Source organism: Vicia villosa, linkage group LG3 (assembly GCF_029867415.1).
Source record: "Vicia villosa cultivar HV-30 ecotype Madison, WI linkage group LG3, Vvil1.0, whole genome shotgun sequence".
NCBI lineage: Eukaryota > Viridiplantae > Streptophyta > Magnoliopsida > Fabales > Fabaceae > Vicia > Vicia villosa.
The window spans coordinates 67,073,360-67,145,448 of NC_081182.1; the positions used below are offsets into that span (position 1 = coordinate 67,073,360).

General features: G+C 36.1%; 2 protein-coding genes across 2 annotated transcripts; both read left to right on the forward strand.

The window, feature by feature from the left end:
- The first annotated feature begins 9,572 nt into the window (after positions 1 to 9,572).
- LOC131658250 (uncharacterized) lies at positions 9,573 to 11,519 on the forward strand. The gene is made up of 3 exons (XM_058927564.1): positions 9,573 to 10,352; positions 10,461 to 10,739; positions 10,782 to 11,519. The coding sequence occupies exons 1-3, from the start codon at positions 9,573 to 9,575 to the stop codon at positions 11,517 to 11,519; spliced, it is 1,797 nt and encodes a 598-aa protein (XP_058783547.1).
- Positions 11,520 to 29,478: 17,959 nt separating this feature from the next.
- On the forward strand, positions 29,479 to 32,421 carry LOC131661758 (serine/threonine/tyrosine-protein kinase HT1-like). Its single transcript, XM_058931370.1, has 3 exons — positions 29,479 to 30,253; positions 30,880 to 31,335; positions 32,045 to 32,421. The coding sequence occupies exons 1-3, from the start codon at positions 29,894 to 29,896 to the stop codon at positions 32,294 to 32,296; spliced, it is 1,068 nt and encodes a 355-aa protein (XP_058787353.1). The 5' UTR covers positions 29,479 to 29,893; the 3' UTR covers positions 32,297 to 32,421.
- Positions 32,422 to 72,089: the final 39,668 nt, after the last annotated feature.

The following is a 72,089-nucleotide window of genomic DNA, read 5'->3' on the forward strand; positions in this document are numbered from 1 at the left end:
TTTATTTAATTGGGTAAAGCATGAAAGTGATCAAATCGGTATAACTTCTCTACCAATAATAACCTACCCGGTGAGTGTGTGAGTATTTGCTAACCACTTTGAGCCGTTTTGCCAAGATTCAATCGGTATCATTTCCTTGTTTATAATTGCCGATTTTTGATCTGAATCTTGATGACTTTCTTTTAACCTTGAAGAGTACCATGAAACGTGGTTAGGATTGATTCCTTTTCGCCTTAGAATAGGGAGCATTCGTGATTATGTGATGGTAATATTCAAGTTGGGGAGAATACAAAATTTTATTGGTTGTATTGGTGTGAAGAAGAAAATAAGTGATTGCTCAAGAGAGAAAAAAAAAAGAGAAAAAGAAAAAGAAAGAGAAAAAGAAAAAAGAGCTTTGTATATAGCTAGTTTCCTTTAAATTAAAAGGATGAACTCTTGAGCAATAAATTTGTGTGATCGGTTGATAAGGATTTGTGGATATAATTGTATTTGAATGCTCTCTTAGTTATTGACCCTTTCGTTTCAATAGCCTTGAGAAATGACACTTCCTTGTTAACCAAGCCAAGCTACAACCCTAAAGTCTTTGTGATTCTTGCTCTTGCGCTTTTTTAAATAAATGTTGTGTAGATGAATGCATAATTGATTCTGGATGTTGGCGGCATTGTTGTGTGAGTGTTAGGATCCTCAATTTTGTCTCTTACTAGAGAAGTGTGTAGGTTGTGATTCAATCTTGAACTTATTTTGCTTTAGGAATTGTTGACATCATATGTGTATGTAGTATTAGTATTTTAATCATGGTGTTATTTTAGCAAGGGTAAGATGTTACTTGTGTGCTTATGGAATTTGAACCACCCAAATGTTTCTTGTCTTAGCTTGTGATCTCTTGGTAGTGTGTTTCTGTTTGAGGACAAACAAAGGTTTAAGTTGGGGAGAGTTGTTAGGTGCCAAATTGTGTTAATATTTGCTTTTATATTTGGTACCTTTCGACTACTTTTTATCGCAAATTCATGAAACCCCGTTTTCTTTGAGTAAATAATAGTAGATTAGTTATTTAGCGGTCGTTTTCTTTTAACCGTTGTTTTTAAGTGTTTTGTGTGCAGGTTTTCTTTTATTAGGTTGGAATTTTGAGGATTGGAGTAATGAGCCAATTGCAAAGGCAAAGTTTCAAGATCTGCTATAGGGCGCGTCGCGAGCTAGGAGCGCGCGTTGCGCGCTGTTAAGGAATGTTTGGAGTTCAAAGTCAGTAGCATCCGTGCGTCGCGAGGTGAAGAGCGCGCGATGCGCGCTTGGGCGGTTTGATCATTTAATGAAGAGCTCGCGCCGCGAGAAAGAGCGCGCGACGCGCGCTGCGTAGATTCTGGTTTTTTGTATATATATAGTTCAGTTCTGTCCTTGTGAGAAGTGAGACCAATTGGAGAGCCAAGAAACCCTAATTTCAGTATTTTGACTTATAATCGAAGAATCGAAGCGTTGATCGTCGAAAAATTACCGTTGATGCTTGCTATCCTTCCTTCCTTCTAGTGCAAGCTACCATGTCAATGGATAGCTAAACACTTTTGTGTCAAGGCTTTGATGTAATCTTCCTTACTTTTTGTATGTTTTCCTTGTAAATATTGTGTATGAACAAGTTGTTAATCAATATAGAGGATGTAGTTTGCTTTATCTTAACTTTCTATGGTTAAAATGTTTGTGAAATACAATGTTTGAATCTTGACCTAACTATATCATCTATCAAACATTAAGTCTAGACATGGAACTAATGGTTGATAATCACTTTGTATCGGTTTTTAAATGTTATTTGTGTTGTTCAATCGATTGAGAAATCATTGGTTGAACAATCAAGTAAGTCTTGCTATAACGTTGCGGAAACGAACGGTATAGACGTACGATACGTGAGATATTGATTGATAACTACTTCATACGCATGATCTTAGGAAGACATACAAATTATAGGTTGATGAAATCAAGTCTTGATACTTCTCTTTAAAACTTAGAACTTTCTTTAATTTAATCCTTGCTACTAAAATTGTTGAATGATCTTTTGCAAACCAAAAAACCAAAGTAATATTAACTCAAGGCAACATAAACTATAGAACGACGGTGATATCGCACCAATCCCTGAGGAAACGATAATCTAAAATTACCACAATAGTCTTCTAACAAAGCAGTAGCTTTCATTCTGGAGAAGGTTAAGGTAAGCAAAAAGGTAAGTCAGAATGTCCGAGTCAGAATCCCTCTGGGAAGTTCTGTTCTTCAGACTCTGAATAATATTATTGATTTTAAGCATGTACTTTCATTGTGACTAAGAAATATGTAGACACGTGTCTAACTAATTCTTACTGTATGTTAAACACTTGAATGAACCTTGAGAATCATTATTTTATTGGGTAAGATAAAATCATGCCTTACTCCCTCCCTTGGTCATCATTACTTGTGTTTACAAATGTTTGTATGTTTAAAATAGTTTCAAAACTCATTGTATCTCTCTTTTAACACACAAAGCAGCTCCTATTACTCATACTTGAATCTTTTCAATCATATACCCTAAAAATTCAATGAGTTTGCATCTAAACACAGTTGAAATAGTTGAAAACTTATCTAAAACCTTTCTATCTACACCAGTGGTTCACTCAGAAGATGTCAGTGGCAAGAGAATCATAAACAAATGTAATGAGAAAATGATAGGTTATTATTGCTCAAGAAACTATTGCAAAATCTATTACAAAGGGAAACTACAGTACCAGCATAGGACATGGAAATGCAAAGAATGAAGTTGCATGGGAAGATATGTTGGAGGTACCTGCATGCCTTTAGAGCAGATCACACTTAAATACATATACAAAGTGTGACCTACAACTGAACAACATGTGTGAGGCCTTCAATAAGGCAATATTGGAGCACAATGAAAAACCTATAATCACATTATTATAAGGGATCAAACATTACATAACAAAGAGGATAACTAGCTAAAAGGACTTATTGTAGAGCTACACTAGATCTATATGTCATAAAAACCTGTTGGTTATTGAGAAGAATAAAAAACAAGCAGAAGGGTGGACTCCTACATGGCATGGTGATGATGTTCTTGCCATTTTTGGTGTAACAATGGCATTGAGACTTAATGTATTGATTTGAAAAAGGAATCATGCTCATGTAGAAAATAAGACTTCTCTAGGATACATTGTTGTTATGTAATTACATGTATATGGAGCATCAAGAAAAAACATGTAGCAGGGTATTGTGGTTGTTATTAAAATATTTTGATATTATCAAAACAGGTGTAAGCCATGTTGCATGCCTTTTGAAGGCCATGTTGTATGCCTTTTGCAGCCCATGTTCCATGCCTTGTGTAGGCCTTATGTAGCATAGTGCATCGTGTAAGCATTGTAGTAGGGCATTGTGCAAGCCTTAATGTGCAAGCCTTATTCATTTAGTTTTAACAGTATCATAACAAACTGAATTCATTTACTAATGTTGAACAAACTGAATTGCTTAAACTAAATTCTACAACATTGTGGATAACTTGTTTCAACATAATAACCTAAAACCTAATCACCTAAATTCTAAACAACACATGATTTGAACGAAAAAACACCTAAAACCTACTCCCTTCATTCCTATTTATAAGTGAAATTTAACTTTTTAGATTCATTAAATAATTGATTTATCTAACCTATATGTAGTCTAAATACATCATTTGTTCAATGAACCTAAAAAGTCAAAATTTGCTTATAAATATGAATGGAGGGAGTATTTCATTAATGTTGAACCAACTAACGCAAACAACACAATGAAAGTGATCATCTCGTTGAACTTTGTTGAACTTTAATTGCTTCTTCAATGTCTTCATTTCTTCATCTTTTGCATTGTATGAATTAACTTTTTCCTTCTATTTATGTAGATTATTTGGTAATTAAGAGATGAACTCATTTGCCCTAAGATTCATCTCCTCATCCAACCAATTAAAATGGTCACAGTTCTTGTAACCTTGAACTTGGAAACATGAATGGAGATGAAGGAAGATGAATAAATGACAAATCGTGACCTGGGTAAAACATAACAACATCAAAAAATTGAAAAAATCAAAACATACCTTATACATCCATGTCGTCAACAATGAATCATAAAGACCACACTTGCATTCATACATCAGACAATTTGATATATTTATGGCTGAAAATTGACTATTGCGACATCTTACAATCATTGTGCAAAGAAAATGAGAGAAGAAAATGAAGGTGCGAATAGGATGAAGGCGCAAAGAAGATGAAGATGCGAAGAACATGAATGAGCAAAAGTGAATTTGAAAAAGTGAAGATAGATTGATTTTTAGAGAATGTTTTACCTTAAATAAATATATAAACCTAATTTTACTCTTATATTATTATTATTTTTAAACTAATAATTTATTTAAAAAATTCAAAAAAATACTAATTAACACCAAATCAAAGTGTCACGTCATAAATGAAGAAAATATATTTGTAAAACACGAGGGGACCGAAAAATATTTAAGAAAAATAAAATTGAAAGACAAAAAAATTAAAATACCTAAAATTAGAGAGAAAATGCATTTAAACCTAAAGAATTTGATCATCCCAATTTGTTGAATTTGAATTTGAAAGTGACTATAAAATAGAAATTAATAAAAAAAAAAGTTATTTTTTTAATTTTTTAAAGTCTTTGACGTGTGAGTTTATGTAGTAAAATTATGAAGTTGATTGGAAGAAGATTCACGTGGTGAACCAATGGTATATGAAAACCACGTTCATGTGATACACAAATCTATACTAAAAAACAAAAATTCCTTGTAATCTCTTTTCAGAACGTTGAATCTTTTTCAATATGCTTGCTTTTCCCTCAACTGTACCACAACTGTATAACGTACCATCCTACAACTTTAACCGTACATATCGAATCTCAATCTCATCCACTCATTCATTTCTATACTTTCTCGTCATCAACGTCGTCGTTTTCACTACTTGCTTCATTCTCATTTCTCAATAATTCTATTTTCCACATCTCAAACATTACTACTTACTAAGTACGGTTGATTTGATTCTCATTAAGAAATATTCTGGCCAATCATATTAATACACGTGGAATTTTGTACTCATGTCGTACCATAAGTCTATTACCAGTTGTCGTTACTTATGATTAATCTGAAGAAATTAAGCATAGGAAAAGATATGACACCTATGTTATTTGTTGTTATTGTAATTTAAAATTTTGATTAAATCAAAGTTTGATTATAGTTCGGCAATATATCATCATTACAGTTGTCAAGGTTTTGTTGAAAGTTGAAACCATGAGCTATAGTATTTTTCAATTTGTTTAGATGATCAATATTTTTTTAATTGCAGAAACTATAAAATTTTACACTTGCATAATATTTTTAGCCATAGCACCGTCTATTAATATTGAATTGAAATTGAAAGTAGTTATATGAGAGATTTTTTGTGAAATAAAAATAATTTTTAATATAAAAAAGAGTACTTTTGTTAAAATATAACTTATTTGATAGTTGTATTTTTTTTATCGCTACCAATTTAATTAGGTTCGGGAGTCAGTTCTGACATCAAGTGATTTTAGCCACCTCTTAATCAGAAGTTCAACATCAATCACCACTAAACCAACTAATAATTGATTGATAATTATATATTTAACTTAAAAAATACAGATGTGGATTCAAACACGAAATTGTATATATTTAATAGAGGTGAAATTTCAAAAATTTATTATCGTGAATATAAGGTTCACTTAACAAATTTGCAACTAAAATAAATTATCAATTTAATTTTGTGTGGTGGTGTGTAGAGTTGTTCCAATAGGAAAGTAGTTGATGGGGCCATGGGGGAGTGTTTTGCTATTCTAGATATATTATATTTTTTTGAAGGATATCAAATGTAGCTCATCAATAGTGTGTGATAGATGATCAAAGTTAAGAGTTTATGTTGTGAATGCCTTAAATTGTTTTTTTTAAAGAATAAAGAATGAAATTTATATTTCTTTTTTATTTTGTCGATGTCACATATGCGAGATTGGTGGGTAAGTGGGTTCATGCGTGAGACGCTTGGAGAGTCGGTGCAGTGCATTGGCGTGTGAGGTGCCTAGGGCAGACATGAAACTGATGATATCAATTTCTAAATCAAATATAAACCTTCATTTCATTCCTCTTATGGATAATTTTGAAAGGGGTCTTGAGAAAAAGCTATTGGGGAATTGCAATGCCAATGGTTGATTGTTTTGGGGAGAGATTTATTGGAGTGAGAAACACATTACAGACATATTTGTTAGGGAGATTTTCTAAGAGGAAGGATTTGAGCTTCCTTTATTTTGTGCTTTAGTTTATTGTGATTGCACTACACAAAAGATTGTTGTTGTTATTTGAAGTTATTTAGTTGTTGGTTGTCATTGTTATTTGCTCCACAATTTTGTTTTTGTTGAATTAAATAAAGTTTTTAATCGCCAAATATTTAAAAAATGGGACATTGAGAAGTATTTTAGACACAACAAATTCAGATTGTGTAAACAATTTAATTCAATTAAAGTGTGCGTGTGTGCGCGTGAGGGTGTGTTTGTGTGTGTGCACGGGTGTTTGTGTGTGTGGGGGCCGGGAGGTATGGTTGTATGTTTGTGTGTTTATGGCATTTTTAGTAAATCAAATCACAAGTTTTAGTTCATTTAAGAGATTAAACTCAAAAAAATCTTAAGGACAACTTGTGCAAAAGGATGAGAAGTATGGTTGTATGTTTGTGTGTGTGTTTATTGACATTTTTAGTAAATCAAATCACAAGTTTTAATTAATTAAGAGATTGAGGATAATTTTGCAAAAGGTTGAGAAAACTGTGTTTGTGCTTGAAGATGTTTGAATGTTTAACAATTTGATGGGAGTCTCAAGAAATAAAGTTCAAAAACATTTAGGGTCTGTTTGGTTCAAATAAGGGGGAGGGGAGGGGAGGGATTTTAATGAAGGGAAGGGGAGGGGAGGGAAGGGGAGGGAATTTTATTAATTATATATATGTTTGGTTCAAACAAGAGGAGGGGAGGGGAGGGGAGGGAATTTGGTTAAAAATACGTTTGGTTCACGAGGGGAGGGGAGGGGTTTTATTAATAATTTACGTTTTTATCCTTATGATTTTATATAATCGATAAGATATTCAAAGTTGAAAATTTCATAAATAATTTTTTGAAAATAATATTCGTAATATTTAATGATTAAAAATTTATAACTTACCACATAATATTAAAAAAATTGAATACACTTGATATGTATTATAACTTTCGGCGCAAAATTATCTATAGGTTGATAACAACTTTTGAATACATAAAAATAATTTATCGATATATACATACATATATATATATATATATATATATATATATATAAAATAAACAAAATAATTGAATAGTTTAAAATATTATAATATATATATATATATATATATATATATATATATATATATATATATATATATATATATAATAGAGTATATAACGAAATTAGAAAAAAATTAATATAAATAAACATAAAAATAAAAATTATAATAAAAAATTAAAAATTTTAGTTATTATAAATTTCATTACATAAAAATAATAATTTAAAAGTAAAAAATAATTATAATAAATTGATATAAGCAATAGAGAAAGAAAAAAAGCAGACGAAAGAAAATAATAATTTTTTGAAATAATAAAATAAAATTGAGGGTATTTTAGTAAATATATTAATTTATTAAATATCAACAGTCACATTCCCTCCCCTCCCCTCCGAATCCCTCCGATTCGGGGGAACGCAAAATGTGTGATTTGGAGGGATTTTGCTCCCCTCCCCTCCCCTCCTCTCCCTTCCTAAAAATTGAACCAAACACATTTTATTATAAACATTCCCTCCCCTCCCCTCCCCTCCGTTTACCTCGAACCAAACACACCCTTAGAAGACAAAGTAAATAAAGAAGACAATAAAAACAATAGAGTAAAATTACTTGAATTAAAAGTAGGACGCATATTTATACATTTTCTCACAAATTATTATCTCTATGTGACTTGGGTACTTGAATTCCATAGAGAACACTAACGAAAAAGCGATCTCCTTTTATATGAGTGAACTTGTCTTATATACTATTTGTAATTTTAACTGTCCATAACGGTTATCTCTGTAGAAATCAACATGTACTCCCTTACGTGGGCTTCAGTCCTCTGGTTAGCTTCCACATGTCTTCGACATTTGAGCTATTTTGGATTACTCTTGTTGTTTCAAACCGTATTTTAAATCTTCAAACTACTTCTGTCGAAACTTGGAACATAGCGTCGAAATGTCTCAGCCATCTAATCTTTAGGCTCAAGCATATACTAAGTCCCAAAACACCTAATAGGCGAGCCGAACTCACCACCTCATTCGAAATGATACGTATGTCAAAACTATAACATGTTCATCTTGTACTTAGTATTTTTCAAACCTTTATTACACTTTCATGTCGAAAATTGAAGTTCAAATTCTTAGGCTAACATATGCCCCTCAAAAAATGTCATTTTTGTTCATATTTCCAATGTGGAAGAAAAGTGGCATTTTTAGCAACTGACAACATTGTTCACAACAATCTGCATGCGTCATTTTCATCATGACCCCTTTCTCTTATCTATCACGTCAACAAACATGTGTGTGATGGTCATCATGACTCTAATTTCCAAGGTCCATGTGGGCCACAAAAAAAACACTATATTAAATAAAATCATTTAATTTATTAATGATTTTTAATAAAACGAAAATTAAAACCTTAATGGGAGTATTAACTTTCGAGGAGGCAATTGAAAAGTCTCATTTCAAAACTATATGTAAATTCCCTCTTACCTCTTTCTTCTTCTTTTATCACTTTCATTTTTTAAACCTCAAAAAACTCTTGTATCCCCTAACTTACCAATCTCCCATCTTCTTCTAACTCAGGCAAAAACAATGGCTTTTACCCCTGGTGCTGTTAAACCAACTTACATTCCTTCTGCTACTGATCTTCAATGACCTATCTTTGTTAACAACTATAGATATGTTCTTGAACCACCCATGGAGAAGGATAAATCCTCTATTTGGACTTCTCAAGTATTGATCCCTTATTCTTTGTAGGTACGGTTCACACATTTCTGGGTCCTTTACCCATATCACCTAGGAAACCCAACAAGATGAAAAAATTATTTCCTTTCCTATCTTCTTGCAATGCTTATAGGTTACCCCCACGTACAATGCTTACATGCTTATAGCCGCTGTCTACTTCTGGGAGCCTTCGAATAACACCTTTCACTTACCATGTGGGATGGTTACTCCCACTCTTTTTAATATCGTTGCTATCACCAGTCTTCGACCAATTGGTGATACTTTTGACCCTACCTTAAGCCATAAAATTAAACCTAATTTTTCTTTTGATGACGCTAGCTTTAATACTTACATCAAGTGCCACCATGAGGATACTAAGGAAATCTTTGACTGTGAGCATATTGCTCAAGAAACTCTGGTTCTCTCTTCCAAGTGCTAACAAACCCTTGTGTTAAATCAACAATAAGGAAATCTTTGACTGTGAGCATATTCCATGCATGCTCAGTCCAATAAGCACAATGCGTCTCCTATGGGGGAGGATCCTCTTGAGATGATCAATTTATCTGATCTCGTGCTGGATGCTGTTCCCTTAACTACGGTGGAACCCATTCGGGAGGAAGGAAGCTCTACTAACCCTAAGAAGGATAAACTCTCTGGTAAGTCTTCAACTTCTCTCAATAAGATGATACCTAGAAAGGCCTCCAAGGCAAGTGAGTCAAAGCAAATAAAGGCCTCTAGGGCTGGTGATAGCTTGAATAATTCTGATCATGCCAAGATGATTGGGACGGATAAACAAATCTGGAGGATGCTAGCCACCATTCTTACTGAAATTGAGTCAGATGATGAACAAAATGTTCAAACATCTTCTAGAATAAGGACTAGTTCCAAGGGAAAATGTGCTCACAGTCTTGTTAGTGATGATTTTATCCTTGAAAAAAGAAGCAAGAAGAAGGCAGATGTGTGTGTGCCTAATGCTGTAATTAACCTAGATGACTCTTCTTCTAAAGATGATATTTTGGCAAATCATCTTAAACTTGGAATTGCCAAAAGACTTAAGAAAAGAAAGGGAAAGGGTGTTGTTGTTGGACACCCTCAGGCAGATACTCCTATGAACAAGGTTAGGGATGTCAAGGGAAAGGCTATAATTGGACCTACTAAGTCTTGGAGTAAGGTCGTAGTTCCCTCAAAGAAGAGGAAAGTGATCCTTCCCATGATACTGAAACAAAGTCCGATGAAGATGTTCAAGACATCTTGCTACATGGAAGGTCTACTGGCAAGAAGACTTGCGTGGCTCTTCTTGAAAGAACATACTGGGAAATGGAAGTGTGTTAATTAAAGAAGAACTTATTTGGAAAGATAACTTGGCAAAGACTTCTCTAAGTGCAAGGATGTGGAGAAGTTTATAGAAGATGCTAGGTTGAGCAAGACTATCACTGGTTTTGGTCCATGCTATGAGGGGTTTGTCAAAGAGTTTGTAGTGAGTGTACTAGTGGGGTATGATGATGCTAACAGCAAGAACTTCAGGAAAGTTGGAGTCAGAGAAAGAGTGGTAATTTTTTCTCCTGCTGTGATTAATGAGTTCCTGGGAAGATCTGTTGAATCTCGAGATGGATTAGAGGTTACAAATGATCAGGCCTGTAGGGAGATCATCGGTGGACAGGTAAAACATTAGTTGAATAAAGGAAAGCTCTTTGTTGGACAGCTTACTGTGAAATATGCTATACTTCACAGGATTGCTGTTGCTAATTGGGTTCCCAGTAATCATACCTCCACCATTACTGCGGGGCTGGGAAGGTTCATTCATGCTGTGTGTAAAAGACCAACTTATAATTTTGGAGCTCACATCTTTGATCAGATTCTGAAGCAAGCCTTCTCTACTACTGTCAAGATGCCTATCTTCTTTCCCTATTTCATTTGTGGCATCATTCTGAATCAGCACCCTGATATTATTGTGAGTAGTGATCATGTGAAGAAGAGGGATTCTCCTCTGACTCTACACTATAAGTTGTTTGGTGGAGCACATGTTCAAGACATTGCTTTGACGTATTCTCCAACATCTGGTGCTACCAGTCCCAAGCAAGGAGTCATTGTCACTCTGAAGGCAACCTACAGAGAGCTGGATGAATCCCTCAGAACCAACACTTCTAGGAAGATTCAGTTAGAGAGACTGATTAAGACTCTGGTGGAAGAAGAAAATAAGACTAAACAGGCCACTGCTGCTGCTGCTAGGAAGGTGGTTGGTAATTCTGGAAATAGTGAAGATGCTGCCCAGAATGCCTTTGGAGGAGAACAAACTAAACTTGAAAAAGTTAATGATGGTGATAGTGACCACAGTTCATCTAATGATGGGGAAGAGGAAGAACTCAATAGTGCATTTGATATGGATACTGACGCTGAAGTTGAAGCTGATACTGAAGAAAGTGACGGGATTGCTCCTTGAGATCTTTTCTCAATTTTTTTCATTGTTTTGTTTATTTTTGTTGTTTTCTTTGTAAGGGTTAAATGCCCAGAACTTGTTTAGCATTGTCACCTTGTGCTACTATTTGTGGTTTCTTTTGTTAGTTATTTACAAACCTTGTTTTGTCATATTATGGTTAAAAAGGGGAGTAATAGTGTGTGTCAACCACTAACCACTGACCGAGGGGGAGATTTTTTTCTCTTGGTTTGTTATTGATGAAGTGTTGCTGTAGAGGGGGAGTTCCTTTATAGGTTCTAGAAGAGCTGGATTAGCATGATAGAGATGTCAGACACATTGGTTTTACATCTTACTGTCTGGTTGGGAAAGTACATCTCTCAACTAGAATGAATGCAGATTCCATTAACAACTAACATGTGAGTTACATATGTTTGTTTTCCGTTGCATATCTGATTGTGGAACTGCTAATGTGAATTCTCTACAGGATTGAGAATTGATAAGTTATTTTAGCCAAAATAAGTCAAAGGGGGAGATTGTTAATTCTCTGCTTTTCTGATTGGAATTATGTTTGTAAAACTAACTTATGAGAACATGTTGAATAATATGTTCCATGCAACTAATGAAGACATGTCAAGAAAGATGTTCTATGCAGAATTCTTTCGATGTTGCGTTTGTTATGCTACAACTGGATCAGTTGGAGTTAGTTGATGTACAGGTGCAGAATATTTTGGAATATTATGCAATCCTATAAGGCCCTTGAATTAAGGGATAACATATTGTCTCTGATTTCGAGTTATTTGATTAGTTACTAAATATGGAGAATATATAGGAATATAATATTTGATATCTTATCTTCAAGGAGAAGATTGTGCGAGATTTTCTGGTGTGCCCTGCAGTGATTTGAAGCCCAAATCCAGTCCAGAAGATCACTATATATAGCAAGCATCAGACCTAATATTTTGCATGAAATTACAGTGTAGTATGTTAGGGTTTCTGCAGTCTTATCTATTGTAAGCCAATCCTATATCATATTGATAGAAGAGTTTGGTGTTTTCATCGAGTTGTAAGTTCTATGTTCATTCATAACCTTTTAAGCATTAGATGACTGTGTTTTAGAAGTGTGTCTTCTTATATTTGTAATTGTTATCACGGTTGTGATTGAGGGGGATTGAGGTGGGTCTCATACCCAGGTGAGTCTTAGGTACAAGTTAGCACGGGTAGTGATTAAGTGAGAAGTTGTAAACGGGGGAGTTTAGCTTTGAATTGAAACTGTTTAGTGGACTTATCCATGGCTTGGTAGCCCCCAGAGTAGGTATTGTTGATACTGAACTGGGTGAACAATTACTTGTGTTCTTTATTGTTTCTACACTACACTTTTATACCTTGTCATTGAGTGTGTTTGGAAAATAGTGTCTCAACATCCTTTAGGATATCTGTGATCTGAACGCTAGAATTTCACTTTCTCTTATACTCGTGTGAATTAATGTGTCGAAATTTTACAGCTTTACCTCTAGCCCAAAAAAAAGTTGAAGAAGAAGAAGAAAGTCAAAACAGTCGAAGATGGTAAGAAGTCTGCTCATCCACAAGAAACAAAACAAGTACACCTTTTAAACCGCTGTTCTCTTCTAAGACCACAGGTCAGTCAACGTGTCAAAAGAAACATGAATTTAACAATATTTTTTTGAATTGATTGACATTTTTGTTTGCGGAAAAACTAAAAGATAAGTTGGGGAGAGTTGATAAGTGTCAGATTTACGTTAAAATTACCGACACTTATTGACTTATTTAACCATCAAATGTTACAAAACCCCTCGATTTATCTATGAAAAGTGAGAAAAAACCTGTTTGTACTTTTCTTGTATGCATTAATCATAAACACGTGAACTGAACTAGAAAACCACTAATCACAATGTAGAAAACAAGACAATTAAAAATCCTGATGAAGCAGAGATCACTAGGCCCAAGCTACACGTGTGTTAGGGGAAGACAATGCCGTATGGCATGACCAAATACAAGTATTTCACGGTGAGGCAAGGGTTAGCGCGCAAGTCGAAGAGGTGGTGAACTGGGTGAGCAAATGGAGACCAAGGATACGTGGAAGACATGCAAACATTGCTTGCTGAAGAAGAAAATATGGATGGTCCAAATTGGTAGAGCAAGGTTGGCGTGCTAGGCGCAAGGAAGTTGTGTCTAGCGAGAGCCTTAAATTTTTCCTATAAATAAAAAGTTCCAGTTTAGTGCAAAGGGAGTCTCAATGGAGATATGTAGTACAAAATTTGAATAGATTCAATATGGGCCATACATGATAATAAGATAAGAGATCTAAAGGAGAAAGTGCTACCCGGGTGATATGGTAGATCACACTTCCAAGGTCGACATCCCGAAATTACTCGTTGTTACGCTAACCATGAGTAAGTGTGACTAAAATCTCTTTGTTGGGGTTAGATGTAGTCATTTTATTCACTTATGAAATAGTTCATGGCATTCTATGTAATTCTACACATGTTGTAATGCTGATGACTCTTTAATTTTAATGCTTGTTTTAACTTTGCAACCTAAAACCTCTTTTCATGGTGTGATTTGACATCGAAAGGTGCTTGTAATTAATAGATCAAAGATAATCATCTATTGGATAGTAATGCTTAAACATAGAGTTAGGTTTGATATCCACACGTATTATAGTAGGATTGGTGTAGAGTTTCTCTACATTGCGACTGTTAGGACTTAATGCTCTGTGTTGGTTAATAGTTTGAGATATCAGTTATTAGTTAATACAATGATCTCACAACATGCAGATTAAAAGGATATATGAATACGGGTAACAAGTAGTAATATTATTAGTAGAATAGAAGAACATATTATTGACCTACGGACGTACATGATACATATGTAATGATGAATTTTACCCCCTCAAGTTTTCTCACTGTTAACAACGAAAATTTCATTTTACTTTCTTTCTTTTAATTTATGTTATTTGTTTTCAGACTTAGCATCCAATACACAACCATTTTATCTACTTAAAATCTTAAAAGTTGTTAAACGACTTTTAAAACTATTTGTCTCTGTGGATGCGGTAGTTGTGAAACTTACTTTTGTTGCTAACGCAACAATAGACAATAAGTAAAGCCATATATGATGGCAGGAAGACCTCATTCCTTGATTCCCCATGGGGGACGAACAATCATCCTGAGCAATCCACCCTTCATCTAAGGTCAAAGCCTATAATTAGGGTTATTAAAGGGCACCCCTTAGCTAGGAATGTTCCTTTTTATGAATTTTTTCACATCAATAAATAATGATAACAAGCAACATACATGATAAAGCCAAATCAACTGCTAAAAACATTCTAAATGAAAATACCCCACTCTCAAAGTAATAAGGAAAAAGGGAATGATAATTGGAAATTATGTGGGTTTAAAATCATAAAAGATGGACCATGCCATAATTACTTATGAAGCAAAGAAAAGAAGCAAAGCATCAAATTTAACCATACATTGGGGTGAGACTCACATAACTATGTTCATATTACAAAATAGATCATCTCATACATGGATATCCTAGGCACACCAAAAAGAAAGATAACACACATATTCATTCAATCGTACCATCTTAAACCACACTTTTAGAAACATCTAGACTCATGGTCTTTAAAGTTATACTAGGGTTTAATGCTTGATCTAACTAGTGAAGTTTCGAAGCTAAAGAAATTGATCATAGTAATCTTTGTTTCATATTCATAACATAATTGACCAAGTTGAATTGTTTCAGAACTCATTACAAAAAAATTTCCTTTAGTCTAAATGAAAAACCTCTTTATGAAGTCTCTTTAGTTCAACATTCTTCGAACCCATTAAAGCAAATTTGTTTTCAGCTTCCTCGAATCTTACTGGGATGAAATGTTTCATCAAAAACACATATTCCAAATTAGAGCATAAAACTTGTTCTTTAAGGTTAATAGTTTATCTTCCATTATCTTCATATGTTCAATACTAATGGACGCCATGGCTTCAACTATACTTTTCTCTTCGTCAAGTAACAAAATCTAGTCTCTAAGATTCCTTTATGACATCCGGTGATTATCCACAAATGCTTATAAACTCTTATGTGAACATAATAACACCATGTATCGTTGTCTTAATCTCTTATGTGTCTAGTCTAATATACCATAAACTCGTATCCCATTCTTAGTACTTTCACGGGCCTCCAACCAAGCGTGTTATAACTCTTCGGAGAATTTCTCCTCCCTTGATCACAAGAAAAAAGGTGAACAACCATATGAGGGCGTATCGCAAAAGGGAAAATGTCAAGAGTCAGGAGGTGAACAACCTAAAATAGCCCTGACCAATGTGGAAGTTTCCACATGATGAATTATCATGGGCAAATAACGCTAAAGTCATGCAATTCGCCAAGATCAAAGGAGGTAATTTGCATCTAGTGGGAATAAATCATAAAGTCAAGACTGTGTAAATCAAGGATGTTCATACCCATGTTTTGGCTTGGATACAAGGCCCACAAATAATCATAGTTTAGCCCAAATATGAAATCTTCTAAAAAAAACTACAACTTTAAGAAGACAATAGATCACCCGATCAAGAGTAAAGAAGTATCTAATTAATGTGACGATAGTCAAATGACGCCAGGTCGAGGATATCACTTCTCCAACTATGGATCCAAAAAAGGTTATAGGACCGTGGGAACAATCAATGATTTGCTTTAGGTAAACACATGATCAAGGAAAATTATTGAAGAATGACAACCAAATTATAAAACAAATAATTTTCTAACAATTGTCTGTTTGGAAAACTATTACGCATAGAATGTTTTAGGTCTCCAAAATCTTACAACCTGCCTATAAAAGGGAAAGTAAGACGTCAAATCGAGGTATATTCTTTTCCTAAACCTAAAATGCCTCTCACATTCAATAGTCACTAACTTAAGCGTCAAAATATATGCATGTAACTCCCTTTCGACATCAGATCAGACTTAGAATACGCCAACAAATTTTTTAAAATCACCTCAGATTTGACCCATTCTCTCTATCGTATCAGAAACTCTAATCCATGCAAGATCAATTACTATGTTATTTAGGAATATAATTACTCAGATACAATCAATTAAAATTATTGTTAGTTACAGTTATAATTATAATTAGTTTCATATATAAAAAAAGGAGTGTATCTCTCCATAATTGTAATTACATTTGATTATTATTTCTCCATAATTGTAATTACATTTGATTACTATTTCAATTCTAATGAGGTATGTCATAATATATCTTCTTTGATTCTCAACTTAATAATTTATATAAGAGTGTCTTACATAATAAATTGAATTTAATTAAAATGCATTTATAAATATAAAAATGTAAAGATATTTTATACAAACAATTAATTATAACTAGTGATTTATTTGAAATATTTGATTTTGATTTTAACTTTTTTAAAAATAGTTTTACTTTAATCATACATACAATTAAACTCTAATAAATTTTAACCAATTTTTTTTTAAATTATTAAAATTAATTTTTTTTTATTTTAAATAGAAATAATTTTAAAATCAAAATTAATTTCATTAAAAAAAATCAAAAGTGTCCAAATCAATTTTCAATGAAAAACTGTATTTTTTTTTAATTTTTGTTAGTAAAAAAGTACGTATTTTTTACGCAACTTTGTTGTATAAGAAGTTGTATATACAAGCTTTATAGAAGAAAGCTAAAGTATGAAATGAATATTGAATAAGAAAAAGATGGATGCATGCAATTTTTTACATAACCGAATAGTGATCGAAATGCGTGAAAAAAATGTCAGAGGCCGTATACGGAAGAGGACCATACGGCTTGTCCGAGACATCCACCCATGTTGTGGTCCCCACTTATACATTGGGACCCACATTGTCCTTCACTCTATATTCATGATAAAATATTGCTTCTGTTGCGTTACTATTTTTAGTTATACTTCATGTGGATCGGTTTTCTCAACCAAACACTTTCCTTTCATGTAGCTTAAACTGACCAATCTGCCCTTGAATTTGCCCAACCTATTTTTACACTACTCATCAAAATGGCCTTGAGAGAGAGATGCATCTCCAACCAGCACTATCACATGCACTAATTATGGGATCTACAGGACTTTGTGGAAACTTTCATTAAAAACAAAAAAAAAGGAAGAAAATATCCTTAGCTTTTTATATATAAAAGTACATATGAAAATGAATTGTGCTTTAATTATGACAACTAGTATTACCACACTCTTAAATAGAGTACTACTATCATGATGTAGGTTTGGATCATTTCAAATGGTTCTTTAGTCTCTTAAAAAGAAAGTGTGTGTGAGAACAAGATTTTAGTCATTTAAACTACATCGTGCCGAAGTATTTGATCCATGAGAAACCATATTCTTTTTTAGAGTTGTAGCGGATGTGAGAAAATGAATAGTCAATACTAAATTTTTTGTTTGGATTTGGCATATCATTGGTATAAAATTGATAGTGTTTTAATTTTTATGAGTGGAGCAAAGCTCCTTTATTGTACCTTAATTTGACTTCATTTTGTGGTTTTTGGGTTGAATATCTCTAATACTCATTTAATTTAGGAGAACAATACACTATTTAACAAAACAAGTTACTTGTTACTCTAAACACGAGAGGAATAAATTGAAATATTTGGTTTTTATTTCCATTTTTAAGTTAATTGATTTTAAGAAAATGGGTAAGAACAAATATTTAAGCAGTCGAAAAGTAAAAGACACGTAAAGTATAAAGTAAGGAGATAAAGTTAGAGAAATTACTTAGAGATTATATTAGTCCAACTTTAAACTATGCTACTGTGCTGTCTAATTTAATTTTTAAGAGTTTCCTCTTGAAATTTTACATAGGTTCATCCCAACAATCTTCTTTACACTAAATTTTTTACAGATTTAACATGCAGCCTTCAATTCAATTACAACAAAAGAATTAAACTCTTGAATTAACAAATTCCATACAACAAAATTACACAACTCTTACAATAAGTTTTTCACTCTGTGAACACTAATGCAATATATAGTGAATACAACTGATTTTAGAAGGAGATTGAGTGAGATAGAAAAGTAGATAGTTCAATAAAAGTGATCACATCACTTTTTATATAACAAAAATTTAGCTAATAAAAAAGGAAATTGTTCTGTAGCAGAAATAAAGTTGTTTAGTGAATAGTGAAGTTGTGCTTCGTTACGGTGCGGTGGAGAGAGGGTTGACCTATAACATTAGCACTCCAACGCCCAAGTTAGTGAGATAGTGAAAAAGTGGCGTGAGACTGAGATTGAATTTAATACTCGAGAATAGAGTGTTTTCTCTCTTATATAACGGGGGCGGTTAAAACCATTTGCGGAGAGTGCAAGGTATAGTCCAGACAATTGTCTAATTGATTTGTGGTGCTTTGAGGGGTAAAATTGTCTATCTTAGGCGAGAATGTGTGAACACATATTCCTCGTGTTTTCTTCCTTCATTATGCCTCTAGCCTTTTCACCTTGGGTCTTATAAGCAACCCATGACAATTTCCCTTCAAGCCCTTGTACTTACTTCGCAGGACGAGGGTTTGTCGTGTATGCCCTAGTCTGACTGCTTGGCCTGAAGAGGTGGAAAGCCTTTATGAGACATCACTATTATCAAGATTTGGCGCATTAAATGTCTTCTTGTGATATATAATGTTGCATAGGGAACCTCCAACGTGTTTCCCTACACTAGTTGATAATGATGCTTCCTCTTTCTTAGAGTAGTTAAGAACTTTTGTAAAATCTTTGATGAAATCTCAACAGTTGGTAGTGCATAGTGGATCATATGATCCTCCAGGGTTGAGGCACACACAAAAGGTTTTTAAAGCATCATTCACCCCCGCCTTTTATCATGCGGGACCTACAAAAGTTCTTCCCCTTTGTCTTGCCAACTTCACTCTTTCTCGTGAGCTCTTTTACACTGATTCCCTGGTCAAATTCAACTATGATCCTCGTTTGGTGGTACCCAATATTCACATTAAACCAACCTATTTCTTTCAAGGTAAAGTCAATATATTTTTTCTAGCTTTTGATTCCTTATCTGTTAGGGTTTTGGGGGGATAGGTTTTTGATATCTTAGAGGATCAAACTTGTGTCATTGATATGTATGATTATAGTGTTGTCTCTTCATGATTGTCTTTCTATGGTGACAAGATTAATCAAAATGGAAATTCTGTCTACTATGTTTCACAAGGCAAAAGAGGATAATTCTTTAGTGTGGGTTGACCAGGGAACATTGGACACCGCCTCAACCTTCGCCTCTGAGGGCGGTTTGGACTGAGCTTTCATTTGAGGTGCCCATGTCTGATTAGGGGTATCTTATTCTCAAATAAGATTAGAGGGTATCTAATAATTACAATGAGTGTGCCATCATTCTTCACGAGTGTCTGTTCTCTTTGATAAGTTGTTGTCTCCCTTCCAGTACTTTAAAGGTTAACGTCTTCCAATATAGGTGTGAATATAAAGGGAGTGTGCAAAATCAAACCCTTTTCTTGCTTCTTTTCAAAGCTCGGTGTAGTTCAACAGCTTCAACAAAGATTCATGGCCTGATATCTCTTTGGAAAAGTGCAAAGACATTTGATGTTTATTTAGATATTGAGAAGCATTTAAAGGATCGGTTTCCTAGTTACCCCTCTCCATGAAAAATCTCATACTACGATATGTTTAATAAATCTTGGGTCGCCTTACTAATGTTCAGACATATTCTCCAAATTATGGCGACAAAGTCACTTCTTGGCCGAATCAGGGTCCCATGTTCACAAGATGGATGATTTGACTTAAGAAGTATCTTCTTGAAGAGGAAACAAATGTCCTTCTACGAGGCTTTAGGTTACGTCGGGGGTTTTACCCATCCTGTTAAAGCCTTGTAGAAACAATTAAAGCGCTTTATAGAGACGCGACACATCTGTTGGTAAAAGCCGACTCGAAATAGGCCAGGAAGGATATATTTGGTGAGTGGATTAAGTAACCTTCCCTTTTTTAGCATTATTTTGTGACTCCTTCGGTAATCTCTCTGTTCTTTCCTTTAGATAAAATACATTTTAAGAAAATAGTGCAACAAATGAGAAGGACTCCCCAGGTTGCCCCTCTCTTGGTCGGTGTCACCAATGTTCCAACCATTGAAATGGTTCTGGAAATGGGGGTCCCTACTACCTTGGTTACCTAAAACACGTCTAAACAGGTGGAAGTCTAGGATTTGTCTAGTCGGGTTACAATAGAGAATGTTATGGGTTCACCGGACCTTGTTCACGAAGGAAGATTTGAGCTTGGTCTCGAGCTCGACGAGCCTCGTGTGGAGGGTTTTCTCCTTAAGCGTCCTCGACTGTAAAATTAAGAAGGCCCGAGCCTGTGTGGGACTCTATGCCGATTCTAACCGGATTTCCTCCTACACTACTTGTATGCCCTGTCCGCGGATGGAAGAGAGTTTTGGTCTTCTATTTCTAAAGAAAATTATTATTATTATTATTTCTCAAATATATCTAAAGAAGCTCGTCAATGGGAGCTACCTAACTTGGCTTAGTATATTAGTCGAGCATCATCCACTATAGATTTTGGTGTTGTTGTGATGAGATGGTCCTTCTTGCCCGAGCGTCTTCATAGAAAGAATAAAGTGCTCAAATATCATGTTGGTTCCCTTACTATCGAGCAAGAACGATACTTAGAAGAACTCCAAGGGGCGTCTTCCTCACTTTTGGGTATACAAGTGGTTGTGAAATCTTTAAAGCACCCCCCGACACGCTGGTTGAGAAGGTGAAGTTGCTAATCAAGATGTGACAAAATGCAATGAAGCTTTAGCTTTGACTCATGCATCACTATCTAAGATGAATGTTGCTTTCAATTTAGCAAACCATACATTAGAAGGCTTGCAAGTCAGATCCTTTATATGGTCAAAATTTCTCCTTTTTCTAGTCTTAACTTCTCAAATTTATTTGAGTACATGATATCATATGGACTAATGACATTAATAAGGGCTGGAGAGACGCAGAAGTTAGAGATGCTAGCCATTATCACCAAAGTAAATATCTTGTTCGAAATACCTCAAACCTTCTTATTATCTAGGAACCCGAGGATAAGTCTTCCTTGTTCCCCAGCTAAAATTCTCATTTCTTTGTTTACCATCATCTCAATAATTTTTTTCTTCATCGTCCCTTTAGACGGATTCCTTGATCTTGGAAGACTTCCAGTAATGGATGTTATGTATCAATGCTTCCCTTTTCGATCTTCCTATTCACTACCGTTGTCATTCCCTTGCTTGGCTCTAGTAACAGCTTTCAGAATCTTCTTTAGAGATGTTTCTTTGTGAGGAAAGCGCTTATTCTTTGGTGAATCTTCTTGACTCCAACACCCTCTAATCGATTAGAAATGACAAGCTAATTAATTATAAAATTCCAAAATAAGAAACCCAAAATTCAGGTCCGCTCCCTAATAAATTAATTGTCTTCCTAATTGACTAGGAAGAAAAATCTCTCTTTAATTGATTAGAAAAAAATCTCTAATCAATTAGACAATGAATTTAACTTTTCAAATTGGTCATAATTGCTTCTTAATCGATTAATCATTTGTCAAGATTGGTTTTTAGAAGAAATGATAAATAAATAAAGAGTTTTAAAAGGTTTTGGTGTGTGTTTGCACCACATTAGTACATCAATACTTACACTTATTTATTTTACACACTTATGATCTAAACTCTATAAAATCCAAAATAAACCACGAGATCACATGAGAGCTTGCATAAACTTCAATTCCTTTGATATTGTTCTTAGAAGTTGATTCTCTTTCGCCAACCATCAGAACCTTCTCATTTTCTGATTTACTTTAATATTTTTTCTTCATTGATGATGCTTATGATAGTTTTTTTATTCTCTTATTTGTCATCAAAACCTATTATACATGTTAAGCACATAAAGCCACATTATTCCCCCTTTTTAATGATGAAAAAACATCTTCTAGGGAGGTGACTTAAAAGAGATGTTTAGAAGAAAAAGATTGGAGTATACTTCCCATAAGAGTATACTTCACCCCCTTTGGCATTAACAAAAAGCGTTAAAACAAATATGAAAGAATAACACATAGAGGCACATTTAAAATATAAAAGACACGAGAAAGAAAATATAAAACAACTCAGTTAAAATGATAGAAATTAATTACTTGATAAAAATGGAAAAACTAGAACATAGAGGCACATTTGAACATTACATAAGAGCATACTTCTTACCATGATTGGCAGCATCCAGTTTTGAGACCAGATCATTTAGCAAAAGTCCTTGCCAGTATTCTTCATCTTTGTTGATGTAGATATTTAGATTTCTTTTTTTCATTTCACATTACTTAAGTGGATATGTTTAAGGATGTCTTTATATTTTGAGTTATTTTTTATGTTATTCGTCAAGATGATAATCCTTCAAGGTAGTTCATTCTTATCTTTTACTTTATCTTATGAGATGTTTTTTTAGATTACCCGCACACACAAAAAATTCTACTCTACTAAAAAATAGGGTTAGATACATCAAAGGTAACATGCATGAATCATTTTATATTCATGGTATTCTATGCTTTCAAAAAGGTTTTTCTAGAAGAAGAAAAAGAAATTTGTTTTCGGATTTTAAATACATTTCATGTAGAAGAATTAGACGATACTTTATTACCTTTGTCACACAAACTAGTTAATAATGAGTAAATTGTGTTATATAATTTTAACAACTAAAACAACTCATAGGTAGGATTAAGTCTCTTACCAATAGTCTCAAAATCAACACTTTTTTTATTGTCACCATAACAGGCAAAGTCTCCTTTCTAGAAGTAAATACAATTTTTTTTATCTTCGATCATATGATTTTAAAAATCATTATAAAGATACCATTTTGAGTTGACAAACACATTTGCATCTCATCTTAATGTTTTGACCTTTGGTACTCAAATATTTTTGGGTTCTATTACGTTAGAGAAATACAAATTATCTCTAGGTTTCAATTAGAATTTAAATCATAGGGGTAAGATGAAAAATAAATATTTATCATTTTATTTTCATGGTTTTTTATATATAATTGAGATGAAGAAATGATTTTTTATTTTCATGTTTTTTTCTAATAAAGCAAAATAAAGCAACATGCCCATTTTTACCATAATAGTTACATCTAGGCATATTACGTTTTGAGGTCTTATTAGCATGACAAATATAACTAACACTTTTAGCATTCTTATTCAGCTCATAACCTATACCGAATTTATTATAGGTTGTTCTTTGATTAACTACAATGAGATTGAAGTTATTTCTCCCTTTGGTAAAATTATCAAGAATGTTATGCCGCCCATATTGCAACCCATATAGGCCATTTGACCCCTCGCCAAAGGGACTAATAGTCTTGTGAGCAGGGCTAAATACAATTTTGATTGGAAGACTTACGTTTTCCAAGCTAATTAAATCCTCGCCTGAGGGACTTAGTGTCTCCTTGGATGGGAAAAACTCAAGCGTCATGTCTAGGAGGCATGATGGATATCCAGCTTGAAAGACTTGATAACAAGTTTTGAATAAGAGCATGATGGAAGTCCCACCCAAGTAGTTAAAGCGCCTTACATGAGGGACTAATAGTCTTGTTAGCAGTGAAATATACAATTATGTTTGGAAGACTTAGATTCTCTAGGCTAATTAAATCATAGCCTGAGGGACTCAGTGCCTCCTCGGGTGGAACAAAACTATAGGGTCACGTATAAGAGGCGTGACAAATATCTAACTTGAGAGACTTGATAGAAAGTATTTCTTAAGGGCTTGATGGAAGTCCCACCCAAGTAGGTAAAGTGCCTCCCTTGAGGGATTAATATTCCCATCAACCGTGCTATATATAATTTTATCTGGAAGACTTAGTTTCTCCAGCCAATAAAATCCTCCCCTGAGGGACTTGGTGTCTTCTTCGGTAGGACAAACTCAAGGGTCACGCCTAGGAGGTGCGATGGATATTTAGCTTGAGAGGCTTAATAACAAGTCTTGTTTGAGGGATTGATGGAAGTCCCACCCTAGTAGGTAAATTGCCTCGCCTGAGGGACTGATAGTCTCATTATCTAGGCTAAATACCATTCTATCTGGATGACTTAGATTCTCCAGCCTAATTTAATCCTCTTCTGAGAGACTTAGTGTATCCTCGGGTGTATCCACGACTCCCTTGGAAATAGGGATTGAACTGTCCACTATTGACTCAATGGGCGGTGACACTTTTTGAGGAAACTCTTGATCCTAAAGACATCTATAAGTACATATCCTCTCAAAGGAGAAAGATAGACCCAACATAATATACATCCTATACACCCTAAAAAGCACAACGCTCACTATTGTCTTAACACACAACCATTGACGATTGTACGCTTGCTTCCAAGCATCATAGGTCATCAGCACAACCTCTCACATCACGTGATGAGGTCTCCTAAATTACCTTAAAACACCACCGTACATGGATTCTCGCCCCCGTGGGCTAGCCCTCTCCACCAAATCGAGTTATAAACCTACTAAGGAATTTGAGCCTCACTGGTTTTGCAGGGGGAACATGCACACATGTACTTTTTTACCAGTACAAAAAGTTTTGAGTTAAAAACTTTCTTTTTTCAAAGACCTATTTATTCCAACATGATTTTAATTTTTTTAAAGTGAATAAATAGTTGATTTAGAGATAGAAACCACTTCTTTTTTAATTTACTTGACTCACTTTCTAACTTTTTACAGACGAGGAAGAACTCATTCTAAGTAAAGTTTGAAGTTGGATTATTTACCTTATTTTCCTTTTAGTTTGTCACGAGACATAAGTGGATTTCTTCCTCTTTTATAGATTCATCAGGTGATTCCATGTCGTTGTCATCTCATGCAACATAAGCTTTTTTTTAATCCTTTTTTAGGTCTTTTGTATCTTCTAGGTTTTATTTAATTTTTCAAACATTTTGCCTTTATGTGACTTTTTTTCAATATTGGAAATATGTTGACATGAATGTTGATCTTTCTTTACTTTGATTATGACCATTTGGAGGGTGTTTCTCATGCCTTATGAATTGTTTGAATTTTTGAAATATGAGATACATGTCTTTATCACTTTTACTTTAAAGTCTTCATCTTCTAACTCCATGTCTTTGGAATCCGTAGTTTTCAGTGCAAGAGTTTTCTTTTTCTTATTAGCTTCTTCATTCTCAGTTATCCTTTTTAGTTCTATTTTTATATTCATGCAATTTTTCAAACAATGTAGTCAAATCCATAAAAAATATTTAGATTCATAATTTCCATTGACTTTATATTGTCAACTATAGTTTAGGCATTTAAGGATTTTGTTAGTTAAGTCTTCATTTAGAAAAGATTTTTTTGGTGCAGTCAAATGATTAACAAGAAGAATAAATAATTTTTTTATTTATTAAATATTTTCTTCAGGTTTCATTCTAAAACAATCATACTCATTAGACAATGTGTTCATTCTAGCTTTTTTTTTTCTTCCTACCAATTGTACCTTCATAGGTAAGCTGAAGGATGCCCCATATTTCTTTTGCAGGATTACGATGTAAAACACAAAAAAAAAACTCATTCATGCTTAAAGCAATATTGATGATAATTTTTGCTTTCAAATTATACTGCACATTTTCCTTATTCTCTTTAAACCAAACTTCTCTAGGTTTATTTTCCACAACACCATCAACTAGATGTGTGGAAAAAATGAACTTTTTTTTACCATAACCCATACAACAAAGTCCATCCCCTATATAAAGATTTTCCTATTCTCTTTTCAATAAACATACTCATCTCCATTAAAGGATTATAGTTTGTTTAGTACATCGTTTGAAATCATTCCTACCTCTTGAGATAATTAGTCTTATAACATAAGTTAGACTTTGATACCACCTTTTGAACAAGCAAATCCAAACACAGAATGTGGGAGATGAATTGGGATATTGTGTTTTTAAAAACTTTTTGCAAAATATTGATTTTAAATTAATTGGTTTTAAGAAAGGGGGTAGAAATGTAGATTTAGGTAGAAGAAAAGTAAAAAAGAAAAAAAAAGTAAAGAGATAGTGTTGGAGATATTACACTAGATATTATACTAGTTCAACCTTCAACCATGCGGCCTACTCCAATATCGGAAAGTTCTCTCTTAAAATTTAAACTATCAACAACTTTAACTTATACACATGTTCAACTAAAAAACCTTCCTCACACCAAGTTTTTTACAGATTTAACTTGCAACATTCAAGTCAATTACAAATTCACAAGAGAACTAAGCTATTGAATAAAAAAAATCAGCACATCAATAAAATTGCACAACTCTTAGAGTAAGTTGTTCACTCTCTGAATGTATAATGAATAAAATCGATTTTAGAAGAAGAATGAGTGAGATATGAGAGTAAATAGTTTATAAAATTTGTGCTTTAGAAGTGAGAACAACACTCATTTATATAGGAAAAATATTATAAACAACAAGTTAATCGATTAGACAGTGGCAAAATAGGAAACCCTCATTCATGTTCGTTCCGTAATAGATTAATTGGCTTCCTAATCAATTAGGAGGCAAACTTACTCCTTAATTGATTAGCAAAAAGCTCTTCTCAGTTAGACAATTAGTTTAACTTTTCTAATTGGACAAAATTGCTTCTTAATCGATTAACCACTTACTAAAATTGATTTTTAAAAAATAGATGAAAAATAAATGAAGAGTTTTAAAAGGTTATAGCGCGTGTGCATTTCCTTATTATATCAAGAATCAGTCTTTCTTATTTTAAACACTAATATTCAAACTATATAAAATACAAAATAAAACACATGATCACCTGTGAGTTTGCGTTTATTTTTTATTTTTTGCTTTATGCACTCTGGTTCTTAGGAAAATGAGACCCTAGTAATCCAAAGTTCGTAACGAGGTCATTGTGCTAATCAAGTATTGTTCCCATCTGAAATGGAACTCGGTATTTCCTGAACTTCGTCCTTAAAAGAATCTCGTTTATCACTCAAACCCAATTACTTGGTTGAGTTTGCATAAACTTATGATCCTTTGATGTTGTTCTTATGAGTTTGAGTTTGCATAAACTTATATTCCTTTAATATTATTCATAACAATTGATTTTTTTGCCCAATCTTCGTAACTTTCTCATTTTTTAACTAACTTTCATCTTTTTTTCCATTGATATTTATAATAATTTTACTTTATTCTGTTTGTTATTACTGAAATCTATTCCCAATTAAACACATAGAGTTACACATACAATTTAATATATAATTTATTTTAGGATTTAATATATTTTTGGTCTCTATAAAATAATTAAATTTTGCTTTTGGTCTATATTAAAAAAAATGTAAAGTTTTGGTTTCTACAAAAATTTTGGTTTCAATGTGTATTTTTGAATGTTTATTTTGCAGACATATTTAGAACATTATGAAAAGTTTCTTGAAGAAAAACGAACAACAAATTTGATTTTTAAGTCGAAATTTTCATTACTATTATCATTATCTTTTGAAATTGAAAAAATTATATTTACAAGAATACAATTTGATATTTTTAAGGTGGAAAGAATATGAAAAATGTCTTTTGCTTTGTAGGGATGAGAATAGGCTGGGGCGAGTTAGGCTTTGCCAAGCCTGAGCCTGACCTGTTAAAAAATTCAAAGCGTAAGTCTGATTAGTAGTCTATCGTAGGCCTATTTTTTTTCATGAGCCCGACCTTTTTGAAAGTCTGATTGACCTACTTGCTTACTTAAAAGCCTATTTCATTTAAACATTTGTAAGTAAGTCATTCAACTAAAGTTTATAGATTAACAAATTAAAAGATCTAATAGACTAAATATTTGTTTGTGTTGAATTAGTTGAGTTTACCTAATAGCATACATTTTGTGATACTTTTTGTTTGAGAGAACTTATAAAAACAGTTGATGAGATTGTTCATAAGATTTTTTTTCATCTTATTTTCACAATTTCTTCAAGATAACTAATATTTATTTTTATATTTTAATTTAAAATACAAAATATAATATAATATAATATTAATAATATTATTCATATTTATTTAATTAGGCTGGTCTGACAGGCTTAAAAGAATTTTTATATGGTCAGTGACATAACTTTTTTAGCTAAATAGACTTATAAAAAAATCTAGACTTTTTCTATGAGTCTGGGTCTGTATAGACTAGGTCGTAGGTCTTGGTTAGTCGGTCTGACCTATTCCCACTCCAATTTTGTTTTAAGAAATCTTTCTTTATACGGTAGTTTAGGTAAAATCCTAATCCATAAAGTTTATTGATTGACCATTAAAATTTTTATTTCCTTCTCTGTAAAAAAATCATTTACTGAGAATTAATTCCCCTAATTTCTTATATGAGATTGGCCTATTATGAATAATAATACAACTTAATTGTTTTGTTTGCGAGAAATTACATGTAAGAACTTTTTTATTGAAAATTAAGTCATTAACTTCTTATTTGAGATCGTCTATTATGTTCAATAATATACCACTTAATTGCTTTGTCTGTAATATCACGCCAACATTTCTACGACATAGATCCAGTCCAATTTTACGGATATATATATATATATATATATATATATATATATATATATATATATATATATATATATATATATATATATATATATATATATATATATATATATATATATATATATATATATATATATATATAATATTTTTGTTAGCATGACACATTGTTTTACAATAATAGTGCATTGCATATTTACATCCACGTGAATATTTGGACAAATCTATCATTACTATACACAACTAGAAACCAAACCAGCACATGTGCATGGTTACTGATTCGGCAAAAGCAAAAAACAAGGGTATAAAAGTAAAGTAAATAGCAATGATTGAAAATACACAAGAATCACAAGGGTAAAATGGGAAAAAGAATTATAGTAGCGGTCATTATCATTGAGACCCGGTTTGTCTCCTCAGAAGTGGATCTTCGCACGTTACTAGTAGTACCAACGTAAACACACACAAAAAAACTCTCTCTGTCTGTTTTTTATTTTCATATGCTTTCTCTCCTCACCACCCATATAACCAACAAAAACTCCAATCTTCATCACCAACAACACCTTTAACAACAATAGTACTATACTGTACTACCTACTTAACTCTCTCTCTCTTCTCTCTCTTGGTGTTACTTCATGATTGGATGTTCAAAGTTTGTTGTTCTTTTGTTAAAAATCTGTTCTTTTGATTAAAACACATAAAGGGTTGTTGTAATGTGAGCGTCTTATTTGCAATGTAGTTAGTTAGTTATTTATCTCATCAGCTTTGAAACCGTTGCATTTGATTTGATCTGCTTTTGGGGTTTGTGAAATTTTTAAAAAAGGTTAATTTTTGATGATTTTTGGAGGAAAAAACTGTGACCCTTATGAAGAATTTGAACTGTTACAAACAAGTTTCTAAGAATGGAAAATCTGGGAAGAGATTTTCACTTGGGGAGTATCAGAGAGCAGTTTCTTGGTCTAAGTATTTGGTGACACCTGGTGCTGCTATCAAGGGAGGTGAGGAGGAAGAATGGAGTGCTGATATGTCTCAGTTGTTTATTGGATCTAAATTTGCTTCTGGGAGACATAGTAGAATCTATAGAGGTGTTTATAAGCAAATGGATGTTGCTATTAAGCTTGTGAGTCAGCCTGAAGAAGATGAGGATTTGGCTGCTTTTCTTGAGAAGCAGTTTACTTCTGAGGTTGGTTTGCTTTTGAGGTTGCGGCATCCTAATATCCTCACTGTATGTTCTTCTTTCTTTAATCACTTGTTTTTGTTTTGTTTTTTCATTGTTCTTTACCTGCATTTCCATTAGTGTATCTTTGATTCAGCTTTTAGTTTGACAATATTGATTCTGAAGTTGTAAAAATGATTTACCCTTTAGAATTGACACCTATGTAGCACCAACATCTTTGAGAAAATGTCGTGTTTCCGGTGTTACTGGTGTCTGCTAGACTAACTTGAAACTATACTTTGAGACTTTTGCCCATATAATTGATTTTTAGCCTGGAATTCATTTCAACATGAATGTGTCTAATGCCGTAATGCGTGTGTCTATATAAATTATTTTACATTCAACTCACTTTTAGTCATCATAATTGATATTGTAAAACCAATTCTTTCAAAATCAATATTTGTCACACTTAGAATTTGTTAGTATGAATTATCGAATCTTTGTAAGTGATATGCGTTTGAGTGTATGTTTGGAAAACTTGAAAATCACATCTAGACAGAAGTCACATATACCAGCTTTTCAAAATCACGATGAAAAAGGCCTTAAAGCGTGTGACAGTTTAATATTTTTAAGTAAACAATAGAGAATGTTCTTTGAGTAAAGTTGAATGCTGCTGATTTTTATTGATCCTGCAGTTCATTGCTGCTTGCAAGAAACCACCGGTTTTCTGTATAATCACAGAATATTTAGCCGGTGGTTCATTGAGAAAATACCTACATCAGAAAGAACCACATTCAGTTCCACACGAACTCGTTCTGAAACTAGCACTAGACATTGCAAGGGGAATGGAATATCTTCATTCCGAAGGGATACTTCACAGGGATCTCAAATCAGAGAATCTTCTTTTAGATGAAGATATGTGTGTAAAAGTAGCTGATTTCGGTATCTCATGTTTAGAATCTCAGTGTGGAAGTGCAAAAGGATTTACCGGAACGTACCGTTGGATGGCTCCGGAAATGATCAAGGAAAAACATCATACCAAAAAAGTCGATGTTTATAGTTTCGGTATCGTTCTTTGGGAGCTTTTAACTGGATTGACTCCGTTCGATAACATGACGCCAGAACAAGCAGCATTTGCAGTTTCCTACAAGGTTTGTGCTGAAATTTACTTCGATATGAAATGAAATATTCTCTTTTGTCAAATACATTATTCATAATAACATGCATTGTTTTGTTCATGCATTTGAGCATATGGTGTTTTTTATGGTTAATTTGTTATGTATCTTTCTTGAACGTGTGGGGGTGGGCAACAATCATTCTTTGTCTGTGATCTTTATAGAGCGAGCATGTGGTTATGTTTGTGTTTGAGATTTGCTTATATAAGCTAGACACATAATTGAAGTACTTGTATAATCAAATTATTAATGGTTTCTCTTATTTTGTGTGACATATCTTAATGATTGTAATACTTTATGCTAGCAGTTTTATATGAATCAATTATTGCTCCCACCTTGCCTCTCCGTCAAGGCTGTCATTGAGTGCATGCAAGGCGGGCTACTGTATAGGGTCTAAATTTTATCATGATTTAACAGTGGTTAAATAGGGTCTCATAAAATAGTGTCACGGTTAAATTGTAGTTAAATAGAACTTCTATTGGTTTTGCCACAGTTAAATTGCGGCTAACTTTACCTTACACAAAGCTTCCAAAAACTTGAGACGGCTGCGCTCTCTGTCACATAGAGCACACAATTGTTTGAGCATCTCTTTGTTTTGTTTAGAAAATGCCAACAAATATAAGTTAGAGATTTGTATGTATATTTTATTCAGTGAGCTATGATACTGAATTTTGATTTTGTGCAGAATGCAAGACCACCATTACCATCTGAATGTCCTTGGGCATTTAGTAACCTGATCAATAGATGTTGGTCAAGCAATCCAAAGAAAAGGCCACATTTCGTCGAGATCGTTTCAATATTGGAGCGATTCGCCAAGTCACTTGAACGAGATTCAGAGTTTTTCTCGACTTACAAACCGCGACCGTCTAATCCAATTCTGGGTTGCTTCCCTAAATGTAAGGCTCGCCAAAAATCTATTACTTGCAAAGCAAAGTAATAGATGCTACTACTCAAGCATTTGAAGGGCTTCAATTTGTGTTATGTGAAGAATTGTGTTATATTGAATCCATTGAACAAAAAATTTGTTCAGTTAATAAATGCAATTCTCTTCTAGTTGAATCAGCCTTTTAAATCTAAATATTATGGTTACTAGAAATAAATTTTCAGTAAAAATCAAGTTAGAATCTGGAGCTGCAATTAGTTGTATGTTTTGTTCTTTGGAGTTGATATTAGTCATTGTGTTGTATTAACTGATCAATTCTTAGTATACTAGCTAGTATTTGCCTCCATGAAACTGTAAATTATTGAGAGAATTTGAAATGCGTACTGGACTTGCTTTTTATTCTTTTAGGCCTAAATTTAACTTCCATGTATTTATACTTCGTGAGAATACAATAATACCCTCAGATTTCAGAGATGCATTTTCGAATGCACCACAACTCAATATATTTTTGAATGAGACACTAACATAATGGTAATTACTAATTATATTAAGGAGATACATCATATATATATATATATATATATATATATATATATATATATATATATATATATATATATATATATATATATATATATATATATATATATATATATATATATATATATATATTACGGAGATGCATCTTCGGACGATAAGAGTTCAAAACTATGTTAGAACCCATTCTCCTTCCTCACTTCTAAAAAAAATAACTCTAAACCTTTTCATTTCTAAAACTCTCAAATCTCATTCAAGCAATCAAGCAACTTCAAAACTTCCTCCATCAATGTCCAATCAATCAAGTTCAAGCAACTATTTGTAAGTTATTGATTTTTGTAAACTTTATTGAGTTTTTGTATAAATATGTAGAAATTGATGATTAGGTTATCAAATAGATAGATTATACATGTTTGATAGCTTATACATAATGAGAAACAAGTTGAATAAGTATTTTTTGTTGATCAATGCATTATTTTTGAAGATTTGGGGGACTGCATTCCACCATTGACATTGGTGAGAGATGCAGAAAATTCTAGAGATACATCTCCGAAATTTTGCAATATTAGAAAACCCAAAACCCAGAGATGCATCTCCGTAGTATTTCAGTTTGCATTTTATTTTCCTTTTTTGGATCGAAGTCTTTGTGTAACGCCTGCGGTGTGGTTTAGTTACATGAATTATGGACGATAGGCAAGATCGATTAAGACACAACATGATTGCACATCATGCATATGTCTAGAGGGAAAATAGTCAAGCATCATAGGCTTCTGTTACCTCTAGCCCGGTTGATGCGGATGTGTCAGCTTTTGGGGTTCATGTATCTCCACCTTTTATTCCTCTTCCCGTTGCAGATAAGTGTCCCCTCGTTATGCATCTCTTCCTCCATCTTCCCATAGACGACAAAATTCACCTATTCAGGCACCCGAAACATTAGAGGTACCCGAGTCACTGGAGGTACCTCAAACACTAGAGGCACTTGAGACACCCCAGGCCCAGGAGGCAGCAGAGGTACCTCAGGGGTTTGGAGGAGGTCCGTAAGATTTATCACTGCTGCCTCTTTACCAGGACCATACTACCAGAAATTTTTTGGGATAGAGGGGTAAAATTAAGTTGAATTCATTTTTTTTAAATTATGTTTGTTGTAATATTAAGCTATGTTTGTTGAATTATTTCTTTTTAAATTATGTCTGCAGGACCGTGATCCGCTAAAATTCATCAACCATGGGATTATATTTGACCAAGAAATAGACAGTCCCTTCCCTTATGTTATCTCTTGAGATACGTAGGACATTATGCTCTAATGTGCACAAAGCCTTCGCATTCATGACACTGAATTCTCCTTGATACTATGTTGAATTGCCTCCAAAGTAATGGCATTTGTCATTCCTTCATCAGTATCCAGGTTACATTGACCATCTCCATCTTCAGTGTTGGATACAAATGCTATGCTTTTGTTCTTCTTTTCACATTTGTCACTAATAGCCAATTCAAATGTTTGAACTGACCCAATAAGTTCATCCACTCTCAAGCTACTGATGTCTTGGGCTTCTTCAATGGTTGTCACCTTCATGTCAAATCTCTTAGGTAGAGATCTGAGAATTTTTTTGACCAGTTTTTCTTTTGAAATCTTCTTTCCTAGGCACTAGATGAATTTGATATTTCAAGAATATTCATGTGAAAGTCATGAATGCTCTCATCAGCTTTCATCTTTAGATTCTCAAATTTGGTAATTAGAAGCTGAAGTCTAGACATATTCACTTTAGATGTGCCTTCATGAGTGGTTCCGATAATTTCTCAAGCATCTTTGTCCATAATACAGTGTTTATTAACCTGAATATATTCTTGTCAATTCCATTGAATAGGGCATTCAAAGCTTTGGAATTTCCAAGAGGAAGTTCATCTTCATTCTTGGACCAGTCCTCTTTTGGATTTTCAAATGTGTTCACATCTTTGTCCTTCACTACAGGGTGCTCCCAACCTTTGATAATTACTTTCCAAGATTTTCTGTACATAGATTTTAGAAATGCCACCATATGTGCCTTCCAGTAGTCATAGTTGGTTCCATCCAAAATAGGTGGTCTGTTAGTATTTCCTCCTTCCTTTTCTATAGTACTAGAAAATGTCTTCCCTAGATCTCACCCAAAATAGAACAGGGTGTCTGGTCTGATGCCAATTGAAATTCTAGTACACAGATACCAGAGTTTAACAACATGTCATGACACTAATATCAGGTTAGTCACAACAACAATAACAATTATGCAAGTAGGGTAAATTGTTGAAAGTAAATAATATAGATAATTGCTAACCCAATTCGGTGCAAAATCACTTACTTTGGGGGAATCTGTAAGTATCAGATATGCCTAAGAGGGGGGTGAATTAGGTTTTCAAAAATTAATCGGTTTTATGAGAAAGTCTTTACTAATTTTTTGGTTAAGTGTTTGAAGGCTTTTGATGGTTTTTATCTTTTTCTTGGTAATGGTGATGAAATCGGTAAAAGCGAAAAGATAAAGAACACAACGATATATACTGGTTCCCCTCACAATCCGAGAGTACTACAGTCCCCTTTCAAACACGAAAGAGATTTCACTATAGTTAGAATTATTGTATAAGCCTATGCCTACTATCTAACCTATAGGGTGATCAAAGGTTCTTAACACCTTTAAAATCAATCAACACTAATGTGGATGAAGAACAATCCTCTTCAAACACACCACTTACTTCCAACAATCCTGGATAGTAAGGAAATAATTTTCTTTGAATTTTTACAAGAGATTTAGATGAAGTTTGTATAGCACTATCAATCTTGGATTGATCTTCTTCTTCAAATAAACAATTCTCAAAATGAATATAAGTGTTCACAATGTATGCATGAAACTTTGAATGAGTTTCTCAATGAAAATGTGTATAGAAAGTTTCACTTGAAAGTAAGGATTTGATGAACACTTGGAAATATTGAAAGATGAAGATTTATGAAAGTTATGAATTGTTAATGAAGAAGGTGATTAATGATTATGAAAGATGTAGTATTTATAATGTGTTAAACACCTCTTTGAATGGTTATTTTTCCATGAAGCAATGCAATGATTAAGTGGTATGAAAACAAATTCGTTTGAATGAAATCATGCAATGGAAAAACACACTGGTTCAGTAGGAACCGGTTCCTGCCTGGGACAACCCGGTTCCTGCTGAACGTTACAGCAGAAAAATTTGAATTTTGAACTGAGGAACCGGTTCCCACCTAGGGACAACCCGGTTCCTAGTAGTAAAACACAGAATGCTGAAAATGTAGAATGCTGGGAACCGGTTCCCCCATAGGGACAACCCGGTTCCTAAAACCTTTATTTTGGATTTTAACTTTAAAAGAGGTTTTAAATGAACTTTTGAAGGATGACACTTTGTAGTATGTTTATGATATGCATGGAAATATATTTGTGAACAATTATATGTCAAAGTGAGTATTGTTTGTACCTTTGACGTTTTAGCTCGATCCTTGAATCTTTATTGTTTCTTCAAGACTTTGAAATGATGTATTTTTGCTTAATACTTGAAATTCTTTTTGCACATCCTTTATGAAATCTTGATGTCCATATTGTCTTCATCAAAACCAATTATGCTTGAGAAGCTTGCAATTACATTCTCCCCCTTTTTGATGATGACAACCAAGTCTTGAAAATGTTTTGAAAAATAAGTTGTTTTGTGTTTTGAACATATGTTGAATAATGCAAGGCTCCCCCTATGTTAGTGACTCCCCCTAAATCCATGATTTCTTTGATTTTATGGTGATGAGTTCATTTGATGTTATGGCCTGCATTTCTCTTTTAAAAACAAAACAACAACAAAACACATGCATATTTCTTCTCCCCCTTTGTTATTATCAAAAAGGATGGGGAAAAAGATAAAATATATATGAAACATAAACATAACACAATTTGAAATACCATAAACATAACACACTTAAACGATACGAAACGTAGTTTTCACGATTACAACATAAAAACACAAATAAATGATCCTAAACATCACAAAACATGAATAGAACAATGTCTAGAAAGCATAAATATAAAACTAATAATAGGAAAAACATAACATAGAAATTAAAGCACATAGTTTAATCACTTTCATCCATTTGCTCTTCATCATCATCATCTTGTTCATCTCCCTCTTCGCTTCCTTCTTCTCCTTCATAATGGGCCAAGATGCGCCGTTGAGTACGTTGAATTTCACGCATTTGTCTCCTCATTAGATTATGCTCATAGTTGTTCTCCCGCTTGTTGTTATCAATAGATGTTTGAATGGAGCAAAGCTTGTCAAACATCATCTCCATTGTGTATCCACCTTCGGGAGGTTGAGGGATTTGTGGCACGGCTGGCTCAAAGTCAATTTTGTAAAAGAATCTACCTTCATTATCCGTAACAATTCCAGTATTCTTTAGGGCGGTTGTTGTGGAGATGGCATACTCTTGTTCATCCATATTCTTCTTTGGTTCCCTTTGGAGAAGGACATCGGCATTCCGAACAATATGAGAAATGGCTCTTGCATATGGTAAGCCTCCTTTAAGAGAAGCCATAAGTTGCATGTGGCGCATGATTGAAAGAGCCCAATTGACTTCAATGCCACGTCTTAGAGCAACCAAGAACATCAACTCAAACTCATTGACCCTGGAATGGTTAGAATTCTTTGGAAATAAAACATAAGCAATGATAAGATGGAGCATCCTATCACTCACCGATAAACTTGAACCGAACATGTTAAACTTGGTAGCAAGTTGTTGGCGAACCGTATCTCATTGAGTAGGTCGGCACATATCAACAAAAATATCAATCTTACTATATGGTTGCCAATCCTCCGGAATGTTACCTTGAAGGAGCACTAAACCCTGAGATGGAATTCCTAACACTCTTCCAAATTCCTCAACATCTAAACATATTTCTTTATTTGAAACTTCAGACAACAAAGTGAAATCATCAAACTCATCGGTCACTATCTTAAGATTATGATAAAATTCTCTAACCAAATCCGGGTAATAATCACCATGGTCAAGCACAAAGTTAGCTACCCCTGCATTAGCTAATCTACCCGGAAAATTGAAGCTGTGATTAGGAAAGTCAGGGAGATTACCGTACTTTGTCGGAAGGAGTTTCCGACTACGAATGTTGAATGTGAGTCTCCGACTCTTGACAGTTGGTTGGATCTCTTGAGGTTCTTCACTTGTCTCACCAACTTTGTTCTTCCCCTTAGCATTTCTTGTAGCTCTTGGTGGCATGGTTGAGAGTTAGGATTTTGATTTAGGATATTTGGATTTGTAGAGTGGAAGATGATTTGAGTGAGATATGTGAAAGAGTGGAGGATTATATAGAGTTTTGAGGTAGTGGGTAATTTAATTTTGAGAGTTATGGTGAGATAATGGGGTTTTAATTTGGTTTGACAATGGAGGTGGAAGGTTTGAAGAAGATGAAGATGAATGTTGAATGAGGTTGAATGTGAGTAAATGAGAATAAATGAGTGGTGTGAAGTGGTATAACATATATTGAACTAAAATAAATAAATTGAAAAAATAAGGCAAAACAATAATGACCACACATACCTTCACGTACAGCCAAATAAGATAAGCAAAAAGCTGGAAAAAGTACGTGGGAACCGGTTCCTGAGACACACAAAAACATTGCCTCTGGAATTTACTATGGGGAACCGGTTCGTCCCACATGGGAACCGGTTCCTGGACTGAAAAAGTCCAAAAACTTTAATTTTATGAAATATAAAGCATACATATCATACATAAATACCAAGTCATAATATATGAACATTTATAAAGCACTTTTTAACCCATAAAATGTTAGAAACGTGTACCTTTGATTTATGATAATGACGAACGAATTTAAACATAACCTTCATCTAAAATTCCAAGCTCTCGTCGAATTTTGTAAAACGATTCTTTTGGGAGAGGCTTGGTGAAGATATCCGCAAGTTGATTATGAGTATCTACAAAAGTGACTTCAACATCTCCTTTAAGCACATGATCACGAAGAAAATGATGTCGAATGTCTATGTGTTTGGTTCTTGAATGCATGACCGGATTCTTTGTGATATTTATAGCACTTGTATTGTCGCATCGAAGAGGAATGCATCCGAGATCAAGTCCGTAGTCACGAAGTTGTTGCTTAAGCCAAAGAATTTGTGCACAACAACTTCCTGCTGCTATGTATTCTGCTTCGGCCATACTAAGAGCAACACATGCTTGTTTTTTACAAGCCCATGATACTAATGCATTTTGTAACACCCTTCTAATACCCCGCATAAATAATAAACAATAATCAGAGTAAACATGAAAAGGGCATTACAACTTCCAAATAATTAAACAATAATGCTCATGTCATGCCATAAAAGAGAACGTCAACCAAATTTATTCAGATCATCATGTTTAACACAGCGGAATTATCTTTAACATCTGAATAACAAACAGCCAAGTCACAGACTTAAACACCAACATAGGAAATCCACCCAAAAAAGAAAGAGTTTAACAAAGCAAATCTAAACGACGCCCCCAGTGTTACACGACCAGAGCATGACACGGACCCAACTGACTCTAACGAACTACTTGAGGAGCTAATCCTCACCAAGTACGAGAGCTACTCCTCAATCTGAAAAATAACAACAGTAAGGGTGAGTCTCATTCACATTTAACTAGTGTTATAAGATATAGATAATAAAATATCATTTCACATGCCATTCACCCAATCACAGTTATGATCAGATTCAAACCATACAATCAGTAAGCAAACAACCAAATTAACACGTATTATAACATTGGACAATCTTCCATTCATGTTATAATAGCAAAACAGCCTAATGCAATGCAACTACATGCATGTGGTACCAAAATCTGGGATAACCCAACTCACCGACCCACCATCGTCAAGGATACGGTAACACCCACTCACTAATTCCACACAATGGGAATTAGCTACCACTGATCCACCATCGTCAAGGACCAGCCACATAATGATTATGAATGCATGCATCAACCATAACATGCTCATCACCCACATAAATCGATCAATGTCATAATCATCAATAAAACACATATTTCATACCAACAATACATGTATAATAAACACCAGTTATAACCACAACATCATACAGGTAAGACATTCATTAGTGTACCTATAAGCATATCCCACCACAACGAATAAGATCGGTGTTTTAAAAATAATTCAAGCCACAACTCAAAACACCATTTGATTATATAAATTATTTGATTAGCTTCACTGTACTCGAAACGGCACCAAAATCCGGTTTACGGTTTAAAAGTTACACATTTTTAAACTTTTCAAAACGGCCTATCGCCAACAGCACGCGGCGCCACACACAGTTCGCGGCGCGGAACGAATAGGAACTACGCCTTCGCGGCGCAAACAAGGGTTCGCGGCGCGGAACGAATAGGAACTACGCCTTCGCGGCGCAACCAAAGGTTCGCGGCGCGTACTGAACACAACACGACTTCCTGGCTTTCTGCCAAGCAGTTCGCGGAGCCAACTCCTGGACGCGGCGCGAACTGGCGATTTCCAGAACTCCGAATCGCAGAAAAACAGCCTGTGATTTTGCTTTTCCTTCACCAATTCATTACCAAACCAATCCCATTCCAACCAGATTTGCATACAGTGAAACAAACACATATTATAACACATTTATAATACATTCAACCATCCAATTAACACCGTACATGGTCAATACAATCATTATGCATCAATCCTCCCAAAACCTAACACTTCTATAACCTAAGCACAACCCAATTGATACGAATAACACGATCAAATTCTATCATACTACCTATAATCCCATAATAGAAGATAAATGGAAGAGTCCCCCCTTACCTGAAGGTTGATTCTTCGCTCTTCCTCGTGTCGCACTTCTCCGTTCCTCTTCTCTTTTCACGTTCAGACTCTTCTCTTCTCCTTAGTTCTATTCCTCTTTCCCACAATTCCTCTATTTTGTGGAAAATAAAATAAAACTATTTTAACTAGTAATAGGGCCTACCAATACACCCCCCTTCTTTACTAAAAGCGACACTGGCCCATTAGTCTCATTATTCCCATGTTTCTCAGTTAACTCAAATAATTCTAATATTTAATCCAAAAATTAATTAAATTAAATAAAGAATTTTATGGGGTGTTACAACTCTCCCCCACTAGACAAGTTTTCGTCCTCGAAAACATACCTTAGGCAAAGAGTTCCGGGTAGGAGTCCTTCATCTGGCTCTCCAATTCCCACGTAACATTTCCACCGGCCGGTCCTCCCCAAGCTACTCTGACTAGTGCTATCTCCTTGCCACGCAATTGTTTCACATTCCGATCTTCAATCCTCATAGGCAAAGTTTCAACTGTCAGATTATCCTTTACCTGTACATCATCGACTTGGATCACATGAGATGGATCAGCAATGTACTTCCTCAACTGCGACACATGGAATACATCATGCAGATTCGCAAGTGTCGGTGGCAACGCAATACGATACGCCACTTCTCCAACCCTCTCCGTAATTTGAAACGGACCAATAAAACGCGGAGTCAACTTCCTTGACTTCAGTGCTCTACCAACACCAGTTGTAGAAGTCACCCTCAAGAACACATGATCTCCTTTTTGAAATTCAAGTGTCCTTCTTCGTTTATCATGATAACTCTTCTGACGACTCTGAGAAGTCTTCATCTTCTCCTGAATCATCTTAATCCTTTCTGTTGTGTCCTGAACAATTTCCGGCCCAATCACAGCACCTTCGCCAGATTCGTACCAACATAAAGGCGTTCTACACCTCCGACCATACAAAGCTTCAAACGGAGCCATACCAATACTCGAGTGAAAACTATTATTGTAAGTAAATTCGATCAAGGGTAGATAACTATCCCAAGCACCGCCCTTTTCCAACACACAAGCACGCAACAAATCTTCTAGTGATTGAATAGTTCTTTCTGTCTGTCCATCCGTCCGTGGATGATAAGCAGAACTCAATCTCAGCTTAGTACCCAAGGCATTCTGCAAACCTTCCCAGAATCTGGATGTAAACCTTGGATCTCTATCTGACACGATACTCGAAGGAATACCATGTAAACTCACTATCTTTTCAATATACAATTGAGCCAGCTTCTCCATTGGGTAATCCATTCTCATTGGTATAAAGTGAGCAGACTTTGTCAACCTGTCCACAATAACCCAAATAGCTTCACAATTCTTCACCGTCCTCGGCAAACCTGAAACAAAATCCATAGATATACTATCCCACTTCCATTCCGGAATAAATAACGGTTGCATAGCTCCATACGGTTTCTGATGCTCAATCTTCGACTTCTGGCAAGTCAAACAAGCATATACAAATTCAGCTATTTCCTTTTTCATTCCAGGCCACCAAAACAGCTTCTTTAGGTCATGGTACATCTTGGTAGCACCAGGATGAATACTCAATCCGCTACGATGTCCTTCTTCAAGAATACTCTTCCTCAATTCGGCAATGTCAGGAACACAAACACGATTACCAAACCTCATTATACCATTCTCGTCGATTCTGAATTCACCTCCTTTATCTTGGTTAATCAGAGTCAACTTATCAACCAACTCTACATCAGTCTTCTGACCCTCTCGGATTTCCTCAAGAATACCACTAGTCAGCTTCAGCATACCCAATTTAACACTGGTAGGAGTGTCTTCACATACTAAACTCAAATCTCGGAATTGCTCAATTAAATCCAATTCTCTCACCATAAGTATAGAGATATGCACGGACTTCCTACTCAATGCATCGGCAACAACATTTGCTTTACCCGGATGATAATTCAGTTCAAAATCATAATCCTTGAGAAATTCTAACCACCTTCTTTGTCTCATATTCAGCTCTTTTTGGTCAAAGAGATACTTCAAACTCTTATGATCACTAAATACTTCAAACCTTGAACCATATAGGTAATGCCTCCACAATTTCAACACAAATACCACTGCTGCCAACTCTAAGTCATGAGTCGGATAGTTTCTCTCATGCACTTTGAGTTGTCTCGACACATAAGCGACTACCTGTTGATTCTGCATTAGTACACTTCCTAATCCCGACAACGAAGCATCACAATAAACAACAAAAGATTCCGCCGGATTCGGCAAAATCAAGATCGGCGCACTAGTCAACCTCTTCTTCAACTCTTGGAATCCTTCTTCACATTTCGAATCCCAGACGAAAGCTTGACCCTTCCTAGTCAACTTAGTTAACGGCAACGCTAACTTTGAAAAACCATCAATAGTTCCAATACCACTCTAAGATGATCTGCATGCTCTTCTTCATTCTTAGAATATATTAAAATATCATCAATAAATACTACTACGAACTGATCCAGATAAGGATGGAAGATCCTATTCATATACTCCATGAAAACCCCCGGCGCATTGGTTACTCCAAATGGCATCACTGTATATTCGTAATGACCATACCTCGTTCTAAATGCCATTTTCTGAATATCGTCTGTCTTCACCCGAATTTGATGATATCCCGACCTCAAGTCAATTTTGCTGAACACACACGCTCCAACCAATTGATCCATCAAATCATCAATCCTCGGCAAGGGATACCGATTCTTGATAGTAACCTTATTCAGTTGTCTGTAATCCACACACAACCTCATTGAACCTTCTTTCTTCTTCACTAGTAACACCGGTGCACCCCACGGTGAGACACTAGGACGAATAAATTTCTTCTCAAGTAACTCTTCCAATTGACTCTTCAACTCAGTCAATTCCGATGCCGACATACGATAAGGTGCCATCGACACAGGACTAGTTCCAGGAATTAATTCAATAGCAAAATCCACCTCCCTCTCTGGCGGTAATTCTCTTACATCTTCTGGGAAAACTTCCGGAAATTCACATACTACCGGTAAGTCACTACTCACCGCTTTCTTTTTCACTTCCATGGACGCAATCAACATAAACACGGCAGCCCCGTCCTTCATTGCTTTATCCACTTGTCTAGCCGTCATCTCTAAGTCCTCAACAATGACATCTTCAGGAAAAATAACCGTTTTCGTGAAACAGTTGATATGAATCCGGTTAAATTGCAACCAATTCATGCCCAGGATAACGTCCAGTTGTTCCAACGGAAGGCACACTAAGTCCATTCCGAACCCTCTACCAAAAATATCAATTGGACAGTTCAAACAAGCAAGCGAAGTAGTCACTGAACCCGACGCAGGAGTGTCAATGATCATACTTCCATTAATATCAGATATTTCCAAATTCAGGCGTTTAGCACAATCCAATGAAATAAACGAGTGAGTTGCTCCAGTATCTATTATTGCAATTAAAGGAGTGCCATGGATAAAACACGTACCTTTAATCAACCGATCCTCTGGAGTAGTCTCTGAACCAGATAAGGCGAACACCTTACCACCAGCTTGATTCTTCCTCGGCTTAGGACACTTAGGACTAATATGACCTTCTTCCCCGTAGTTGAAACAAGTTACAGTGTTCCCTTTGCACTCAATAGCAATGTGACCTGCCTTTCCACATCTATATCACTTCTTTTCCTCACTTTTGCACTCGTGAATGCGATGTCCAGGTTCTCCACACTTGAAGCACTTAATAGGGGCACTAGAGTCTCCCCCACTAGGCTTCTTCCAGCCTCCAGCTTTCTGGTTACCCTTACCATATGGCTTACCACGATCCATATGCTTTTTCCCTTTCCTGTCGACTAACTCGCGAGAGTGTGATGACTTCAGTTTAATATTGTCCTCTTCAAAGATTCGGCTGCAGTCAACCAAATCGACAAACCTGCGAATCCTCTGGTATCTAATACCCTGTTTAATCTCATCACGGAGACCATTTTCGAACTTAACACACTTCGAGAATTCACTAGCCTCATCATTATTGTAGTGGACATAATACTTGGCCAGCTCAACAAACTTGGACGCATACTCCGGCACGGTCATGTTACCTTGTGTCAGCTCCAAAAATTCAATCTCCTTCCTGCCTCTAACATCCTCAGGAAAGTACCTCCGTAAGAATTCTCTCTTGAACACAGCCCAAGTGATTGCAACACCTGCAGCTTGCAGTTCGTCCCTACTAGCCATCCACCAATCATCAGCTTCTTCAGACAGCATGTGAGTCCCATATCTCACCTTCAGATTTTCGTCACAATCAATCACCCGGAAGATCCTTTCAATTTCCTTTAGCCACTTCTGGGCGCCTTCGGGATCGTGAGTTGTAACACCCCTTTTCTAACCCCAAAAATATCATACGATCAAACAGAGTAAGCATGCATAAAGGAAAAGGGCGTCACATGTTATTTTCATCACAATGAAAACCTAAAGCAAAACATTCAACATTCTTAATATGCAAAGATCATAATTGTAACACAATGTAAATCTCATACTTTCATACATATGCATAAACGCTTGCGGAAAAACAATTTAATTGCTATTAAAATTTCAATGAATATATCCCATACTATATTCATCTACCAAATTCAAATTAACATCAAATCCACAATTTTGGCTACATAGCCTTAAACGACATATCCGAGATCTCAAACAAATACATCCGAATATCCAACAAAACATAGAGAATAGCAATATCCAAACATAAGCATAAGTCTACATAAAATTCCCCCCAAGTGTTACATGATCAGAGCATATGACTCGCTACCAAATCCAATAACAAACTCAGGAGCTCCTCGGCTAAATCCTCGGACAAGCTACTACTCGTCGGAACCTGCACGTTATCAACGAAGGATAACATTCAAACAGAAGGGTGAGAATTCAACTTCTCACAGAAAACATAATAATGGGAAATGTAAACATAAACAAGCATACATTTTACTATTCATCACACTTCTCAATTAAGCAATTCACAAATCATATACCAATCATCACTCCAAAACAAATCATATGTATACAAGACAATCACATAACACACAATGTGACTCGAAATGCAACAAATGTGACTCAATGCATGTGGTACCCAATGTGAATCCAATGTTTCACCGCTTTCCGATTCAATGTTTAGACTCCAAGCCACGCTTCCGATCCGGACAAGATCAAAGCCAATACGCCTATCTCCAATTAAGGATCACGTCTTCTACGCCTATTTCCATTCAAGGATCAACGTCTCTTACCATGTGAACCCAAGTTTCACCGCTTCCACCATAAAGCCGACCATGCTATGAATGTATGTACAAATACCAACAATTTATGCAATTAAGATTATCTCATCAATCTTAACTTACCGCATATCACCATAATCCAACTCTATGAATTATCCTTCCATTGTACACAACATTCACAACACAAATAACAAATTCAACAAGGCATACAACCATCATGTATCCAATCACACACATCTTGATTACATCTACACAAAGTATTCCAACAATGGATATACATCACATACTAACATAACGCACATAAGATAATTACACATCATTCCATATAATAACGTCACAATTAATCACTCAAGTGCAATTAAATCCTATACTATCATATAGAATATCTCGGTAGCTTTCTAACGCTTCGAACGGCGCATAAAACGGAGCTACGGATCAAAAGTTATGGTCTTTCAAAGTTTGAAAAAGTTCTGTAAAACAGAGTTCGCGGCGCCAACAGGGATCGCGGCGCGAACTGAGCGAGTTCAAAAAATCCCTGACTTTCTGCCAAGCAGTTCGCGGCGCGTACAAGGGGTCGCGGCGCGAACTGAGCAGATCCAGTTTTGCCCAAGTTTCTGCCAAGAGGTTCGCGGCGCGCACAAGGGATCGCGGCGCGAACTGGCGATTTCAGAAAACCCCAAAACCCAAAAACAGCATACGAAACTCATTCAAAAACCTCTAAACTTAACCCAAATCAAATTGGAAACATCACACATCACGAACAACTACAGAATACATGGTTTAAGCACAAACACAACACATTTTATGGGTCTTATAACATCATACCATCATCAAACATCAACTAAGCACATTTCAAATCCTCAATTCATGTATTTGTTCATAAAACCTAACTTTTCTATGTTTCCATGAGATTGCAAAGATGAAGAGAAAATCACAATCAAACACATTACCCAATCATATAGCCTATAAGAACTTGTATTCAAACCCTTACCTCTTGAATTTCTCCTCCTAACTTCAAGAATCTACAATCCTCTTCTCTTCTCTCTTCTACTCTTTTGCCTCTTTTCTCTTCTCTACTTTTCTTTCTATCTTTCTATCTAATTTAGGTTAACTCATAAAATTATCTTCTAACTCTCATTATCTCATTTGGGCTTAACCCACCCAATACTCTTTCTCACTCAACTAGGCCCATTTGGCTAATTCCAAATAAAATTCTACCATTTATTAATTAGGTAAATAACATATTACCACAAAATCAAATAATTATTATTCAAACAATAATTAAATAAACACACAAACAATACCAATTATCAAATAATCCTAATTAATTAAAATATAATAAAAATAGGATGTTACAACTCTCCCCCACTTAAAAGATTTTCGGCCTCGAAAATTACCTCAAACAAACAACTCCGGATACGATTCCTTCATCTTATCCTCGAGTTCCCAAGTGATATTACCATTGGCGACTCCACCCCATACCACTTTCACCAAAGCAATCTCTTTACCACGAAGCTTCTTCACCTCTCGATCTTCAATTCGCATAGGTGATGTATCAACCGTCAAATTATCTCTCACTTGAACATCATCTAATTGAACAACATGCGATGGATCCGGAATGTACCTCCTCAATTGAGACACATGGAACACATCGTGAAGATTAGAAAGAGACGGTGGCAATGCAATCCGATATGCCACTTCACCTACTCTCTCCGAAATCTGATAAGGACCAATGAAACGCGGCGTCAACTTATGCGACTTCAATGCTCTACCAACACCCGTTACTGGCGTAACTCGAAGAAACACATGATCATCCTTCTCAAACTCAAGAGCCTTCTTCCTCTTATCATGGTAACTCTTCTGATGACTTTGAGAATTCTTCATCTTCTCTTGAATCATCTTAATCTTATCCGTAGTCTCTTGAATTAACTCGGGTCCAACCACAGCACTCTCTCCCGATTCATACCAACACAAAGGAGTTCTACACCTTCTGCCATAAAGAGCCTCAAAAGGTGCCATTCCAATACTCGAATGGAAACTGTTGTTATACGTAAACTCAACCAAAGGTAAGAAACTATCCCAATTTCCTCCTTGTTCCAAAACACAAGACCTCAAAAGATCTTCAAGCGACTGAATAGTTCTCTCTGATTGACCATCAGTTTGCGGATGATACGCCGAACTCAAACGCAACTTCGTATCCAAAGCACTTTGCAAACCCTCCCAAAATCTAGAAGTGAACCTTGGATCTCTATCCGAAACGATACTTGACGGAATACCATGTAAGCACACAATCTTCTCAATGTATAACTTAGCAAGTCTCTCCATCGAATAGTCCATCCTCATCAGAATAAAATGAGCACATTTTGTCAATCTATCCACAACGACCCAAATTGCCTCGCAATTACTCGATGTCCTTGGCAAACCCGAAACAAAATCCATAGAGATACTATCCCATTTCCACTCGGGAATAGATAACGGTTGCATCAAACCAGACGGCTTTTGATGTTCAATCTTCGACTTTTGACAAGTCAAACACGAATAAACATACTCCGCTATATCCTTCTTCATACCTTGCCACCAAAACATTTTCCTCAAGTCTTGATACATTTTAGTAGCACCGGGATGAATACTCAAACCACTTCTATGCCCTTCCTCAAGAATTCTCTTTCTCAAATCCATAATATCCGGAATACAAACTCGATCACGACATCTCACAATGCCATTCTCGTCAATCCGAAAATCACCACCTTTACCTTGGTTAATCAATGTAATAATGTCAACCAATTTTAAATCCGATTTCTGACCTTCTCTAATCTCATCAAGAACACCACTCGTAAGCTTTAACATGCCAAGCTTAACACACGTAGTCGTCGCTTCACAAACCAAACTCAAATCCCTAAATTGCTCCAACAATTCCAATTCTCGAATCATCAACATAGACATATGTAATGATTTCCTACTCAATGCATCGGCTACAACATTCGCTTTTCCAGGATGGTAGTTTAAACTAAAATCGTAATCCTTCAGGAATTCCAACCATCTTCGTTGCCTCATATTCAACTCTTTCTGATCAAACAAATACTTTAAACTCTTGTGATCACTGAAAACGTCAAACCTTGAACCAAACAAATAATGCCTCCAAAGTTTCAACACAAACACAACGACGGCCAACTCTAAATCATGTGTCGGATAATTCCTCTCATGAACTTTAAGTTGCCTTGAAGCATAAGCTACCACTTGCCCTTTTTGCATCAGAACGCCTCCCAAACCCAACAATGAAGCATCACAATACACCACAAACGGTTCAAACGGATCTGGCAAAATCAAAATAGGAGCAGAAGTCAACCTTCTCTTAAGCTCTTGAAAATTTGATTCACATTGCGAAGTCCAAATGAAAGCTTGTCCTTTCCTAGTCAACAACGTCAATGGAAAAGATAACTTAGAAAATCCTTCAATGAACTTCCTATAATAACCAGCCAAACCAAGAAAACTTCTAATCTCAGAAACAGACTTAGGAGCTTCCCATTGAGATATAGCTTCAATCTTCGACGGGTCAACAGAAATACCTCCACTAGAGATCACATGGCCAAGAAAACTCACTTCCTTTAACCAAAATTCGCACTTAGAAAGCTTAGCAAACAACTTCTTCTCCTTCAACACTGATAACACAATTCTCAAATGCTCAGCATGATCATCTTCACTCTTGGAATAGATCAAAATATCATCAATGAACACAACTACAAACTTATCCAGATAATCATGAAAAATCCTATTCATATACTCCATGAATACACCAGGTGCATTAGTCACACCAAACGGCATAACAGAATACTCATAATGACCATACCTTGTCCTAAAAGCAGTCTTCTGAATATCCTCCGCCTTCACACGAATCTGATGATACCCAGACCTCAAATCAATCTTGCTAAACACACAAGCTCCAACCAACTGATCCATCAAATCATCAATCCTTGGAAGTGGATACTTGTTCTTAATCGTCACTTTGTTCAATTGCCTATAATCAACACAAAGTCTCATAGAACCTTCCTTCTTCTTAACCAACAAAACAGGTGCACCCGACGGTGATACACTAGGACGAATAAACTTCTTCTCCAACAAATCCTCAAGTTGACTCTTCAACTCTTTCAACTCAGAAGCAGACATCCTATAAGGAGCCATCGATACAGGACTAGTTCCAGGAACTAAATCAATCGAAAACTCAACTTCACGTTCCGGCGGTAAATCACTTACATCTTCAGGAAATACCTCCACAAAATCACAAACTATTGGCAATTCCTCAATGGTCCTTCTCTCATGCACATCTAAGGTTGCCAATAACATAAACAACTCAGCCCCATCTTGAACAGATTCACCAACTTGCTTCGCAGACAAAAACAAATCTTCCTTAACACTAATCTCAGGAAAGATAACCGTCTTGTCAAAATAGTTGATATACACACGATTAAATTCTAACCAATTCATACCCAAAATCACATCAAGTTGCTCTAACGGAAGACAAACCAAATCAATCCCAAAATCCCTACCAAAAATACTCAAAGGACAATTCATGCACACAAAAGAAGTAGACACAGAACCCATAGCAGGTGTATCGATAACCATACTTCTACGCATATCAGATAACACAAGATTCAATCTCTTAGCACAATCCAAAGAAATGAAAGAATGTGTCGCACCGGTATCAATAATAGCAATCAATGGTGTACCATTAATGAAGCACGTATGTCATACCCAAAAATTTGCCCATACTCTTCTCCTGCACAAAATCAAATCAAAAGACAAAGCTCCTATACAAATTCTCCTATACAAGGCTCTGAACTAGGGTTTGGGTCATTCAAAGGAAAATCACGGAATCAATGGCTCAAGATGGTTCCATAGGGTCACCAACATCCCAAAGGACCTCCATGTAAAGTTTCAAGTCAAACAGATCAAACTTAGTCCCACAAATCATGACTAGGTCAACAGTCGACTCTCAAGGGCAAAACAGTCATTTCAAGCCAAAATACAGTCAAAGTTCAAGATATTTGGTCAACAACATCCTCATAACCCTAAAATCATCATTTGGTCAAAGGGTGATCATGATGATGCAAGGAAAGATCAGAAAAGTCAAAAGTCAAGAGTTACTATTTTGGGCATGAACTGAAAAAGTCAACCAAACTTTGAAAATTCACCAAATATTCATACTTCATCAGAAAAATTCCCACCAAAGCTCATTTTGAAGGGAATTCATTCCTCTATCCAATGGTCCAAGAATCAGAGCTCATAGGTCAATGGTTTAAGAGATATGGCTTCATACATTATAGGTCCTTTTTAAAAGCCAACAAAAAGACATTTTTTTCAAAAGGACATAAAATGAAAATGGAGAATAATTTTGATATAAGACCAAAGACATTGGCTAGAAGACTCTTTAAGGTTTCCAAAAAGTCTACAAGCTTGAAAAAATATTGAGATATGGAGAAATGGCGTGGTATACAAGTTCACTTATTTTTCAAATGGGTACAAAGAGGAAAAAGCCTAAAATTCCAAATGTTTCTAAATGGGCTTGCATTATTGTTGCTTCATCCTCATTATAAGCCCATCCACGTGACAAAAACAAAGACCTTTTATTTTTCATAATTTTTATCAATTATTCATGATTTTAATTCTTTTAAATCATGATTTAATTGCATAAAATATGAAAATAATCAAAGATTTGATTTTCCTTCAATTTCAATCATCATCAATCCAAATAATACCCAATAATCATACAAAATTCGTGCAAAGGCTAATTGGTAGAAAAAGATGGGATTTGAATCATATTTAGAAACATAATCTCAATCATATTTTACCAAATTGCAAATCAAAGATTCATTGGGATTTCCTCACAAATTATCAACCCTAATCAACCTCTATAAGTACTGAACAAACTCAGATGGCAAGGGTTAAAAAAAAATTGCATCGAAGAGAGCCAGAACCGAGTCCTAAGAATTCAAGAAAAGCTCAAAACTGAATTGTTAGTTGGAGGCCGATTCAAGGTATTTTGTTGATTCCAATACGTTCCTGGATCACTATTGAACGACTCTCAATCATCTTCGAGCTCCAGAACGCTAGGAATCGGCACATATTGCTCACGGTTTGTTCATCCTTCCTTGGCTTTGATTGTGTAATTACATGCATATTCACTGGTTTTTGTTAACATATATGTGTTTGTGTTGATGTATACCACGATTCTGGAGACTTAATTGCGTTTCCATGACCGTTTGAGGCCTTTCACCATGTTAGGGTTCATGCTCCTAAAATTGGGGGTTTTCAAACCACATAAAATTAGACCTTAAAACAGGTACCATCGAGTTCGCGTGGTCGAGACGAGTCTGTTCTTGCTATTGCGCCAAATTTCTATGGCTGTTTGCATCTATTCGCTATTCACAGGTGTAAAACATACATGTTTTTATAGCTAACCCATAAGCGAGCGGTGTAAAAAGGCTTTGTGCAGGTTTCACATGAAGAAGACGACGAGGTGTCGTCGTTTGATTGGTCCATTTGAACCTCTTTTGCGCGTGTTTTCTTTTTGGATCAGACGGATCTGATGCATTCTCGCTCACGTTATGGGATGTGTTCCCCTCATTGCTGCCGTCAGATCTCACCCCCAGTTGATCCAACGCACAGAGTATGCAGGTCCACCAAAGATCACCATGCATGCGCCTCACTGAATCAAAAGTTAAGAATTTTATAATTTTTTTTATATTTTTAATTACATAGCCATTTTCTATTTTTTTTTAATAATATATACATATGTTATTTTTCTTCAAATAAATTTGTTTTATATATATAAACTATATAAAAATTTTATATTTTTATTTATTTATTTAATATATATTATTCATAAAATAGATTTAAATTGATTAGTTATTTACATATTATTTCAAAAATTCATATTTATCTTATTTTAATTCCAAAAATTCGTAAAAATTATTTTTACAATCGATTTAATTTTTTTATTCCGATTTAATTAATTAGGTCGTAAGACCAATAATTAATTAAATCCATTTACCATTATACTCAATTTAAATCCTAATTAGGGTTTGCCCTACACTGAATACATTTACTTCTTCTGTACCTTTTCAGGGTTAGCAATATGATCAATCCCGACTACACGCCTGATCCACAATACGAAGTTAAGTATTCTGTCTAATTTAATTTAAATTATATTTGATTTATCTTATAAATTAGGGTTTTGTGTCGCTTTCATTTTTTTGCCTTGCCTCTTTTCAGGATCAACCTTAAAAGCGCCCTATCAACCATATCAAATCAAATTCGAGCTAAGTACCCTTACTTATTTAATTATTTTTATATATACCTATTTATTCTTTATTTTAGGGTCAATCCCGTTCGCCTCTGAATTAGTCATACACTCACGCCTTATTTGTTTCTTTGCTCATTCCTAATGGTCAGAGTCGATGCTTCTGGCAAACCTTGCCCTCAACCCTGTCAGGCAAATGCCAAGCTAAGTACCTTATCCCTATTTCTATTTTTAATTTATTATTCTATTTTCTTTGTGGTTAATGAAGTTTGCCTTCGAACCGACAATGCACTCACCTTTTTTTGTTGTTTGCCATGTTTCTTTCTTTCCAGGGTTCGCCAATTGCCAAAGCTCGAATGGTCGGTAATCCTAAAACCTCAACCCTATTTAATTATTACTTGTTCAGACCTATTATTTTATATCCGCTGGTTGCAAATCCCCTCTCCTCCGCTGGTTTCATTTTCCCCCTTCCCTTTATTGCTTTATATTATTATATACTGCGTGGTTAGTAATCTTAGGGAGTGCAAGCCTTGAACTGAATTAGAATAACTAATTAAAAGATAAATATCTGAATATAATCACGTGATTGATGCACACACGCACGCTTTTTGGGTAACCCTCTCTGTTGCCTGTTGCCTTGTTGCCTGTTGTCTTTGTGTTTTTTGCAGAATAAGCCACGTCCCTCGAATTCGAAGATACCTCAGCCATGTTGCCTCGATAAAAAGGTCACGACCCTAAATGATGCTGCCTTCGATACACAAATGACCTCGACCCTCGGAAGTTGCCTACGGAAAAAGGCTGAGGTATCTTCTGGTTGCCTACGAAAATGGCTTATTCTGATCCTTGCCTTAGGCTACCTGCCCCTCTATGGCATGGGACAGTCTTATGGCAAAGGATGCTTCGATGACCCTTCAACCTCCAAACGAAAGGCTTCCTGCCCTCTTATGGCAAGGATAGACCCTTTCATTCTGAAAGGCTAAAAAGAGACCTATCATCTGAGTTTAAGGTAATTGCCCCTAATTGCCTTGCAATGCTCAAACTTTCATTATATTCTTTCTCATAATTTTTCAAAAGGGCAACGCTCATTTACGAGCTAAAGTCCCTATCTCTTTCATCTACATTTTCTAAACAAACGAGCAAGCAAAGCAATTAAGAGCCCATGGAAAACCATGGATGCAAAGGGTGCCTTACACCTTCCCTTTGCATAAATTACCCCCCGAACTCAGATTTTCTTTAAAAGGTTTTTTTCTGTTTCTTTTTGCCTTTCTGAATTTGTTTGGATAAAATAAAAGTCGGTGGCGACTCTTGCTTACCGCGACATTTCGATCGATAAAAAGTCAGTTCACCGTAATTACAGAACTGGCGACTCTGCTGGGGATTTTTCGATAAAAGAGGGGTTACCTTAAAAGCTTAGGATTCACTTAATTGTATTCTACTGTTTGCTTTGCTTGCTTTATTTTTCAGGGCTGTTTTGGGAATTAACTGAAGGACGAATCCTACACCCGGATTCAAGTACATCTAAGATAGGAAGTGGCATAGTCATGGCGACCTCCTTCATGTATGTGGAGGATTGGTCAATATGAGAGTTCACGCTTAAGTTAGGCCTCTATGGGTGTTTACATGCTTCTCTTGTATGAGGGAGGTTCGTGTGGATACCTGTGGGTGAGTCGGAGCTTAAGGACCTTTAGTAACCTTTAACCCATCCTGACTTTTAGGAACGTAGTGGGGGGACTACTCTTGATGTATGTTGAGAGCATAGTCGCTACCCGATACTACAACTCAGATAGGCTCTTTCTCAAAGTATCATTGCATGGTATGTATGTATCATGTTCGAGGGTGCTTTAGGAGGGTTGACAATTCTGGGTCACTTGGTAGAACCCGTTGCTGAAATCTCCTTATCCATAGAAATACCCTTGGGAAGGACACCTGATCAGACTCCATGCAAGCCTTAAGCCAAAAACTGTATGACTTGTGTGACTTGTGTGACTTGTTGGTGTTTGCTACTAACCTTCATTTCCTCGCAGGTTTTTGTTGAAAGGGCTTGTTTGTCCTTACCATCTCGCACTAAGTCTAACGAACTGCATTCGCATAACATCATGACATCATGACATCATAAGCATAACATGATTTCACTAATCCTTTCAAGGATCTTCGGGATTTAGGGCGCGCAATTTCAGGTGCTATTATCAAGGACTGAATTCCTCTCAAGGGGCAAGAGGATTTATTTTCCTCTGGCCATTTGCCTTCCAGTTTAAAGACATCATACCTATCAAGGGGCAAGAGGATTTATTTTCCTCTGGCCATGTACCTTCAAATTCAGAGGTATCCCGAATCAGAGGCGGTGACCCACTCGATATGGTGAGCTTGATTCCCAAAGAAGAACATCCAAGAATCAGAGTTCTTCAGACAAAGACGCGACCAAACCATTTCTAATGTTGCTAACTAAATTCCTAAAGATCCTTGAAAATATTGCATTTGCATTCATAACATCGCATAACAGGTTTCTTACAATAGACCCCTCATCTTTCCGCTGTTTATTTCAGTAAGAAAGATGGATCTCGAACAATCTGTCAAAAATCTTCAGGCTCAGAATAACCAGTTCCAGAAAATAATCTTTCACTTAGCCAAGGGGCAAGAAGAATTAAAGGCACTTCTGTCCGAGAAGGAGAAGGACCAACAAAGGGGGCAAGGTGTGCAAGATAAATGGAAGTCCAAGCCTAAGCGGTCATTCACTCCGTTACCCATGCCGCTGTCTCAAGCTCTGCAACAACTGCTCAATCAGAACTTGATAACTCTACTGCCTCCATATTCACTTCCTGCTAATCCCACTCCTGGGTACAAGTACCATGCAAGATGTGCTTATCATTCAAACAGTCCCGGTCACGATACAGAGGATTGTGGACCATTGAAGCACATGATCCAAGACCTCATTGATTGCAAGATCATTGACGTCATTTCACCTGAGAAACCTCATATGGCCAATACTGGGTACAATCGGAAAGGTCACAATGAACCCAACCAATCTGTGGGGACAATTCTGACCTTTACACCAGTTCCACAACAAGGACACAAGTCAGATACACCCAAGCGCCAATTCGCAAAGATCAATATGACTCTGGCCGAAGCGTTGCAACAATTGCTGAAGAAAGGGCTAATCACTTTGAAGGACCCTCCGAGGAATCCTAGTACTTCCTCTTCTTGTTATAATCCTAATGCAAGGTGTGCGTATCACTCTGATAGTCCTGGACATGACACTAATAACTGTTGGACACTGAAGAATAAGATCCAAGACTTAATCGATGACAAAATCATTGACTGCCAGTCTCCTGAGGAACCTCACGTTGTGTACGACCAGAAAGATCACAATGAACCCAACCAATTTGTGGGGACAATTCTGACCTCTACATTAGCTCCGCAACAAAGACGCAAGTCAAATACATCTAAACGCCAGTTTACAAAGATCAACATGTCACTGGCTCAGGCATTACAACATTTGTTGAGAAAGAACTTGATCACTGTGAGGGGTCCTCCTGTAAAGCCCAACACTTCCGCTCCCAGCTATAAGCCCAATGCGAGGTGCGCATACCACTCCAATAGCCCTGGACATGATACAAATGATTGTTGGCCATTGAAGAACAAGATTCAAGACATGATCGATGCTGGTGAAATTGAATTCCCTCATCCCCAGACTCCTATAGTGATCCCTGCTCCCAGGCACAATCACGACAAGAATGATTAATGTCATAGTGGATGAACTTCAGATCATTGGATTTACTTTCATTTGCAATTTCTATTCTGTTTGTTTAAACATTCAAATTATGATAGACATTATTTGTTTTAATAATCATCATCGGTGCATTGCATATATTTGTCTTGAATAAATTATTTCGTTATCACTCATTTTAAATTATGTCTTTATTCTGCATATGTTTTTGTGATACTCAACTCCTGCTAAAGTTGTATACCTTTTGAGGGAGGATGACGAAAATGATACCGCAACCTCATACAATATGCTTTTGAACGGACTATGCTGACGATGTACAGGCATTGTTTCAATTCCTAAACAGTGGAGATATAAGGATGGTAATCCCTCGTCAACCCCTTTGAGCCTAAGGAGTAGAAGTTTCTTTTGGTACGAAACACCCGCATTTTAACCTGGGGCAGGGTAGTTCTCAGTTATTTTGGCTGTACATTCTATTTCAAGGGAATCATTTAGTACACCTTTCAACAAAGGTTTCAATTACAAGCGTTCATCCGCACACATCAAAGAAGTGTTGGAGACACCAATCAAAAGCCAATGATGGTTCATCAATCATTAAACAAGGCAGTCAATATCTTTCAAAAAAAATGATGGAAAAAACATATACAAAGAAAAGCCTGCTAAGTCAAAAATCAAAAGGTGACTTAGGCAAAATCAAGGCATCCCGCTGACTGTAAGCTCAAAAAAGACAGTTCAGGCAAAAGTTAGGGATATAAAAAAAATGAAAAAAAGAGAAGTCAATAAATTCCTGAACAACACAACGTTGTGACTACCAAAAGGAAGAAGTGACTGCCATCTCAAAAATTCTCTTTGCTTGCGAATCATCATCATTATCAAAGGTGTAAATCCAAAAGTCTCTTGGAACCTGAATGCATAAGTTTGATTTAGCTGAGCTTAGGACTGAAGATCATCACGAAGAGGGGTGGGTACAATAAACTTTGAGCCATTATCCTTTGTTTCTTAAAACCGTGAACCAAGCCACGTTACAACCCTTGAAAGTCCTAATTGAAGCATGGTTAGTTCGAAAGCATACTGTCACCAAAAAGGTATCCTGACTCCTTAAGGTTTACCAAAAATGCTGAGTTGATATTTCTTTTTTACAAACATCACGTTATTACAAATAACACGTTTTACAAACAACACGTCGTTACAAATATCATGTTTTTACAAACATCACACTTTTACATCTCTTGCTTTAATGTTTTGCAAAAACTCAAGACAAACGTATGCATTGCATCTCATGAATTCATTATTAAACATATTCTGCTACATAATTTCAAAAGCTAACATCAGAAAGAACTTGCACATGGCACAACTAATGACTAAAAGTTATCCCAACAGACAAGATTACTCCGAGAAGCAATGTCTCGTACGTATACAAGGGGCATGGCATGCTTTGCCCAATCAATCTGGGGCAATCAAGTCAAGATTCCGAGAATCTCTCAAGGATGCCAAAATAATCAGGGGCACGCATCCAAGAAGATCTGAAGCTACTTCTCAACCAACATAGGACATCATATTGGGCATATGATTACTAGGGGCATGTCTCCTAAAGTGCACATCTTATAAAGTCCTCGCAAGGTGAATCTTTCCAAAGTTCCTGCTAACTGGGGCAAATCTATACAAGTCCCGTTTGACATTTTAAGTGACGTGTCCTAAATCAAGTAGTAATTACTATAATACTGGGGGCAACTTTCACCCATGTCTCCCCACAAAGTCGGGTTCACAAGATCATATCCCCACAAGAGTAATCATTAAGAAGATATCTTCAAACGCTCCCGATAAAGACATGGCTGCCCAGCAGAGTTTACATCTTCAACACTGTCGCTCTCCTCCAACATGATTTATCAATATTTTTATCACCAATCAGGGAACATCAAGTCACTGATCATCTCCAAGCAGAAATCATAAATTCCCAGCTGAGCATCTTCAAGACAAGATCAGACAGTACAATTACAAGGACATAAAGATCTACTTTCTTAATCAAAGACAACATAAATCATATTCACATATCATATGTCATAAACATGTTCATACACTACATACATTACCTCATAATGAACTCATACATAACATGCAAAAGCTCTCATTTATTTTGAGGGATTCATTACATAACCCATGCATCATGACATTGCATAAAGATTAACCTTACCTTTTTCAGAATACAGGTACCGACAAATGAACGAAATCTCCAACTTTCCAAGATCTAATTCAGCTACTACGAACGGTACTGACACGGTCAACTCTCAGAGATCTAATTCTATCATCACGAACGGTGTAGACACGGTTACTGACCTTCTCAGTCTAATTCAGCTACTACGAACAGTACTGACACGACAAAAGATCTAATTCGGTTACTACGAACGGTACTGACACGGTCAACTCTCAGAGATCTAATTCTATCATCACGAACGGTGTAGACACGGTCACTGACCTTCTCAGTCTAATTCAGCTACTATGAACGGTACTGACACGACAGAAGATCTAATTCAGATACTACGAACGGTACTGACACGATCAAATTTCAGAGGTCTAATTCTATCATCACGAACGGTGTAGACACGATCACTGACGTCCACGGTCTAATTCAGTTACTACGAACGGTGCTGACACGACAAGAGGGTCTAATTCTATCATCACCAACGATGTAGACACGATTATCTCTCCAAGATCTAATTCAGTTACTACGAACGGTGCTGACACGATCGACCTTTAAAGAATCTAATTCTATCATCACAAACGGTGTAGACACGATTATCTTCCAAATTCTAATTCAGTTACTACGAATGGTACTGACACGACCAACTCTCCAAAAACCTAATTCATCTACTATACGATCAACATTCAAACAACTAATTCTCAAACACTTCAGTCCCGACAGCCAGATGGCATCCACAAGCCCATCTCCGACAAAAGTCCCTACTTCAAATAGGGCAAATTTCTTGGTATTCTAGTGTTCAATCACCTTCCACCTTCAGATACCGACTGGCATACAAACCACTCTACATCTTCAGGTTTAAGATAATTGAACAGGGGCAGCTGTCATACCCCAAAATTTGCCCATACTCTTCTCCTGCACAAAATCAAATCAAAAGACAAAGCTCCTATACAAATTCTCCTATACAAGGCTCTGAACTAGGGTTTGGGTCATTCAAAGGAAAATCACAGAATCAATGGCTCAAGATGGTTCCATAGGGTCACCAACATCCCAAAGGACCTCCATGTAAAGTTTCAAGTCAAACAGATCAAACTTAGTCCCACAAATCATGACTAGGTCAACAGTCGACTCTCAAGGGCAAAACAGTCATTTCAAGCCAAAATACAGTCAAAGTTCAAGATATTTGGTCAACAACATCCTCATAACCCTAAAATCATCATTTGGTCAAAGGGTGATCATGATGATGCAAGGAAAGATCAGAAAAGTCAAAAGTCAAGAGTTACTATTTTGGGCATGAACTGAAAAAGTCAACCAAACTTTGAAAATTCACCAAATATTCATACTTCATCAGAAAAATTCCCACCAAAGCTCATTTTGAAGGGAATTCATTCCTCTATCCAATGGTCCAAGAATCAGAGCTCATAGGTCAATGGTTTAAGAGATATGGCTTCATACATTATAGGTCCTTTTTAAAAGCCAACAAAAAGACATTTTTTTCAAAAGGACATAAAATGAAAATGGAGAATAATTTTGATATAAGACCAAAGACATTGGCTAGAAGACTCTTTAAGGTTTCCAAAAAGTCTACAAGCTTGAAAAAATATTGAGATATGGAGAAATGGCGTGGTATACAAGTTCACTTATTTTTCAAATGGGTACAAAGAGGAAAAAGCCTAAAATTCCAAATGTTTCTAAATGGGCTTGCATTATTGTTGCTTCATCCTCATTATAAGCCCATCCACGTGACAAAAACAAAGACCTTTTATTTTTCATAATTTTTATCAATTATTTATGATTTTAATTCTTTTAAATCATGATTTAATTGCATAAAATATGAAAATAATCAAAGATTTGATTTTCCTTCAATTTCAATCATCATCAATCCAAATAATACCCAATAATCATACAAAATTCGTGCAAAGGCTAATTGGTAGAAAAAGATGGGATTTGAATCATATTTAGAAACATAATCTCAATCATATTTTACCAAATTGCAAATCAAAGATTCATTGGGATTTCCTCACAAATTATCAACCCTAATCAACCTCTATAAGTACTGAACAAACTCAGATGGCAAGGGTTAAAAAAAAATTGCATCGAAGAGAGCCAGAACCGAGTCCTAAGAATTCAAGAAAAGCTCAAAACTGAATTGTTAGTTGGAGGCCGATTCAAGGTATTTTGTTGATTCCAATACGTTCCTGGATCACTATTGAACGACTCTCAATCATCTTCGAGCTCCAGAACGCTAGGAATCGGCACATATTGCTCACGGTTTGTTCATTCTTCCTTGGCTTTGATTGTGTAATTACATGCATATTCACTGGTTTTTGTTAACATATATGTGTTTGTGTTGATGTATACCACGATTCTGGAGACTTAATTGCGTTTCCATGACCGTTTGAGGCCTTTCACCATGTTAGGGTTCATGCTCCTAAAATTGGGGGTTTTCAAACCACATAAAATTAGACCTTAAAACAGGTACCATCGAGTTCGCGTGGTCGAGACGAGTCTGTTCTTGCTATTGCGCCAAATTTCTATGGCTGTTTGCATCTATTCGCTATTCACAGGTGTAAAACATACATGTTTTTATAGCTAACCCATAAGCGAGCGGTGTAAAAAGGCTTTGTGCAGGTTTCACATGAAGAAGACGACGAGGTGTCGTCGTTTGATTGGTCCATTTGAACCTCTTTTGCGCGTGTTTTCTTTTTGGATCAGACGGATCTGACGCATTCTCGCTCACGTTATGGGATGTGTTCCCCTCATTGCTGCCGTCAGATCTCACCCCCAGTTGATCCAACGCACAGAGTATGCAGGTCCACCAAAGATCACCATGCATGCGCCTCACTGAATCAAAAGTTAAGAATTTTATAATTTTTTTTATATTTTTAATTACATAGCCATTTTCTATTTTTTTTTAATAATATATACATATGTTATTTTTCTTCAAATAAATTTGTTTTATATATATAAACTATATAAAAATTTTATATTTTTATTTATTTATTTAATATATATTATTCATAAAATAGATTTAAATTGATTAGTTATTTACATATTATTTCAAAAATTCATATTTATCTTATTTTAATTCCAAAAATTCGTAAAAATTATTTTTACAATCGATTTAATTTTTTTATTCCGATTTAATTAATTAGGTCGTAAGACCAATATTTAATTAAATCCATTTACCATTATACTCAATTTAAATCCTAATTAGGGTTTGCCCTACACTGAATACATTTACTTCTCCTGTACCTTTTCAGGGTTAGCAATATGATCAATCCCGACTACACGCCTGATCCACAATACGAAGTTAAGTATTCTGTCTAATTTAATTTAAATTATATTTGATTTATCTTATAAATTAGGGTTTTGTGTCGCTTTCATTTTTTTGCCTTGCCTCTTTTCAGGATCAACCTTAAAAGCGCCCTATCAACCATATCAGATCAAATTCGAGCTAAGTACCCTTACTTATTTAATTATTTTTATATATACCTATTTATTCTTTATTTTAGGGTCAATCCCGTTCGCCTCTGAATTAGTCATACACTCACGCCTTATTTGTTTCTTTGCTCATTCCTAATGGTCAGAGTCGATGCTTCTGGCAAACCTTGCCCTCAACCCTGTCAGGCAAATGCCAAGCTAAGTACCTTATCCCTATTTCTATTTTTAATTTATTATTCTATTTTCTTTGTGGTTAATGAAGTTTGCCTTCGAACCGACAATGCACTCACCTTTTTTTGTTGTTTGCCATGTTTCTTTCTTTCCAGGGTTCGCCAATTGCCAAAGCTCGAATGGTCGGTAATCCTAAAACCTCAACCCTATTTAATTATTACTTGTTCAGACCTATTATTTTATATCCGCTGGTTACAAATCCCCTCTCCTCCGCTGGTTTCATTTTCCCCCTTCCCTTTATTGCTTTATATTATTATATACTGCGTGGTTAGTAATCTTAGGGAGTGCAAGCCTTGAACTGAATTAGAATAACTAATTAAAAGATAAATATCTGAATATAATCACGTGATTGATGCACACACGCACGCTTTTTGGGTAACCCTCTCTGTTGCCTGTTGCCTTGTTGCCTGTTGTCTTTGTGTTTTTTGCAGAATAAGCCACGTCCCTCGAATTCGAAGATACCTCAGCCATGTTGCCTCGATAAAAAGGTCACGACCCTAAATGATGCTGCCTTCGATACACAAATGACCTCGACCCTCGGAAGTTGCCTACGGAAAAAGGCTGAGGTATCTTCTGGTTGCCTACGAAAATGGCTTATTCTGATCCTTGCCTTAGGCTACCTGCCCCTCTATGGCATGGGACAGTCTTATGGCAAAGGATGCTTCGATGACCCTTCAACCTCCAAACGAAAGGCTTCCTGCCCTCTTATGGCAAGGATAGACCCTTTCATTCTGAAAGGCTAAAAAGAGACCTATCATCTGAGTTTAAGGTAATTGCCCCTAATTGCCTTGCAATGCTCAAACTTTCATTATATTCTTTCTCATAATTTTTCAAAAGGGCAACGCTCATTTACGAGCTAAAGTCCCTATCTCTTTCATCTACATTTTCTAAACAAACGAGCAAGCAAAGCAATTAAGAGCCCATGGAAAACCATGGATGCAAAGGGTGCCTTACACCTTCCCTTTGCATAAATTACCCCCCGAACTCAGATTTTCTTTAAAAGGTTTTTTTCTGTTTCTTTTTGCCTTTCTGAATTTGTTTGGATAAAATAAAAGTCGGTGGCGACTCTTGCTTACCGCGACATTTCGATCGATAAAAAGTCAGTTCACCGTAATTACAACGTACCTTGGATTAGCCTATCATCGGTAGAAGCCTCCGCTCCAGACAATGCAAACACTTTCCCTTTCGCTTGTTCCTTCTTTGGCTTATCACATTTGGTGCTAATGTGACCTTGTTCACCACAATTGTAACAAGTCACACTCGAACCAACTCCACACTTGTTTGCCTTGTGACCAATCTTGCCACACTTGAAGCATGTCACAGAATCCTTACCACAATCAACAGCACGATGACCTTCACTACCACATTTGAAGCACTTAAGTGGAGTAGAAGTTCCTCCCCCACTTGACTTCTTGCCAAAACCAAATTGTTTCTTCTTATCATCATACGGTTTCCCACGAAATTGACCTTTCTTCTCATTCATAGTCTTGTAGTGAGAAGCACTCTCCCTACTATCCTCATCATAGATACGACTCTTGTTAACCAACTCCGTAAAACGAGTAATTTGTTGGTAACCAATCGCCTTCTTAATATCATGCCTCAAACCATTCACAAACTTCAAACACTTAGATCTCTCTGCATTCATAGTATTGTAGTGAGGACAATACTTGATAAGCTCTTGAAATCTAGCAGCATATACAGCAACAGTACCATTTCCTTGCTTCAACTCAAGGAATTCCACTTCTTTCTTTCCACGGCAATCTTCCGGAAAATAGTTTTCCAAAAACGCATCGCGGAAAAGATCCCAAGTAACTTGGGTACCCTCCTCATCAAATCTCTGAGCCATATTGCCCCACCAATCTTCAGCTTCCTTTTCCAGCATGTGAGTACCAAACTGCACTCTCTGAGCATCGGTGCAATTCATGACCCGAAAAATCTTCTCAATCGCCTTCAACCAAGCTTGAGCTTTATCCGGTTCATGCTCTCCTTCAAAGGTAGGAGGATTGTTCCTCTGGAACTTTCCCAAAGCACGATACTCATCATCATCACCATTCCGATTTCCAGCATTAGCTTGAGGAATTTGACCAAGAGATCCAGCCAACATCCTCAATGCATCAGCAATGGCATCATCGTTCCTTCCAGCAACCATCGTCCTACGACAACCAACAACCAAAGCAGACAAAACAGTATTGATCGTGTCAGATACACAAATCTAATACAACAGAAATAAAGACATTAGCGACTCTGACCAACTGGTCGACCATGCTCTGATACCACTAATGTAACACCCCTTTTCTAACCCCAAAAATATCATACGATCAAACAGATTAAGCATGCATAAAGGAAAAGGGCGTCACATGTTATTTTCATCACAATGAAAACCTAAAACAAAACATCCAACATTCTTAATATGCAAAGATCATAATTGTAACACAATGTAAATCTCATACTTTCATACATATGCATAAACGCTTGCGGAAAAACAATTTAATTGCTATTAAAATTTCAATGAATATATCCCATACTATATTCATCTACCAAATTCGAATTAACATCAAATCCACAATTTTGGCTACATAGCCTTAAACGACATATCCGAGATCTCAAACAAATACATCCGAATATCCAACAAAACATAGAGAATAGCAATATCCAAACATAAGCATAAGTCTACATAAAATTCCCCCCAAGTGTTACATGATCAGAGCATATGACTCGCTACCAAATCCAATAACAAACTCAGGAGCTCCTCGGCTAAATCCTCGGACAAGCTACTACTTGTCGGAACCTGCACGTTATCAACGAAGGATAACATTCAAACAGAAGGGTGAGAATTCAACTTCTTATAGAAAACATAATAATGGGAAATGTAAACATAAACAAGCATACATTTTACTATTCATCACACTTCTCAATTAAGCAATTCACAAATCATATACCAATCATCACTCCAAAACAAATCATATGTATACAAGACAATCACATAACACACAATGTGACTCGAAATGCAACAAATGTGACTCAATGCATGTGGTACCCAATGTGAATCCAATGTTTCACCGCTTTCCGATTCAATGTTTAGACTCCAAGCCACGCTTCCGATCCGGACAAGATCAAAGCCAATACGCCTATCTCCAATTAAGGATCACGTCTTCTACGCCTATTTCCATTCAAGGATCAACGTCTCTTACCATGTGAACCCAAGTTTCACCGCTTCCACCATAAAGCCGACCATGCTATGAATGTATGTACAAATACCAACAATTTATGCAATTAAGATTATCTCATCAATCTTAACTTACCGCATATCACCATAATCCAACTCTATGAATTATCCTTCCATTGTACACAACATTCACAACACAAATAACAAATTCAACAAGGCATACAACCATCATGTATCCAATCACACACATCTTGATTACATCTACACAAAGTATTCCAACAATGGATATACATCACATACTAACATAACGCACATAAGATAATTACACATCATTCCATATAATAACGTCACAATTAATCACTCAAGTGCAATTAAATCCTATACTATCATATAGAATATCTCGGTAGCTTTCTAACGCTTCGAACGGCGCATAAAACGGAGCTACGGATCAAAAGTTATGGTCTTTCAAAGTTTGAAAAAGTTCTGTAAAACAGAGTTCGCGGCGCCAACAGGGATCGCGGCGCGAACTGAGCGAGTTCAAAAAATCCCTGACTTTCTGCCAAGCAGTTCGCGGCGCGTACAAGGGGTCGCGGCGCGAACTGAGCAGATCCAGTTTTGCCCAAGTTTCTGCCAAGAGGTTCGCGGCGCGCACAAGGGATCGCGGCGCGAACTGGCGATTTCAGAAAACCCCAAAACCCAAAAACAGCATACGAAACTCATTCAAAAACCTCTAAACTTAACCCAAATCAAATTGGAAACATCACACATCACGAACAACTACAGAATACATGGTTTAAGCACAAACACAACACATTTTATGGGTCTTATAACATCATACCATCATCAAACATCAACTAAGCACATTTCAAATCCTCAATTCATGTATTTGTTCATAAAACCTAACTTTTCTATGTTTCCATGAGATTGCAAAGATGAAGAGAAAATCACAATCAAACACATTACCCAATCATATAGCCTATAAGAACTTGTATTCAAACCCTTACCTCTTGAATTTCTCCTCCTAACTTCAAGAATCTACAATCCTCTTCTCTTCTCTCTTCTACTCTTTTGCCTCTTTTCTCTTCTCTACTTTTCTTTCTATCTTTCTATCTAATTTAGGTTAACTCATAAAATTATCTTCTAACTCTCATTATCTCATTTGGGCTTAACCCACCCAATACTCTTTCTCACTCAACTAGGCCCATTTGGCTAATTCCAAATAAAATTCTACCATTTATTAATTAGGTAAATAACATATTACCACAAAATCAAATAATTATTATTCAAACAATAATTAAATAAACACACAAACAATGCCAATTATCAAATAATCCTAATTAATTAAAATATAATAAAAATAGGATGTTACAACTCTCCCCCACTTAAAAGATTTTCGGCCTCGAAAATTACCTCAAACAAACAACTCCGGATACGATTCCTTCATCTTATCCTCGAGTTCCCAAGTGATATTACCATTGGCGACTCCACCCCATACCACTTTCACCAAAGCAATCTCTTTACCACGAAGCTTCTTCACCTCTCGATCTTCAATTCGCATAGGTGATGTATCAACCGTCAAATTATCTCTCACTTGAACATCATCTAATTGAACAACATGCGATGGATCCGGAATGTACCTCCTCAATTGAGACACATGGAACACATCGTGAAGATTAGAAAGAGACGGTGGCAATGCAATCCGATATGCCACTTCACCTACTCTCTCCGAAATCTGATAAGGACCAATGAAACGCGGCGTCAACTTATGCGACTTCAATGCTCTACCAACACCCGTTATTGGCGTAACTCGAAGAAACACATGATCATCCTTCTCAAACTCAAGAGCCTTCTTCCTCTTATCATGGTAACTCTTCTGATGACTTTGAGAAGTCTTCATCTTCTCTTGAATCATCTTAATCTTATCCGTAGTCTCTTGAATTAACTCGGGTCCAACCACAGCACTCTCTCCCGATTCATACCAACACAAAGGAGTTCTACACCTTCTGCCATAAAGAGCCTCAAAAGGTGCCATTCCAATACTCGAATGGAAACTGTTGTTATACGTAAACTCAACCAAAGGTAAGAAACTATCCCAATTTCCTCCTTGTTCCAAAACACAAGACCTCAAAAGATCTTCAAGCGACTGAATAGTTCTCTCTGATTGACCATCAGTTTGCGGATGATACGCCGAACTCAAACGCAACTTCGTATCCAAAGCACTTTGCAAACCCTCCCAAAATCTAGAAGTGAACCTTGGATCTCTATCTGAAACGATACTTGACGGAATACCATGTAAGCACACAATCTTCTCAATGTATAACTTAGCAAGTCTCTCCATCGAATAGTCCATCCTCATCAGAATAAAATGAGCACATTTTGTCAATCTATCCACAACGACCCAAATTGCCTCGCAATTACTCGATGTCCTTGGCAAACCCGAAACAAAATCCATAGAGATACTATCCCATTTCCACTCGGGAATAGATAACGGTTGCATCAAACCAGACGGCTTTTGATGTTCAATCTTCGACTTTTGACAAGTCAAACACGAATAAACATACTCCGCTATATCCTTCTTCATACCTTGCCACCAAAACATTTTCCTCAAGTCTTGATACATTTTAGTAGCACCGGGATGAATACTCAAACCACTTCTATGCCCTTCCTCAAGAATTCTCTTTCTCAAATCCATAATATCCGGAATACAAACTCGATCACGACATCTCACAATGCCATTCTTCGCTCTTCCTCGTGTCGCACTTCTCCGCTCCTCTTCTCTTTTCACGTTCAGACTCTTCTCTTCTCCTTAGTTCTATTCCTCTTTCCCACAATTCCTCTATTTTGTGGAAAATAAAATAAAACTATTTTAACTAGTAATAGGGCCTACCAATACACCCCCCTCTTTACTAAAAGCGACACTGGCCCATTAGTCTCATTATTCCCATTTTTCTCAGTTAACTCAAATAATTCTAATATAAGATAAACGGAAGAGTCCCCCCTTACCTGAAGGTTGATTCTTCGCTCTTCCTCGTGTCGCACTTCTCCGCTCCTCTTCTCTTTTCACGTTCAGACTCTTCTCTTCTCCTTAGTTCTATTCCTCTTTCCCATGATTCCTCTATTTTGTGGAAAATAAAATAAAACTATTTTAACTAGTAATAGGGCCTACCAATACACCCCCCTCTTTACTAAAAGCGACACTGGCCCATTAGTCTCATTATTCCCATTTTTCTCAGTTAACTCAAATAATTCTAATATTTAATCCAAAAATTAATTAAATTAAATAAAGAATTTTATGGGGTGTTACAACTCTCCCCCACTAGAAAAGTTTTCGTCCTCGAAAACATACCTTAGGCAAAGAGTTCCGGGTAGGAGTCCTTCATCTGGCTCTCCAATTCCCACGTAACATTTCCACCGGCCGGTCCTCCCCAAGCTACTCTGACTAGTGCTATCTCCTTGCCACGCAATTGTTTCACATTCCGATCTTCAATCCTCATAGGCAAAGTTTCAACTGTCAGATTATCCTTTACCTGTACATCAGACTTGGATCACATGAGATGGATCAGCAATGTACTTCCTCAACTGCGACACATGGAATACATCATGCAGATTCGCAAGTGTCGGTGGCAACGCAATACGATACGCCACTTCTCCAACCCTCTCCGTAATTTGAAACGGACCAATAAAACGCGGAGTCAACTTCCTTGACTTCAGTGCTCTACCAACACCAGTTGTAGGAGTCACCCTCAAGAACACATGATCTCCTTCTTGAAATTCAAGTGTCCTTCTTCGTTTATCATGATAACTCTTCTGACGACTCTGAGAAGTCTTCATCTTCTCCTGAATCATCTTAATCCTTTTTGTTGTCTCCTGAACAATTTCCGGCCCAATCACAGCACCTTCGCCAGATTCGTACCAACTTAAAGGCGTTCTACACCTCCGACCATACAAAGCTTCAAACGGAGCCATACCAATACTCGAGTGAAAACTATTATTATAAGTAAATTCGATCAAGGGTAGATAACTATCCCAAGCACCGCCCTTTTCCAACACACAAGCACGCAACAAATCTTCTAGTGATTGAATAGTTCTTTCTGTCTGTCCATCCGTCTGTGGATGATAAGCAGAACTCAATCTCAGCTTAGTACCCAAGGCATTCTGCAAACCTTCCCAGAATCTGGATGTAAACCTTGGATCTCTATCTGACACGATACTCGAAGGAATACCATGTAAACTCACTATCTTTTCAATATACAATTGAGCCAGCTTCTCCATTGGGTAATCCATTCTCATTGGTATAAAGTGAGCAGACTTTGTCAACCTGTCCACAATAACCCAAATAGCTTCACAATTCTTCACCGTCCTCGGCAAACCTGAAACAAAATCCATAGATATACTATCCCACTTCCATTCCGGAATAAATAACGGTTGCATTGCTCCATACGGTTTCTGATGCTCACTCTTCGACTTCTGGCAAGTCAAACAAGCATATACAAATTCAGCTATTTCCTTTTTCATTCCAGGCCACCAAAACAGCTTCTTTAGGTCATGGTACATCTTGGTAGCACCAGGATGAATACTCAATCCGCTACGATGTCCTTCTTTAAGAATACTCTTCCTCAATTCGGCAATGTCAGGAACACAAACACGATTACCAAACCTCATTATACCATTCTCGTCGATTCTGAATTCACCTCCTTTATCTTGGTTAATCAGAGTGAACTTATCAACCAACTCTACATCAGTCTTCTGACCCTCTCGGATTTCCTCAAGAATACCACTAGTCAGCTTCAGCATACCCAATTTAACACTGGTAGGAGTGTCTTCACATACTAAACTCAAATCTCGGAATTGCTCAATTAAATCCAATTCTCTCACCATAAGCATAGACATATGCAGGGACTTCCTACTCAATGCATCGGCAACAACATTTGCTTTACCCGGATGATAATTCAGTTCAAAATCATAATCCTTGAGAAATTCTAACCACCTTCTTTGTCTCATATTCAGCTCTTTTTGGTCAAAGAGATACTTCAAACTCTTATGATCACTAAATACTTCAAACCTTGAACCATATAGGTAATGCCTCCACAATTTCAACACAAATACCACTGCTGCCAACTCTAAGTCATGAGTCGGATAGTTTCTCTCATGCACTTTGAGTTGTCTCGACGCATAAGCGACTACCTGTTGATTCTGCATTAGTACACCTCCTAATCCCGACAACCAAGCATCACAATAAACAACAAAAGATTCCGCCGGATTCGGCAAAATCAAGATCGGCGCACTAGTCAACCTCTTCTTCAACTCTTGGAATCCTTCTTCACATTTCGAATCCCAGACGAAAGCTTGACCCTTCCTAGTCAACTTAGTTAACGGCAACGCTAACTTTGAAAAACCTTCAATAGTTCCATTACCACTCTAAGATGATCCGGATGCTCTTCTTCATTCTTAGAATATATTAAAATATCATAAATAAATACTACTACGAACTGATCCAGATAAGGATGGAAGATCCTATTCATATACTCCATGAAAACCCCCGGCGCATTGGTTACTCCAAATGGCATCACTGTATATTCGTAATGACCATACCTCGTTCTAAATGCCATTTTCTGAATATCGTCTGTCTTCACCCGAATTTGATGATATCCCGACCTCAAGTCAATTTTGCTGAACACACACGCTCCAACCAGTTGATCCATCAAATCATCAATCCTCGGCAAGGGATACCGATTCTTGATAGTAACCTTATTCAGTTGTCTGTAATCCACACACAACCTCATTGAACCTTCTTTCTTCTTCACTAGTAACACCGGTGCACCGCACGGTGAGACACTAGGACGAATAAATTTCTTCTCAAGTAACTCTTCCAATTGACTCTTCAACTCAGTCAATTCCGATGCCGACATACGATAAGGTGCCATCGACACAGGACTAGTTCCAGGAATTAATTCAATAGCAAAATCCACCTCCCTCTCTGGCGGTAATTCTCTTACATCTTCTGGGAAAACTTCCGGAAATTCACATACTACCGGTAAGTCACTACTCACCGCTTTCTTTTTCACTTCCATGGACGCAATCAACATAAACACGGCAGCCCCGTCCTTCATTGCTTTATCCACT

Coding starts and splice junctions, on each gene's coding strand:
- LOC131658250 (XM_058927564.1), top strand. CDS start 9,573: ATGCATGCTCAGTCCAATAAGCACAATGCGTCTCCTATGGGGGAGGAT. Junction 10,353..10,460: donor GCTACATGGAAGGTCTACTG/GCAAGAAGACTT, acceptor GACTTCTCTAAG/TGCAAGGATGTGGAGAAGTT. Junction 10,740..10,781: donor GGGAGATCATCGGTGGACAG/GTAAAACATTAG, acceptor TTTGTTGGACAG/CTTACTGTGAAATATGCTAT.
- LOC131661758 (XM_058931370.1), top strand. CDS start 29,894: ATGAAGAATTTGAACTGTTACAAACAAGTTTCTAAGAATGGAAAATCT. Junction 30,254..30,879: donor GGCATCCTAATATCCTCACT/GTATGTTCTTCT, acceptor TTGATCCTGCAG/TTCATTGCTGCTTGCAAGAA. Junction 31,336..32,044: donor CATTTGCAGTTTCCTACAAG/GTTTGTGCTGAA, acceptor GATTTTGTGCAG/AATGCAAGACCACCATTACC.